This window comes from Phaenicophaeus curvirostris, chromosome 2 (genome assembly GCF_032191515.1).
Source record: "Phaenicophaeus curvirostris isolate KB17595 chromosome 2, BPBGC_Pcur_1.0, whole genome shotgun sequence".
Classification (NCBI taxonomy): domain Eukaryota; kingdom Metazoa; phylum Chordata; class Aves; order Cuculiformes; family Cuculidae; genus Phaenicophaeus; species Phaenicophaeus curvirostris.
In genome coordinates, this window is record NC_091393.1 from 44,263,814 (window position 1) to 44,333,182 (window position 69,369).

General features: G+C 41.0%; 2 protein-coding genes across 5 annotated transcripts; both read right to left on the minus strand.

Moving 5' to 3' along the window:
• Nucleotides 1–8,442: 8,442 nt before the first annotated feature.
• On the minus strand, nt 8,443–18,423 carry KIAA0408 (KIAA0408 ortholog). The gene is made up of 5 exons (XM_069851827.1): nt 18,228–18,423; nt 14,471–14,812; nt 14,046–14,125; nt 11,829–13,203; nt 8,443–9,919 (listed from the first exon to the last, which is right to left on the minus strand). Exons 1-5 carry the CDS (start codon nt 18,360–18,362, stop codon nt 9,746–9,748), a joined length of 2,106 nt encoding a protein of 701 aa, XP_069707928.1. The 5' UTR covers nt 18,363–18,423; the 3' UTR covers nt 8,443–9,745.
• A 3,942-nt stretch (nt 18,424–22,365) lies between these two features.
• On the minus strand, nt 22,366–60,509 carry MTCL3 (MTCL family member 3). 4 transcript variants are annotated; one of them, XM_069851824.1, is made up of 8 exons: nt 59,718–60,509; nt 59,164–59,388; nt 55,782–55,940; nt 32,404–32,475; nt 30,603–31,769; nt 29,728–29,742; nt 29,020–29,355; nt 22,366–22,473 (listed from the first exon to the last, which is right to left on the minus strand). In XM_069851824.1, the coding sequence occupies exons 1-7, from the start codon at nt 60,507–60,509 to the stop codon at nt 29,245–29,247; spliced, it is 2,541 nt and encodes an 846-aa protein (XP_069707925.1). In that variant the 3' UTR covers nt 22,366–22,473; nt 29,020–29,244. The 4 variants fall into 4 exon arrangements, with proteins under 4 accessions (XP_069707925.1, XP_069707924.1, XP_069707927.1 ...); XM_069851823.1 differs by having other exon boundaries at nt 30,594–31,769; XM_069851826.1 differs by lacking the exon at nt 29,728–29,742.
• Nucleotides 60,510–69,369: the final 8,860 nt, after the last annotated feature.

Genomic DNA, 69,369 nt, shown 5'->3' on the forward strand with positions numbered 1-69,369 from the left:
ACTTCCTTCCTCTCACTTCCCCCTTGAAAGGCAAGAGTTCCCTGCCATTTCTTTTTCTGCTTCATTTTTCTTCACTTGAGAAGTAGGAATGTTAATGCTTGCTCCACAGGGGTGCAGAAAACACAAGCTAGAAAATGAGCGTGTACCAGTGCAGTGCTTTTAAGATATAACATCTTGTATCCAGCATGCTCTCACACTGCAAGCTACCTGTGGGAGGTGGATCACAGTCATTTATTCTACCTTCAAACAAAATCAAGAGATCAGAAGTTCTTCTTGTGACAGCTTTAAAGAATTTTGCAGATCAAGACCTGTCTGAAATGATGGAGATGGATGAATGGCCTCTCCTCTTGGTCCCACTGAAAGCTAAAAGGCTGTGTGTGTAATGGAAACCAAGTCCTCTGTGTCTCTGCCAAAGAAATAAAAAATTCACGAATGGCATTTCCTTACTTCTGACCTGATGCAGCTGGCCCTTTCTGTAATACTCTATTAGTCAACAGTGTGCAATATCATTGTCATGAAAAACGGCCTGAATCAACAGTGAGTAGGTATGTAAAAATAACATTTCAGGAAGAGTACAAGTGAGGCTGTTGGGTTTTTTACTGTGGAAAAGAAACACTGTAAGATTGATCCTGTGGCAATCCTAAATTTTCTATGGGTGGCATGAAGACCCTTTTTCCTCCTGCCTTTCTTGGTCAGTAGTGAGGAGTTCTGTAACAAAGATGATTAATGACATCAGTACCCACACCTTGCAAAGAAGCTGATTTCAATTCAGCTCTCCCAGTTGTAGCTCTTCCAGTAAAGTCAGTGCAAATCTGAGAATCCAGCTATGAATACACAGATAAAACCCTCTAATGCTCCTCTGTACAAAAGGAAGAGGCCATTCCTTTTCCACATTATCTAAGGCAATAAATTTTCAATGGTGAAGCCTGTACAGCAAAGCTGATATCTGCTCCCTTGTTTTAGCAGAGATGGCTCAGGTGTAGCTGGAGCTTGGACCTTTTTTCTGCTGGTGTTTTTTTATTGTTCTTTCTGCTGTGGGTGTTGGGGTTCATGGCTTTTACACAGTTAGTTTTGCAGGCTAAAGTGGAGATCACCATTGTGAAATATTAGCAGGAAATTTTGAGTTGCATTAAGTGCTTTGAGATTCATTATGGTCTTTGCACACTGATAATACTTATAAATGCACATAAAATTTGAAATTTCTTTCTGCAGTCATTCAAAATTCTAACTTTGTGGGAGGTACCAGGAGTGGTAGATTAATTGAAGATTTGCTTTTGGATATTAGGGAGATTTAAGCAGCAATTACACTAAACCAAAAGCCCAAATTTGAAGACTCGGTTCCTCTCCAACTTCTGACAAATTCCAGTCATATGCAGTTTACATTTGACCCTTGTATGCCAAGTGAATGAACTGAATTTTACCAGGAAATGGAGGTAGTGAAAAATATGAATATACTCAAATTGGCCCTGTAAAGACAGCTGCAAACCTATAATGTTTGAACATAACAGCATGAGAAAAGATAAGGACTCTCCAGCTGAAATGAATGATAAATGACTTGGTTCAGCTACCTGCCCTAAAATGTCTCAACATTTCCTTTCACTGGGATTTTGCTTGGGATTCCAAATCCAGTGTAACACCGCTGTTTGCTCCAGTTTGGCTAAGACTTACGGTACAGGCTGTACTGTTGATGTTTCCATGCAGTGAAGTGACAGCATAAAAGAAGGGAGGAGTAAAAAAAACCGGATCAGTTGTATGTATATATGTAATGTGTACATATTTGTCTGTGTATAGACATAAAAGGAAAGCAGGCACTTTGAATTAGTGAGCTTTGGCTTTCTCAGATGTTGCAGACCACAGAGATGGTGTCTCCAGCACTACAACAGCCTGGTTCTCCCAGACATATTTAAATGTATAACTCCTATGAAACACAGCTGTCTAGACCAAAACCACATAGGGGCTGGGGCATAATGGCATCCCAGGAAAAACAGAGTATCCAACACATAACTACTCATTGGAGGATGTACAAACAGCATAGTGGTACTTAAATCACCAGACCACTGCTATCTTAATTTCTGAACGCTGCACAGTACTTTCATCATCCACTTTGCACTCACTACAACAGAAACGGGTTGGTTTATTTCCCAAAGCCAAGTTTAAAGAGACAGTTCATTTCTAAACACCTTGGTGGGCTGACTGCAGATCACTTTGGCTGGGGATTTTTGAACAGTTTTACATTCTTCTTGACCCTTTTGTACATTTAGTTCAGCTTTTGGCTGATTTCCGATAGAGAATGAGGAATTTACTTCCTGTCCAAACTGCTGTGAAATTTTGCTGTGAAATTAATTCAAACTGCAGAAACCCATCCAAGAGGTGGTTGACAGGGAGACAGACTCCTGCACACAAGAGGTAAAACCTTTATCCACACTACAAAAGCAAAAAAACCCCATAAAACTCTTCAGCCCCAAACTAGCTGCTTTAGTGATTACTGCAGAAAGACCATAAAAGGAATCTTTCCCTGGCTTCTCAGAGATGGTCTGTGAAAATGCCATGTGTTTTGCAGATCTGGAGGCCTGCAGAAGAGAAGCTGGAAAGTGAAGAGAAGCTTCCACGCAGCTATTTTTACCAGACCCGTTTCTCTTCTCCTTAGCTGGTTGACTCTTCACCTCCCAATGGAAGGAGAGAGAAGGAAGGAGTAAAACTGCATAGAGGAGAAACAGAAGTTTAGCTTCTCTGCACGGACAATATTGTTTAATCCTAAGTTGTCAAATGCTCATATCCATGTACAAGGAGACCAGTACCAGTCATTCTGTAGTGCCTAAGGTAGAGGATTTTCCTATCTCTATTTCCACTTCCTTTTTTTTCCCCCTGAAGTACAAGAGGCAAAATCAGGATCAAAGTTGTAAGGTAGTGACATACATAAGTACATTTTTTTCTTTAAAAGATTTGATTGCATTTCCTTGTATGAAAATGGACTTTCAAAAACGGCTGTATCACACTAAGTTGCATGCTGGTTTCAATGTAAAGCACTGCAGTACTATTCATTGGGAGGAGTCCATTCACATACAATGTTAGACACCATTTATCTGCATGTACTATGTATCTGACTATGGTACTCATATACACACTAAATGGTGCTTTACAGCAAAGCCAGCTGCATAGGAGGCAATGTTGCTCAGACGTCTCGTACATATTTTTATACAGAGGAGATGTGACAATGTATGAGCCAGTTTGTGAACATCTTACCTCTTTGTTAACCAGCTACTTCTCTGAGTAGACATTTTGGTTTCAGAAGAACTCCCTGTGTAACTTCTTACCAGCAGTAGCTTGGGTAGCTCAACTTCCTCCCAAGTGATTTTGAAAAAAAATCCTGAACTCCCAAAACAATAAGGATACCTTATGGAAACTGGAAGGATTCTGCAAAGAAACAAGCAGACCACAGGCACACATATATTCAACCGTGGTGCACTTCCACCAATAACATCTTGAGCCGCTCTGCATCATATATGGTACCAAAATAGCTGGCATGTTGCAGGTATCTTGTGATATAGATGTGATACACAAGTGAAAGTCAGTATAATTTTCTGTGTCACCATGCCAGCTGGCAGTGTTATGTGCAGAGTTTACCCAAGTGCTATTTTCTTTAAGGAAAGTACTTTTCTGCTGTGAATACGATTTGATGATGCCAGAAATTCTTGCAGCTGTAGTAAACTACTTAAAGGATGTTTGAAGAGCACCGGCAAAAGACTCTGCAGGCACATCTGTTGCATGCCTCCAGTTGGAGGGATACTCAAAACCAGACTCCCTAGCATTAAGATCCTGTTAGCACATTACTAAAAGTCTTTGCATCCACTGAGACTGAATATTAATGGACTTTGTGTTTCCTGAGGCAATTAGTGAAGGGATTTTGGTTCTATTAATAACAGCCAGTACACCTTGCCTACCTGTATTATATGTCAAATCTGTGCAGTGCCTGCTCTCTTCCCTCCCATTTCATATTTGGATCATATCTACTCTTTAGCATTATCTCATGCAATACAGCAGCATATTTTGGGCTCACAAATTAGATATAATCTGATTTAAAAGTGTAATATGTATGGACTTGCCCCTACAGTGTCACTTTTCTGTGAATCTTTGCCATAAACACACAAACCTGTACCAGTAAAAGGAATCAAACTCTAGACCCTTAAACAGAAACGTTGTAGAATGTTGTTACTAGAGAAAAGGTATAAACCAAAAGCCCCTGGATAGGTACTAGGAAAACTATAAGAATAAACACTAATTGGTATATCGCACTCACTTCCCCCCTCCCCCTTTGTCTCCCCCCTCAAAAGTAGTAGGCTATTTAATGCTACATGAAACAAATATGATCAAAATTCAGGAGACGTCCCATCCTAGGGCAGATTTTACTTCTGCTTTGTTTCCCATATGTCCCTAGAGAAGGGCATCCATCTGCCTAAGAACATAAGACTGTAACTTTGGCCCAGTGAAGTCGCACGTACTCTAGTCGCACTGCCTGGCATGACCAGTGGAGTTGAGGTACTGTCTGCCTCTTGTATTCAAGCACAAGGTTGGTTGACATTTATCTTCCAGGAATCTCCCCATTTCAGCAGCACGGCAGAGCATGCCCTTGTGCATCGCTGGGAATCCAGTGTCGGTAGATGACATAATACGTTGTGTATTCCATAATGTTCACGCAGTGAGTGCCATCACGGACCTACTAGTGAAACCTACTGTGGCCAAATGAACCTTCGGCATTCTTCAATAACAACCATACCATCAAATAAGGAACGAGGAAAGGCTGGTGTTAACCTGGCAGAAATAACATCAATCCTTCAGCATCCTTTGCTATTAAGGGATCACAGAGTAGCAAAAGTGTATATGCAAAAAATGCTGATTGAAAAAGAACAGGCTGTACGTTACTGGAAGTATTAGGTGGTGTGAAGCTGGCAGCACAGAAGGACTCTCCATTAGAAGCAAAGAACTAGCTACAACATTTACTACAAGTGTTTCACCCTCTTCTTTGATTCTTCTGTTTTCTTTCTGATTTTTATTTGCACGCTTTCACTTTGATCATACCAAGGATTCAATCCCTCTTACGCCACAGAAATTCTGATACAATTATTATTAGAGTAACAGACAGCAAGGCACCCATAGGTATGAGTTCCCATAGCCAAACAGCAACTGGATCAACCATACACATCAGAAACATGTCTCTGTTGACACAAGTACTTTGCAAAACAGAAAAGGTGTGAAGGAGAGCAGTAGAAGCAAACCTCAAAAGCAGATTAATCATCATTTCAAAGGACAAGAGCACAAGTTTTGTGTAAAATATGCCACTAACATTTGATGAAGAAAATGCATTTTTTGTGATGCAAAACAATAGACCAAGATCTAATATATTTGTGAATTGTAATAGTAATATCAGCACTTTTTAGAATAGGCTGTCCAAAAAATGACTGTGATACAAAGTCCTAAGGTATGGTATATACATATAGACCAATGGGAATAAACCACATAAAAATATACATTCACTGGGAATCAAAGAAGGGTGGAAAGGCCAGAGGCAACAAGGGGTTTTAATTTAGAGCAAATGCATTCTGCCTTCCAGTTTAAAGAGCACGTACACACCAAAGACACCATTACACATTAGTCCAATGGAGAATATCAGCAGTATAATGGCTACAGTTGTATATTACAGATCTTAAAGCCCAAAAATTTCTTTGCATAGCAGCACTGTGAGAATTGCATAAGTTCTTGCATGCTAATAAATTTAAGCTTGGTCCAGAAATAACAAACTTCTAAAGAGAAATGGCCTGCCTGCTGGGTTGCTGTAGATCTTTGTCAAAATGCTGTTGAAGCCATTTGGATACAAAATCCCTATTTACAGAAACAATTTTTTAAATAGACAACAGGAGAAATAAATTGGTGCTCTGAATGCTCTGGAAAAATATATTATGCTGACTGCCAATTCTTTGCTCTCTGTAACAGTGAACTCCCTTACAGTATGTGTAATAGTGAAAAGATAATTGCGTGGCTGCTGGAGAATAAGCAAAGTTCATCCTTTCAGCAACATTTTAAACATACATAAGAAGTCTATCAGCAACACTGGAAACGTACTCTTGAGTTTTGAGGAATGATAATGAAGAATGATGTTTTAAAGATATTTTTTTTCCTCTACTTGTAGCAAAGGCTCTAAGTCAGGCCAGCTTTCAGGTTGAGGTGGCCTGCTATGCTGCATATGTACATACATGTTGATACCCTCCATTCTCCTCTCTAAAAGGGTCTCAGGGAAAGATTATGGTTCCACCTCCCAGCATGGAGGAGAATGATGCTTTCTGTCAACTAAGTACCAGTCAGCTGATTCCTAGTGACATCCCCATTCCAATGGGCAGCCTACTCTGTGTGCAGGGAGTCGGAAAAACTGCTACATTTATTTAGGTACCAAAGCCCATAAACATGCAACAAAGTGCGTCTTAGGCTTGTTCAGAGCACAAGTAAGAAGAACCTATAGCTGTGTTAAGAATATAAACAGCATTTGGAGGAGGAATAATATTAAAAATCTGTTTTAAAAACAAGGTTACAAAACTCACTGCTTCCATAGGTGACACTAGGATGAATAGAAAGGTCAAGTTACACTTGGATCATTTGAGATTCTTGCATGAGTGTGTGCATGAGTGTGCATACAGAGTCCTTTGCTTCAGAGCTTCCAGGGTAACATGAGGGGACCTGAAAGTCCAATGGAACACTTCCCCCTATAGCAAGTGCAATAAAATAATTATTATGGTTCAGTAATCACAGTCCTGGGAACTAAAAAATTCACCACAATGCACTGGCTCTGTTATAAGTGCGGTAGAAAAGAATATTTAAACAGTGTCAGTGGCAATTTTCTAAAACCGGTACATCCAACTAGCCATCTACAGACCAAAATCAGCAATTTTGATAATTTTGGGCATCAGGACTGATGTCTGTAATTAGACGGACACAGAAAATCCTGACAAAATAGATTTCTCCATGACCTATTAGTTTATTTCAAAACCCTTCTGTTCATTAAACTTACACACATCACGGAATGTTGTAAGTATTTCATGCTATCTCTGTTATTCAACAACATGATATATGTCAAAGGAACTGAAGGCAATCAAAGAAAATGAAGGGAACTAAAGAAACACCTTCACTGACTAATCAAGGGAAATGCTTTTGTAGTTACATACTTCAAACAGGCACAACAGTATTTTTCAGAAAAAAACCTGCTTAACTTTACCATGAAGGTAGTTTAAAAAAGTTTATTACAGTCAACACTGACTGCAATAAAGAACTATTTTTTTACAGTTCTCTCTCCTTTCCTCAGTCTTAGGCATTTAAAGCTGCTCAGCTACTTAGGCATTTAAAAGGTCAATTTGCAAGGCATTTTGGTTTGCTGATTTCCACAGTTAGCTAGAATCTTACACCATATTCCAAATTCACTATGAATCATCTCTAGCTTTTCTAGTTCTAATGAAGTTAATGGAGTGCAATCTCTAAATCAGGGCAAACAGACAAATTTATAGTACTCTTGGTTTTTCACTCAAGCACACAGAATTTTGTCTCTATCCAAATTTTAAAAGTTTTCTTCAGATTTTCTTCAAAATTTCCTGTCCTTGGTTTTTTTCCAGTAGTAACTTTGCAATAGTGTCTGAGTAAACTTTGATGAATTGTTGATCTGTTTGAAGCCTTCATATCTCGTTGAGAAATTTTCCAACCACTCACACCTAGAAAGGACCAGAAGTCTAGATTGGACAAATTACTCTGAGAGTGTTTTTGCCATGCAGGCAGCCACAATGGCGTGATAAGGCAGGATTTATGGCTCTAATGCCTGCTTACTCCAATACTGGCATGCCTGAAGAGTTAGTGATACCACCATACAGGCTATATTGCTCAGAACACATGGCCTCCTGTTTTCTCTCTCTGCAAAACTGGAGCCGTGCAGAGGAAAGAATAAGGCCCTAAAAGGAAGGAAAAAGGCATGGATTCTTAACATGATTGGAGTAGGACAATAGATCACTATCAAATAAAGCACAACTAATATTCCCTATATTGCCACACATACAATTTACTAGGACAAAAGCCTACACTCTCTCTGAATTCCTTTTAACATTCACATATGAAGGTGTGTACATTAATGGATCCTGGGATGATTTTTGAAATTACTTCGAACACACTGTTTCTCCAGAAGAAGAAAAGTTGCAAGGCAAGATCAGGCTGATGTTGAAGAAGTGCCTCTTTACTCCTTTTAACCTAGACATGCTGTTTAAAGGTAATATTTATCATCATTACTGCAATGTGCATCCAGCAACAGCCTAGAGAAGGGTGCAAAAATTCCAGTATGAAGGACACTGTCTTTCTGAAAGTTCAGCAAGAGTCTGGGTAGCATCCGTATTATCCATATTTCTTTTACACCGAGCGAAGGATCAAGCCAGGCTCTGTGCACGTCATTCAGATGGCCCATAATACCGAGTCGAGTGATGGCGAAAGCGTACTTCCAACGCCATGTGCCTAGGATTTCAAGCACCATTGTGAACATACCTTGATGCAATATTTTGTTACTAGATGCAGCTTGTTGCCAGAGTGCAAGTAAACTTCGTAACCAACTGCCATGAATCAGTTCAGGCGCAGTAAGCTAGCAAGTGGCTCAGGCACTCTAGTCTAGGAGAAGAGTAAAAAAGGGAACAACAACGGTCCTTGTTCTCCTGCCTTGAGTGAAAGTAAACAAGTCCATTGTTATCTGACTTTGCCAAACCTCAAAGTAGAATGCTAGAAGGAAAAATAAGTTTTACAGAATTGAGCATATACAACCCTTTTCTTCCCTTCATAAATTGTATGTTACACTAGTTGAAACTACTGAAGAGTTTACAGTATGCTATATATATAATGGCACATTTAAGCTTTTTAAAAGGATTGCAACATTTCAGGAATATTTCAGGTGCTGAAAAAGGCTAATGTATTACAAATCATATAGAATTTTAATTCAGAAAAAATACGTTTGGGTTTTTGACCTAGCATCGTAAGGGTTAGGAAACCGAATGAGGATGCCATGAAGCATGACTGACGAATCAGTCGAGCTAGTCTGCTTCAGATACATATTGTGAAAGGCATTATCGCTGCAGTCAGTCACCAAAATGCATATTTAGTTTTTGTACATTAAATACTACACCTGTGAACCTATGTAAAAGATATACAAAATATAAATGTCATCAGGGCTGTATATTTCAAACTTTTTAAAGTAAACACAAAGTTTATATATATATATGTAGGCATAGGTTGTAATTTCAATGTCAACACTAGCACAGTTCGTCTCTTCTAAATACAGCTCTGTATACTTCCTAGTCCAACACATGCACCTACGAACACATGATCATGCATACAGCTTAACGTTCTGCTGTTTGCAGAAGAGTCAGAATATACAGCACTATACATTGTCTCAACTCAAAATTGATTGGCAAACTAAGGAAGATGCCATTCAAAAGAAATTCCTTGTGAGTTATTACCGAAAGAACAGAGAAAACCAGGGGTAGAGTTATTTCATCTCAATAAAAACACTGAAGACTGTGGTGAAAATGACCTAAGATTCAAAATGCTTTGTCTGGCACATGGTGGGAGTCACTCTTGGACAAGAACAACAGTGTAGAACTGGTTGCTATAACACATACCAAATACAGTTAGAATGAGGTGTAGAGCTTTCACAGCACTATCCAACCCAGCTCTGGGTTCAGACTACTGAGGTCTCTGACCGAAAGGAGACAGAGCAGTTGTATGCTGTTCTTCTCACAGCAGGTGGTGCTGACGGTGATCTGGATGCCCATCTAGAAGGTAAGCGTCGATTTGCTGGCCGAGCGGGCCGTGAGAAACCCTTCCCGCTTGAACACTTAGCCGGCACAGATATCTAGAACACAAAGGCAATTCCTTGCTTTAACAAGTTACGGCTTTTGTGGAATGCAGCGGGAATGTAGGAAAACATTTGGGGTGACCTCAGAACAGGTGGTCTGAAGCTATTAAAAGGAGCACAGTAATGCACAGAATGTAAAAGAACAGCTATTTCTATGTATAGGGATTCTCACATCAGTTGCAGTTTAAAATATGTGGAGACAAGTGTCAGATACAAGGAAAAGTATAAAACGTTAATGCAAGCCAAAACTGACACTCACTTCTCATTTGTTTTCATTTTTGGAGGTTTCTTTGTCAATGAACACTATATACTGTTCTAAACATAGAACTCAGAATTAATACCATCTTACATTACTGGATTATGGTCACATACTTTTCAGGTATTTTTTGATAAATCCAATTTCAGCAATCACATCTTGCTAAGAACTCCATTTCCATTAGTGCCATGTGAAGCTGTTTACATTTGGTAACTGATTCAGAATAGTTATGTATTAATTTAGTTTCATATCTACATGCAGAGCCTTATATACACAGATTTTGATCACAGTTACAGTGGTGTAAATTTGAAATAATGAAAATCAACCAAATTACTCATGTGATGTATAGTTCTTTACGTCTTCGTGACACTATTGCTGCTGGACCTAAAATAGAACCCCCTTAATCAGGCAGTATTCTAGACTTAGGTTTGTACAGACAGAAATGGCAACATAATGTGTGAGTCTATGGAGAAAAAACATCCAGTTGGCTTAGTAAAGTTATTCTGGGCTTACATCAATGTAAACTCAGGCATTATCTAGACATTGTTTCTTCTCTCCATATTCACTGATGAAAATTTGTTTTCCTTTTAAAAGTTCATTGAATGAAAAATAAATCACAAATTTCACTTCTTTTTCCTTCTGTGCTGCGTAAAGATGTGTCTGCTAAGCAAGATGTTGCATCACTACCAGGCTGTCAGAAAGATATGCAGAATAAAATCTGGAAGAAAACCAGACTCTCAGCTGTTTAAATCCATGCACCTACATCAAAGTTTCTGAAATTGTCACAGTTTTAGGCATATCAGCTGACAGTCTGAACTCATTTAAGTTTCTCAGCTCCAAACACATTAGCCTTCTCTTTTCGGAGATGATAAGGGACACAACTCTCTGTGCTTGTTGGCCAAGGCCCTCTTCAATAAAAATGATTTTTATTTGTCTGTGGCCTTTAACAGAACCTGCAACTTATAGTATATTTTCAAACCCACACATCACTCTTTGCATTAAGAAAGAATGTTGGCAAAGGCAATATTTCTAGGTTTCTGCAAATAAAATTCAGCCAAATATAAATTAATTAGTCATGCCATATTCTTCTGATTCCGTGCTTTAATATATAGGACAAGCCTGGAACTGAGACTTGAGTAATAGGATGTCACTTTATTACTGGAAACTTTACGGAGCTACAATCCACCTTTTCATAGACAGTTGGAAGAAAATTACGAACCAAAGAGCACCCTGGATGCTGAAGAACACTATCTAAGCCCTCTAGGATTTTGACCTGGCCAAGTGTGCTTAAGCCTTTTGGAAAGTCTTATAAAATAACTCGTCAAGTAAGGGAAGGAGAGATGGAGTTAAAATCTGATTGCAGTTTGCACTAGTTCAGTCCTTGAGTAACTACACTGCAGTTAAAATCCAGCTTTACATAACAGCAGCAGAGATAAGAATCTGGCACGTTTTCACTGGTCATTCTTGCTCACATGATTCTGCCCTCCCGCAACTCTTCAGAGGAAATACTCCCAATTCATCCAGATCCTAGCCTAAAGTGTTTAATTTTACATAATTGCTTACAATATCATGTTAGCCTGCATCATTTTAGAATCTGAAGCTTAGTCTGAAACTGATTTATTTGGTTCTTGCCATTCTTATGAACCTTACCTCTGGTAACTTTTGTCTCTCTTTTCCTTGCTTGAGTTGCTGCCCAATTTGCCTGGCTGAATTCCTTGGAAATTCTTGCTTTCCTTGCTCAATCTGGAGTATTTCTAAATACTGACTTAAGGTCTCACAACTCCCATCAGTGAATTCAGAATTTGTCCACGTCCACTTATCTTTGCAGGCTTTTGCATTACACGGAGAAGTCACCGTTGATTTTTCATAGTTTTTCAAAAGCTTTTCAACAACACCATAGTTCGACCTTGAGTCAGCTGAACGCGGGCGACCGGATAAATTACTAGGTCTCCAGTCATGCTCATGAAGCATGTGCCTATAACCACTAGTATTTGGAAGTCCATTTATTTGCTTTTGTTGCCCGACTGTTCTGACAGCTTTGCCGAGGTTGCTAGTTTCTTGTTCCTTTGCTACAGAGAATTTGGGATTTGAAACACAAGACACATTTACAGTTTCTGTCCTGCTAATAGCAGACTCACACATTGGACCGCAGGGTTTCTGATCTTCTGATGCTGTCTGAGGCACCTGGTTTTCTTGCAAAGCATTGTTACGTTTATCTGTGTGAAATACAGTTCGGTTAAACTCGTCGATCTTTGCTGCTAAAGTTTCATTTCTTTGGGCCTTTCCCAAAGTATACCTAGAGTCTCCCAAAAGATCATTGTGCAGGGTATCATGGGCATAAAAGTCATTACTGCAATAAGGACTGCTGTGAGACTTGGGATTTTGTTTCTGGTGCATCTTGTTGCTTTGGGCCATATTTCCATCTGAACAACTCTTTTGGGCTGACAGTACGGAAGGTTCACTTTTACTGTCTTTTCCAAGTTTGCCCACATCATATGCCCACGTGTTGTGGCAGAAATGTGTTGGTACACTGCACTCATTTTTGGTTACAGGTATTGCAGCAGTTACCATCACAGGACCTTTCACAGACTGCCCTTCGTCTGTACAGTCTGCAGCATTTTCATTCTGGTTTATAGGTGAAGGATTCATCTGCTTCCTTCCACTCCTATAGTCTTGAGCCTCACAATTGCTTTTGATGCCTGGATCTCTTAATGGAGCTTCAGAAAGCTGTACAACTGCAGAAAGTGAGTTTGTTAGATGCCGAGAAGTGCTTCGCGGAGGAACTGGTGGAGCTTCTTTCTTTTGCCAAGGTCTGAAATCTGTTCCTTTGTCACCAGTAAGACCACCATAAGACATGTCCTTCAAAACCTTGGTGGATCTCATCAGATTCTTCCTATTATTATGTTCCTCTGTTTCAAAAGCAACTGAAGTCTGTGACTCATTGCTGGACACATGGTTCATCTCAGGCAGAATAACTGTGTTTTTGTTTTCCTCAAATTCCCCCGGGAAAGGAAGTGACTTCATTCTGGAAATAAAAGAAGAGGTGTTTTAGGGATGAGCAATACGGGTATTCCCTCAGGGCACCCCGTCATAGATTCATTCTCTCCACAAGCAGGTGTTTTAACACAGGCTGCTTAAAAATATTTGGGAGCATTTTTGCTGCAGCTGATACACCCAGAATATTTGAAACATAAATGAAGAATTTGAAGAAAGCTCAACAAAGGCAATCTTGTATTCCTTTCTGTTGCCACTAAAATATTTTCTTCTGAGTTTTTCTAGATGATTGCTTGTTTTCTTACTTATACTTTAGTACAGACAGTGGAATCTTGTGAGTTCTGATGACTCCAGTGAGAGTTTACTTGACTATATGCTGAATGAAGAAAGTCTAAGGACGTAGTGCATCCATTGTGTAGGTTTCCTAACGTTACACAACAGTATGTGTCTTTTGAGATATGTTAAAAAATCATCTATCTCAGCCAGAATTTAGAAACTATGCATCAGCTATGAATCTATTTGCTTTGAATATAACCAGGTATAGTGAATTAGTAACAGCCAGTCAACTGGTTGCAGGGGCAGGGGCATGAAAGATCTCTCCTTGCTCTTTGGGAGCAACTGAGAAGTGCTTGCCATGATGCAAACTTCCATGGGTCTACAGATAAACTCAATTTTGCTAGTAAAATGTGCCCTCGTATCATATTTCAGTATATTTCATTTGAACGGTTTATGCTGAGAACTGAAAAACTAGGAGAAAAGAAACTGCACAACTCCTAATAAATTCAATAACAAATGCTCCTTCAAACTGAAAAGGAGGACAGTCAGATTATTCATTTTCTTCACATAATATAAAAAGTCAGAATATGTTTTTACCTTCTGTGGTTGGACTTCTTTCGAATTTCCTCTTGATAGCTGCATAATTCTTCACTGACCCTGGCAAGTTCTTTAAGAGCCTTTATAAATACAAAACAGTATCTTAAGATAAATGTTTTAAATGTTATTTCCAGAATTATTTTGAAACTTGTGGTGATATGCATTTAAGACTCACAGCAGAGGAAAGTATCACAAGAAAAGACTTTAAAATGACCCCAGATTACAAATAGAGATAAAGAGCATGCTGTTAGCACATTTAAACAGTTAGAAGACACTTATCAATGACAAAATGAGAAGGAAATAGAGACAATGCCTTGCTGGAAAGCTAAAATAAGACAAATAAGTTCTTTAGGTTAACGGGACAAGCCAAAGCCCTCAGTATTTTCCTCAACCTTGTAACAGAAACATGATTATACTTTACTTACTACATTGAGATCACCAATATAATTCTTGGCATTTTTCTTGGAAGTTTTAATGCTGAGGCTGTCTTCAGGTTCCTCACAGTTCTCGAAGGCCAGACTGTCCATTAACAGAGTATTGTTTCTGGTCTTGGCTTGGGTTTCCTTACATTCGTGTCCTGTCTTACCCAGCAAACTCCCTTTTTCCATCCTGTCATTTGCAACATTGTGTTGATAGGTCAGCTCCACTGTGTCTCTCTCTTCTGAAGCAGGGGAATGAATTGACAGCTGCAGCATCTTGCTCTGAATGGCTTTATTATCATGGACGTTCATATTGGTCTCCCTTCTAAGTTTTACCTCCTGGTAAAGCTGTAAAAACAACAGAACCTTCTATTGAATCATAGAACATTGATGAACTTGAAAAGATCATAAAGTTGCCCAGTGGAAAAGGACCTGGGGGTGTTGGCTGACAGCCAGTTGAATGTAAGGCAGCTGTATGCCTAGGTGGCCAAGAAGGCCAACAGCATTTAGGCTTGTATCAGAAACAGTGTGGCCAGCAGGACTAGGGAAGTAATTGTCTTCCTCTTCCCAGCACTGGTGAGGCTGCACCTCAAATACTGTGCTCAGTTTTGGGCCTCTCACTAGAAGAAAGATATTGAGGTGCTGGTGTGTGTCCAAAGAAGAGTAACAAAGCTGATGAAAGGTCTGGAGCACAAGTCTCATGAGGAAAAGCTGAGGGAACTGAGGTTGTTTAGACTGGAGAAAGAGAGGCTGAGGGAAGATCTAATCTCTCTTTACAACTACCTGAAAGGAGGTAGTAGCAAGGCAGGCATCAGTCTCTTCTCCCAAGTAACAAGTGATAGGACATGAGGAAATGGCCTCAAGGGAAGGCTTAAACTTAATATTAGTAAATCTCACTTCACCAAAAGAGTTGCCAAGCATTGGAAGGGGCTGCCCAGGGAAGTGGAGGTATTGCAAAGACGCTTATGGACATGTTTCAGTGGTGGACATAGCAACTTTACATTTATGGTTGGACTCAATGATCTTAAAGGTCTTTTCCAACCTTAATGATTCTGTGATTCTGATTCTATGATTTCATCTTCTGTTTTGAATAATGCTTCGTTCAGTAGTACCAAGTAGAAAGATTTTACACATATTAGCAGAAAACTGTTGAGTCACAAAGTGCAATAGGTCACAGGCCATTATTGTCACAGGATGATGAAAGCTCCGTTACCATTCACAAACTCTTTGTTGTGGTTTTAATATATTGCTTCCATCCACAGCATGGGATTGGAAACAATCTCAGGCGATCAATAGTCCTGCCTCGAGCCAGAAGCTGTGTGGTTGTCTTCCAAGTAATAGCAGTGCACTATGTGGTGTTCACAGCCCTAGTCTGATGGACGGGAAATGTGAGGGAATGTGAGGGCTGTGGCTATGTTATGGCCTGTTAATGTATATTAGTTTAAGGACGGGAAGTGAAGTCTCATCACAAACAGCGCCATCTGCACTAAAGCAGACTCTCCCAGGCAAGTGGAATTCTTCCCTACGACTATCCCAATAAATCAGTACTGCAGAACCATGTTGTTTGTTAAAGTGCTGTCACCTTCTTATCTTCGTTCATGCTATCTGCTGAGATCCAGTGGCTTCATTAGTAAATGAAAAGGTGTTAATTTCTGTCACCCAGCAGATTCAAACTAGAAAACTGTGATGAATGACAAATTAGAAAAAATAGCAATATCATAAAAACCTCTTCTGCTTACACTATCATTTCCAGTGCCAAGAATCCCACAGCTCTATATAAACATTCATTTTTAACTTGCTTTTATGAAGAAAGCACAGAGCAGGCACCTCTGAACAGACATCTGCCTGCTCTCTAGCAGTGCACAAGGCCAACACAACAGCTTTTGGAAGGACAGTGAAAAAGAATAACAACATAAAGGACATGTGGCCATTTCATGGGTACTGCTGTGGATCAGAAGTATTCTCGCATTCAGAAACTTGAGACTTGACCTCATCCTGGACTTTCAGACTTCACTTCCAAAGCCCAGCTGCTCTTGGAACCCACAGGGTGAACTTTGCAATTTTCAAGAAATGTGGGCCTCATACAGACTCAGCACAGCAGTAAGAAGAAAGGATACCACCTCTGAACACAACAATATAGTTTCCTGAACCACATATGTCTTCCTGTGGGATTCCAAGAATTAAGTTATGTTTTGCTAGGCTAGAGAAAACTACAAAATGAAAATACATGTTGGTAAGCTAGCATGAGTTTTATTGAGGAAATAGAGCAGATCTACAGATGATGGTATTTAAAAGGTATCTATCTCCCCTTTCTCCGGCCATACTGGTGAAGAAATGACAGACAACTGAAATCAAGAACAGCTATAGACACAGCCTAAGAAGTGACCTTAGGATACCAATAACTTTGGGGTATCATCTGCAGTTTTGTCTTGTCCTGCAGTTCCTGGCGATTTGCTTCATTCTCTTACCCTTAGCTCCATTCCATTCTTGATCTGTTTTTCTGTCTCTGTCACACATTCCTAATCCATATGCTAATAAAAAAAATGGAAAAAAACCCATGGTCTTCACTGCCATCGTCAGGACTACTAATAGCCAGAAAATCTCTTCACAGTACATTACCATTATTCCAAATAATGTCATATACCTAACAAACTGAAACTCAACTACAGATACAGATCACATTACTAACTTTTGAAGAATCTTACCTTGGTGGTGAAATTAGGTAAGACAGCACGGCAATATCCTAACACAAAAGATAAAATGTGGCTTTCATACCAAAGCCTGCCAGAATTGCAGGTAAAATACAAGAGAGCTGACATTACGGAGTTATGCTACAGGCTGGTTTAATGGGCAGTGTATGGCTGCAATTCATTTGGCTCTGATCATTTTTCTTCTCATATTTTCATGTGAGCAATATCTGCCATACATTCCTGCGTGGCTCAGCCACAGGCCAGAGCTGGCAGGGAGCAAACAAAACTATTCCCTGTGCATACTAGAATGAAAAATGTGGAAAGTTCAGTGGTGAAAAGCTTTCTTCTATATGTCACCAAGGCATATTCAATTTATGCATTACAGAGTGCCAGAGGGTTCTGCTGCAGTGACAATGCGGGGGTAAAGTATAATTTACCTAAACTATTTCTGGGAGGAGATGCATTAGAAATGGCAGAGAGTGTTTGTTACTATGTGTTAACACAAGTGGTATCAGAACTTTCATGCTATTTACTGTAGCCATTTTCTCTACTAGGAGCCATCCATAAATGGAGCAGGTTCTAGCCAGTATGATTCTGCATCATGCAGTTTTTAAGGTATGATATTCTTTTTAATATTACCATTTTCCCCAGCACACCTGTGTGATATAATCCCTTTTTGCCAGAGAATTATGATACCTAGATATTTTGTGACTAAATATGCATTTTCTTAAACAACATAAATGCAGTTGCTCAGCGCATACGTACTTGCCAAACACATGTATAAAATGAGCAATGTGGCTCATGCTTAGCATAACTGGCAGCAGTACCTACAGCTAACAATATCACAGCAAACTTCACACAAAGTAAAATTTAACCTTCTGATCTGTATTCAATGAGCAATTGCAAATACTGCTTAGCCACAGACTTTGCATTCTACCATTAACTATTAGAAACTTTCAGTGACAGATAAGAAACAGGATATAATTCTGAAAAAAAATTGAAGATTGAAGCAAACTAGTGACTGGTAAGACTCAAGTGATAATGTTAGTGTTCAGAGTTTTGTTTAGAATTACCTCTTCTATTTTCCTCTGCATGACCTTCCACTGACATTCCCATTCCTTCCGTTCATTGTCAAATCTCTCCAGCAATTCCATCTTCTCTTTATTCCAGTTCCTTTCAGTATTCTCCAGTTGTTTACGCAGGTCCATGGTTACAGTCCGTGTAGCAGCAAGATGACAGCTCTGCTTTTCTTTCTTTCCTGAATGTTTCCTGGAAATTTATCAGAGTAAGTCTTGTATTTAATTCTGGCTTTCAGGGAGAAAAATAACTAAGAAAATCCCTCACAATAATTAACTAAAATGTGCTTGCAGGAGACAGCACCACAGGATTGCAGGAATGCCTGCCATAGTGGGCTCTGTACTGTGGCCACTTCACATCTTTTTCATTTCTCTTCACTATAAACCACTTTTCAATGAAATTCGAGTCTGTGTGATATTGAATGGCACTTCAGGACCTTGGGATCCCGCAATGCCTGCCCTTGATGGTGAAAGCTATTTTTAAGTTTGTTCAGAAGACAACTGCCAAGTGTAAAGGTATCATGTTTGCTCACACAGTCCTTTCACACATGCATGTAGTACAACAAAGACTGTGACATTCTTTTAGTAGTTGAAGGCTAAACTTGATACATGAAGAAAATTCTCATGGCTGTATGAATGCTTTGGAATATATGAAGGAAAATAGGAGAAAAGCTGGTAATGGGCAACAAATATACGTATACAGCACAAAGCATCATTCTACTATATAAAGGACTACAGGTTATTATAACGAGTTCATGTATTTTGGATTTACAAATCTAAATGTATAAACATTGATTTCAGAACTAGCATACGGAAAACCGAAAACTATTTTCCAGCAGTACTAACTCAAATTTAGTTCAAAACCTTGTTCAGGATATTAAACTAATTTGTGCTTCAGTTTGTCCTTCCTCTTCAGAACTCTTCAGTACCTTACTATCTGCATAAAGAATTATTAATAGAATCAATAAATATGTATACTTTAAGGTACATATTTTTGATCTGCCCATGTGGCTTTGGAGCAGAACAGTTACCAATTTTATGGGTCTGGTTTTCTTGTGTTCTTAGGCTCTCCAATGGAGACTCCACTACCATCAGCACATTTACTATCCCAGCAAGGCCACAATAATATTCATTCGGTTATAATATCTCATGTGGTATAATGGCTGATACACACACATTGATACTCCAATCCGTTAACTCTGGCTCTCAAAGCCAGCTGTTGTGTTACTTAGATGGACTTGGAATCTAGTTTTGGTCACAAAATGCCTCTGTAGCTATTTGGTCTCCTGACAGAAACCAAACCTATGGGAAGGCAAATGAATTGTCAGAGAGTTAACTAGGGGTAAGCCCAGATTACCTTCCAGGAATTTGTTCATTTCCCTGCTTGATGGTCAGTGATTGTCAACTTACAGGAATTGTCCGTTTTATCACCCACATTTTCTTTAATACAGTGAAATTCATTCTTGAGCTTCACATAAATTTCTTCCTCATCCTGTATTTTATTGGACAAGATTTGTTGATTCAGCTGTGGCTACTGTGTAATCTCTGCTTCCCAGTGTCTGAGTTATTTCAGATGACTGGGAAGCTTATGCCAAACCTGGAGTCAGCTTCTTTCATGAACAACTAGGCAGAAAAGTTCACCTGAAGCCCAGTGGGTTACTCAGGTCTTCGCGTCGTTGAAGTCCTGCTACACGATCTCTCAACCAACAGCTATCATAGGCTCAGTCCTAATTCAGAGGTTGGAAAATCACTTCCCCCCAAGCAATTTTGGACTGAGAATTTGGAGAACAAGCTGAACTATTCTTCAGACATCTCCATTAGCCTGTTTCACAATGGTGTGTCTATGTAATGTGGTACTGGAGCTTACTCTTTCAAAATTTGACTCACACCTGCCATGGAACTCTGAAATGGCAATCTATCCCTCAACTACCTACAAACAGACTTCACACCTTTCTTCTTCCACCTGTCTTAAAAATACATGGGGCAGCTTTACAAGAAACATAAAACTCCTTGAAACTATGAGCTGCTGAAAGACAGAACACCATTCTCATTATAAAAGAAGTCAAGCACTGGCTTGCTCAAGGCTTCTGAGGGAAGGCAGCCAGGCTACAGAGACTGCACCTCTCCAGGCCAACATTTCAGCTTTGTGCCAGACTTCGGGAATTGTTGACCAAAAACAACATACAAAAAAATTCCACTGCACTTAAGATCTCTTGCAATCTAGGTATCTATTGCTAATGAACTTTCAAACCATTTCAGTACTTCAATACTTTCTCACTTTGCTAATTAAAAGGCTGCAATTTTTAATACAGACACTTGTTCTTTTTTTTTTATTGACTAGATGAATCTCTTTATAAACTTTCAAGACATCTCTGAGAAATAAGCAGAAGTCAAATCTCTGCTCCAGCAGAATCCCTCAAACACTTGTCAGAAAGAAATATAAAAAGACGTAAATTCTGTGAAATCATTAACAAGACAGGAAGGCATTATCTGTCAACAACTTGCACAAATGGTGATTTTGCTAGTACACTATTAGTAGCAATGACCATACTTCAGTCAGTAGCATATTACTAGAAAGTCAACACTATAAAGCATTTTTTTTACACATGTAAGGATAGGTAAATAGTATATACTACTTTCAAACACACATAAAGCGTTGAAAATGCCCTTGGAGGCTTCCTAATGTTGGGAACTACTATTGCCATGTTTACATTAATCTTCACAATTTGTGAGTTGTTTCATATGGAACTCTGATTATAAAAAGAGATTGGAGACTATCAAAATGAAATCAAGTCTTGGAAGAGGTTAGTTACAGATAGCCATTTGTTGCTCTAAGATCCACAGAAAGCTTGTATTGCTTTTTTTGCTTGTCTGATTTCCTCTTGACATAAACTCTGAGAAGAAAACTCAAGTTTATTGATGTTAGCAGCTGACTGACTGTACAATTTTGCTGCTATTGTACAGTGATAATTCCTCAGAGAATTTTAACACCTATTTCTGACTCTTTTCCCTCTTTTTATTCTTGGTGTTTGAGGTTTTTTGGTTTTTTTTAATTATTTTTTTTGCTTGATTTTTTTTCCCTACTAGAAATAAAATCCAATTTGTAGTCCTGGTAATATACTCTCTATCTGCATAGTACACTGAGATGTCCCCATGGGTATTTCATGTGGCTTAAGCAATCCAAAGGGATGTAGAATGCCAGATTTTAATTTGCTCAGTATCCGTGCTCTTGCAGTATTGGCAATTTCTGCATGTCCTAGACAAGGTCAGAAGCTCATTACAGCAATCAAATTCAAGCAAATAATCAATTTTGTCTACATCAGCTGCATTTTCCCTTAACTCTTCCTTTAGCCCTCTCTCCTCAAGCATAAAATGTTTTAAGCAACTAATAATGTTATTATTCCCCCATGTCTTACCCATGGCCTTTCTATACACATACTAAAAATGCATAATAGTTTGCAACCAACCTTTATCAACTTCTGAAAAATATCTCCAGTGACATCAGCTGATATGTTATTTTTCAACAGATATTAATTAGACTGGATGTGAATAACCATTCACATACACAATTCTTCCCTTGATTTTACAAGGAAAAAAAAACCCGCTATTAAATCACATTTCCACCAAAGTGCTGTATTTTGGATGACTAAGGAAATTTTAAATTTCCTTATTTGTTCAATTATAAAAGTGTGCCTTGTGTCACAATACTGCACATTGTATACATAAAAAGAAGCCACACTAGATTGAGAGTAAAAGAGAAAGATGGGAAAGAAAAAAGAAAGAAATGAGAAAGAAAAAGAAAGAAAGAGAAAGAAAGAAAGAAGGAAAGAGAGAAAGAAAAAGGAAAGAAGGAAAGAAGAAAGAAAAAAAAGAAAGAAAAAAGGATGGAAGAAAGAGAAAGAAAGAAGGACAGAGACTTAAGTGCTTACAATGCCACCTGTGATGCCTGTTCTGTTGATCCGTCTGCTCTAAAGAAACTAACTGAACTAATAAAAAGTCTCAAAGAATAACATACATGAGCACATTACATATAAATAACATTATATATATTGAAATAACTGCCACATTAGGGATTTGTTTTCTTTTTTAATCTTAACTGTTCAAACCCACTAATTTAAAATAAACCATAACCATACCTTTCATGAAATAAGAAATCCTGTAGAAGTTTTTCAGTCCATATCTAAACAGCAGTGAAAGCAATGAAATGCATAGCTAGCTGGGATCCAGTTCTGTGAATCTTGATCTTTAAAAGAAATACGAAAGCTAAGCAAGACACAACCTTTCAACGGCGACAGTATTTGCAACTCTATTTGAATAACTCTGCAACTTTTGCAAACTGAAAAACAGTTCCGTTCAGCATCATCCCAGCAGCTGGCTTCCACGTGACGTCAGTGCAAGGAGGATGGTTTTAAAGCCATCTCTTCCAACCCCCAGCTCTGTAACTTTATATCTCCTCATATTTTGTGTAAACAACTCCAAGTCCAGGACATTTTTAGGTTTTATAGTGCAGTCCAGTTTTTAAAGCTTGCCAAAGCAGCCAGTGTTGATATTAAAACTATGACAATAGGCGATAGTTTCTTTCATTAGTGTCCATGTTGTAAAGGAAGATTCTTTGCCACATTCCAGACCCAGTTTTCAGGGTTATACTTTTTAGTAAGATCATTTTGAGCTTTGCAACTTGATCCTCATAAACTGCTTTGTAAGCGGAGTTTGTTTAAAGCAGCAGTTTTGACGGTTAACAGCTATCTTAAAGAGCTAAAAGCAAACCACTCCTCCCTAAAATCTTTTTCTGTATTCTAAATACGCTGACACTTATGAAATGCAGAATTATTGGGCACTGTGTAATCCTACTCTCTTGCATTCTGGCAAGGGTGATAATAGTTTCTGTGGGATACACCCAAATATTCCTGCTACTTTATAAGGTTTGTGGATCAGATTCTCCAGTCTGCTAAGATACTTTGTCTCAGCACAGCAAATTGCTTGAAGTTGGACGGAGAATCCCCCTTGTGCAGGGAAACTCATCCCTGGCATAAGACTAGCAAGGATGGTCCAAAACCACCTCAGCCTGGATTTAAAGCCCTAGGAGTGGCCATAGCAAGTGGCAGTATGGGGTGAGGGAAGGGAAGGTATGTTACAAAAATGATCCAGCCAGTGAAAGTCCATGGGAGACCCTGAAGCTAGCATAGGGAAATATAGCTGCTCCCCCTGCTGAGCTGACGGCACTCACTCCTTGTATCCCTGCCTACCCGTGTATCTCTCCTGTTGCATTATGTGTCAAAGTGCTTTCATTTAGCACAGTTAGGAGACCCTCAGGCAGAAGCTCCACGCGCATACCACTGCTCTGCTGGGTACTTGTGCTTGGATGTGTCTGTGGACAGTGACTGAGACCACCTATAGCTAGAAAATTAACACTTCATGGAACATTCGTCCACATATGTATCTGTAGAAGGGCCGTGAAGTACTTTACTCATGCACCATAAAACTTTGGACAAACTCTGCTATAAGATGGGTGTCTTCAAATGCACAAAGCAGGAGTGACATATATTTTTGTGGGCAGAGCACCTGATGACAAGAGGATTTGTGCGATGAAGGACACAATATGAGGATTCACACATCCTTTGTTTAGTCAGCACTCTCGTCTTTAGACCAATAAGCTTTTATCTGTGATAAAATCCATGCACAGTGTAAAGATTTTAGCTCTGAGTGCATTTTATAGTAAAAACCAAAGCAGGTTTCAGGGAAAACACATTTTTTCTCCTTATACGGTCTAGCTGTGAGTCTCTCAGTGAACACATTACTTGGGTGCTTATTCTGCTCCTACTTAACATAAATGATGGGACTTGGGCTATTTGTGAAAATTTCAAATATTACCTAAAAAGTGAGTAAAGATGCCCAAGGAATTCCTGAATAAAATGCTCAGCCTCTGAACTCCGAGGATTTAAAAATTCCCTGTTCATAAAGAAACAGTGTGATTTTCTTTTGGGAGGTTATGTCCTAACATGCCAGCTGACATAGCTGGGAATGAAGCCTGAAAGCCTGGGAGCAGAACTGGGCTCACAGCTGGAGGCTGGATGCCACAGTGCTGCCACTTCCCCAACACCAGCACAGCTGCATCCCTGCAAATGAAGATGTATTTTTTTACTCCTGTCCATCAGCATAGGCTATTATTCTTGGGTATTTAATACGGCTAATTCAATGCCCTTTGTCTTGCTACAGAACTCCTTGAAGTAAAACAGTAAAATTAAAGAAAACAGGGGATTAAATCCCAGACTTGAGTTCAGGTAAAATCCTACATTTCTGTCAGTGTGAGTAATTAGAAATGTGTGAGACTGAGGGGTTCATTAGTAAATAAGAGCTCAACCCCACTCATAGGTCAAAGGACCACATTAGCCTCATCCCAATATGGGAAAGGCAGAGCGAAGTTGGGACAAAAAAAAAAACCCCACAAAACAAGCTCTAAAAGCACGGGGTTATTGCTCCTTACACCCTTAAGCATAATAGTAGTGACTTCTGCTTTTGGTGAAATAAAATTTATCCAACAGAGACTGTCCCTCCCCCAACAACAGCAAGAAAGCAGCAAATGTGGCTTTCTGGCCTGTTGCACAGGCAGAATAAGCAGGAAGGCTACTGCAGGTTTTCTGCATCCAACACATTGCTTCCACAGGCAAAGTGTACTTTGTCCATATATCAGCTCTGCTTGTGTTCAAAGTCAGCACACTGACAAAAAAAAAGGTGCAAGGGCATTTTAAACAAGCCTTCTGATAACTTCTCTTCATCATACAAGACTGAAGACAAAGGAGCACGGGCTATAATCTGATTACATACTCATAGTAGTATATGTTCTGTTTAATAGACTGCGCTCAAGATCATTTTAGAGCATCTTCAGCTCTGCTGTACTTAGCTTGACTATGGCACACCCATTTCCCTCAGTCCACATACATCTACCAACAAGAAGAAAGAACAGCACAGCTGCCACTGTAGTCAACTCAACCACAACATGAGATTCCTCCATGATGTTACATTTTACATCTCGATAATCCTGGCAAATACATCTTGGGAGGGGATACATAAATCAGGAAATGGGCAGAAGAGAACACAAATTCTGTCTCCTGCTACTACTGGGCACTTCTGGGATAGTATGTAACTTAGTGGAGAAACAGAGCCAACAAAGTGTTATGTCATGTCACTTCTTCAAGGTTACACTGGAAATCAGTGGCAGATACTTTAGATGTTTACTTTAAATAGAACCACTGTAATTTTCCCCATAGGCAACTGCATGTGTAATGGCAAAAGTTGGGTTTGAATATCACTTCCCTTGGCATTAAATCAGAGACAGAAATGTAAGCCAATGGGAATTACGTCCCTGATACTGATGCCTTTAGAAGTCTCCTACTCACCTATCAGATTCTGGGGTGATTAAGGGGAAGGGCATCTAATACCCTAAAGCTCTGCTTGTTTTTGTAAACAACTCCCAAAGTTCATATGCAGTTCATCTCTTTTTATAACACATATTTAGACAGTCGTGGTTTTGGCAATTTTCTATTTTCTGACTGCCAGGCATATTTCTGCACTATAGCACCCGCTGTCTTCTAGTTTTGATCCTGAACCACCAGTGACATGTGTCAGCAGACACTTATTCTGTCGCTAAATGGAGCTTCAGGCATGGATAGTTTTGGTTGAAAGAAATATCTCTGATCCTAGAGAAGATGACCATTCTATTATCATAAGAATTTTTCAGTAAAGGAAAGAAAATATTTGTGGAGGTATTATGTCAAGGCATTCAGAGCTGACTCTAAATATGAAACATATTTAATTGAATTTACCTGGTCACATTTAAGGAAAAAAATGTATTTGTTTTCTAAATGACATAAAAATTCATTTGAGTTACTGCCAATTTATGCAAGTGTGAAAAAGTCAGAATTAGACCTATACATGCAAGATCTCTTCTTTCTGAAAGAACATGGAATGAATTCCCCGGGAACTCAGGAAACTGAAATTTAATCTTTCAGAGAAATGTAAAATTAAGGCAACCTTGAGGTTCAAAGTCAATGATACTTTTGCCAGAATATTAATATTTCACCAGAATATTCAAAAATGGGAACTGTGAATCTGCTATTGCTATATCTGAAACTTGAACTGATAGGTAGCCTGGTATATCCAGCTTATTGCCACATACAAGAAAAATCTTACATTCTTCTTATCATCACTCTTCAGAATTAGACACTACAGAGCAGACAATCTAAGGAATGAGCAGTCTTCTGCCTGGATCTGTCCTGCCCAATTCCCATGCGTTTGTGCTAGAGGATGGGAACAAGCTATTCTGCATTTACTCACTCACCTTTGAGGTGGACTTTGCCCACAAAGCCAGTAACTGAGTGGGGAGAATCTGCTCTTTTCTTGGCAAGTATAATTATCACATTTCTGTGTGAGATCTAGTTATTTCAATTTAACAAGACACAGATCACTTATTTCTTTGGCCAGATGTTACCTTCTGGCTATGGATAAATTTCCATACTGATTTTATTAGCTTTCTCAACAGCTTTTAAAATAGTGAAAAATGGAGGGCTGCGAACTTCTCTGCAATACCTGGTATGAAACCCATAAGCAGCTCCAATCACTCCTTTCATGAAAACTGTGTCTCATTTCTCATGAAGATTTCTCTGAACTGAGATTTTCAGGAGTACTTGCCATTCTCCTTGCTCATCACAGATTCAAATACCAGGGGAGCTTCTAAAATGACATTGTATGTTTTATTGCACAGGCTACAATCTGAAATTAGCTATGTACATGACCAAAAGGTCTCAGCTTTGATTTGCTTTGTTGATGCCTGACAGAATTAGGATGAGGAAAGCTCCAGCTGTATGCAAGAAAAAACACTGTGAGAAAAAACACTGTGGAGTTAGAATTGGCAGTCCTGTGCAGAGGTCATCTCCCCCTTTTGTCTCAAGAGGTTCATCCTCACTTTTTCTGATTTCTGAGAAAGAAGCAAATCTTTCCCAAATACTTCCAAGATGTATTTAATGTATGAATTCACTGTATTAAATTTTTCTACTACTTTGCAGTAATACTGTTACCGATATATTCAGTGTAAATCAAACCCTCTCTATTCATCTTTATTACATACAAGCTAAGAAAGGTATAAACAAGTTTGGGTTAAAATCTGAAAGCCCAGAATTTCAGATCAGATTTAAGCATGATTTTTTCTCTTTTATGAGATTGAGCCAGTAACACTAAAGAAAATCCAAAGGATCTTTCCTTCCTCCAAGGGAGCCACTAAAACAGAAAGAAACTCAAAATAGTTGGCCTTGTGCTAAGATTTGATATGACATGTTTAAGCCTCAAATTATTACACTTTTGATGTCCAAATTGCAAATCCATGGGGGAAAAGCAGTTGCTAAAAGAATGGCAGCAAAAGCACCTATCTTTACAGTTACAGAAATTCACTGTGAAGGCACGATATGCTTGACCGTATCTTGCCGTAACAGTTACTAACACATGGAACTTAACTTTTAGGCAACTGAGCATAAATTAGAGCATATTATAAATTCCTCAAAATTGATGGACTTTCTCTTTAATCAGGACATCAGGCAAGGTTAGCTATTAATCTCACATATATTAACTATCATTTCCTTTAGAAATATCTTGCTAACTATAAAACAAATAATAACAACAACATCCCCTGGTAGGAATAAGTCATTGGTTTAAATCAAGGTTCAGTGATTTAACTGATCAAAGTCACTACACCTGTAGAGTATGCCGAGAGAAAGCTAGAAAAAGAAGAACACAAACATGTTAATACTGAATGTTATGAGTTTACTTTTTTGTGTTCTCATAATACAAATTTTATTGCCCAACCTCTGCTTTCCTCTGAGGAGTTTCCCTCAAAATGGTGTGTCTCTACTATTTCAGGCAGCAGAGCACAAACCTGGGCATGAAGATGAACTGGTTTTACTGGGGAATGGGTCAAGCAAACAGAAAACTACCTTGATAAATCAAAGGGAATCTTCATTGCCAGCTAGCAAAACAGCTGCTTTATTGATTACCACCATTTATTACTAGATTTTCTTATCATGATATCTGCACAAAAGATTTCATTAATATACTTACTTGTAAATTACCACCTTTGGAGAATTTACATTTGTGGGACTCAATGGTTTCAATACAGGTTAAATAAAACAGAAAAGAAAACTGAGCTCCTCTGGACATTTCAGATGAGGTTTTCATAGTTTACCTGATAAACCAGGTTGTTAAGGAGAGGTATTTAACATCAGACAAGCTGACTAGCATCACTCTCTCAGTTCAAGTCAGATGTAGCACTGGCATTTTTCTAGAGCACAGAGAGAATGCAGCCAGCCTTTATCTCTCAGAAGGCTCCTCGCTTACTCTGATATCTCCCTCCTTATGCATTTCATTCTTAGGGGCTTCAGCTCCTTGCCACATTTCCAGGTATATGCCGAACATTCTATCTACCAAACATTCTGATTTTGTCCCCTCTGTGGTGTCTAATTCACACAGTGCAGTGCTGAAAAGTGTTATCGTCACAATCATGCAAAATATGTATAAGCTGTGACATATAAATGCAGAACACACATCAAATGTGTGGCTAGAATACAACTTCCTTTTCTAGCAGTGGGAAAGAGGAAAGGAACAGACTCCTCACATCCACCCTACATATTTCTGTTTTGGTGCAAATTAATGAATATTAAATTGGTCCCATTCACTAAGGAAATTTTTATTAAAAAATGGTAAAACCAGAGGAAGTGAAAAATATCATTTTCTGTTTGCTTACCTGGAACACCGTGGTGAGAGGATTTCCTATTCAAGTGGGTAACTGTTTGGTAAGTTTTTTGCAGGTTTTTTGGTTTTGTTTTGGTTTTGGCAAACAAGTAGTCTTCAGTGTTTTTACAGCAGTGGCTATTACAGAAAATATGTCTCTTGCACTTCTTATCTTGGAGGGTGGACAAAATAAACAAACTGAAAATAATACTACAATGAACAGTAAATGAGGAATGGTTTACAGTACAAAAAACAGTGTAAAAAGGAAGACAAGTTTAAATATTGTTGTGTATGAAAGGGATGAAAATAATACAAGGATGAGAATAAGTAAAATGATAGGCTGGAACATCTGGGAAAGTAAATACAAAGACAAAGAGAACAGTCAATTAATGGAATAGCAAGTCCAAAGTTTCAAAAAAATAAATAGTGAACCAGATACGCTTGTGGAGGGACCAAGTGCCCATCTCCCATTGACTTCAGTAGGAGTCCTGCATGGTCGAGCCCTGAAATGTCCAATTTAACTACAGATGTTATTTGTTTAGAGAAAACACTAATTAGTTTGCTTTAAATTTGTATAAGCGCATGCAGTGCTCTGTCTTTAAGCTAATGGGAGCTCTACAAGCTCAGAACTATTGCTAGATCAGGAAGTGAGCATGCTAAATGCCATTTCTGTTTGATTTCATGCAATACATGTATAGTAATTGATTAGCTTTAAACTCACTGCGTCTGTGACTTTCTGATACAAGGAAACAAAAGACTAATTAGTCAGCATAGGAATAAGAAGTAATAGCTTTTAGCTTCACCTGGCAAATACTTTGACTGTAAACTAGCAGGACAGCACAAAGTAAATTAGCACAGCAAGAGACTTACTAAAGCATTGGGTAATACCATAAGCAGTAACAAGATTTGCAAATTATAGGATTGCATGATAAGGGTAGGTAATTTTCATTTTTCACAGTAAGGGATCTTGAATCAGCAAGGAATTTGTTCCCCAAAACCTCTCTGGAACAATTCTGCCTAAAAATGAACTACACGAAAGAGTGACCCATAGGCCTTCAATATGACACTGTCAGTTACAACAACTCCAATATTCACACTACCATGTCACTCGGTGACTCTGAGAAGTAGATGCATTGTTTATTTTTCTCTGTGGTTTGTCATATTCTCTATAATTCTGGAAATTTAATGTTTCCTAATTATTAGATTAAATAAGATTTTCTTTTTATTTCTTTAACAGGAACCAACCACTAAGCAAACAATCAAGTTCATTTACACACCAAAAGTGCCATCTGCACTAACTTACTGGCACAACTCTGGCAAATGCGATTGGAAAGCCAGAAGGGAGTATAATCTTCCACCTCCTAGAGCATAATTCTTTTGATTTCCAGGAAAGCAAACTTGGTTACTGTTCACAAACAGCCCCATTGGTAGAACAAGTTTTCATATGACCAAATGAGGACTTAATTTAAGAAATTGAGATATTTATCTACTGTCTAAAATAATTTCCACATGCCATACATCAAATTTAAGGTTTAATTCATTTGGCAGAGCCTTTTTACCTGTAGGCTGTAATAAGTAAAAGTCTACCTGACTCACTGACAAAGGTTCATCTGCACTTCGATCATCCGAAGATTTTGGAACTTCGAGTCTGTCAATGAAAGCCTGGAGCTCTTTCCTGAAGGCCTTCATCTGTGCATTGATCCGGTAAAGAAGCTCATGCTCGCGTATTCTGCTGCCATCATCTTCCTCATCCATCAGTCCAAAGAGGTCCCCATTAGCTACATAAATTCTTGCCTCTGTTATGATGGTGCTCGTGTCAGAAATTAAGCGATCTATTGTCTTGCCCAGTCGCTCAGCTTCAGAGCGAATGTCCTTCATCTGCTGCCTGTCAGTGAAGCTTTTCTGCCACCCAGATGGGGTTGGGTAAAAAGACCTTGTGGGTGTCAGGCACCGAATGTTGCGTACCTCCTCAGAGTCACTTTCCCCACCAATAGGGCCTTCTCTTTTGCGGTGAGGGGGACGGGAATCATCATCACTCTCTTTTTTTCCTGCATCACTTTCCGCATCACTGTCTCTGGGACTGCCACGTATCCCAAGATGAGAGGCCAAGTCATAGCGTTGCATGTTGGACATTAAGACTCTGTTCTCATACTGCAGTTGCATGACTTTGCCACTCAGCTCATTGATCTGCATTCGTGCAGCTTTCAGTTCCTCCTGTAATGCTTCTGTTTTGGCATTGTCATGGTGCCTAGAGCTCTCATGGGATCCAGTTTTGTACTTGTATTTATTCAGCTCAGCTGTTATGCGTTTGTTTTGTTCTTCCAAATCAGCTAAATTTCTCCTCAGCAACTCTGTCTCATCTTCTACTAGCTGCAAATGCTGTCGTAATTCTGACAGGGATTCACTCTGCTCTCCCAGGAGTGGGTTAGAAGTCCCTGAGAAATCATCTCCTCTTAAATCATCAAGCTCTGCTTTAAGTCCTCTATTTTCTACTTCCAGTTCCACTATTTTCCTCCCAAGAATATTAGCTTCCTCCTCCACAAGTCTCAATCGAAGCTTGAGTTCAGCTTCTCTCGTGGTAGGTGGCCCACCTGCTTCACCTTTTGGCAAGGGACTGTCCAAATCTCCATAAAATGATCTATATTTTTGCAGCTCATGTTCAAATCTGTCTTTCTCTTTATCAATCTTAGCCATTTTCTTCCTCATCAAGGCTGCTTCCTCTTTGACAAACTGTAGCTGGCATTTCAGGTCTTCATTGTCCTCCTTAGGAAAAAAAAAAGAAATAACTTGAAGAAACTTGATGTAAAACAGGAGACCGCCAGTGGATAGCCTTAAATTACAAGATTAACAACTACAGGTATATAACTTTAGATACTAAGGGATTTTCCTGCATTTACCTTTTAACTGATCAATAAATCACAGAGAGGGAAATAAATACTTAAATTTAAAAGAGGGGAAAAGACTATTTTGCTTGTGTCTAAAGTTTGCACAGTCCCCAGAAAATAAATTGTATGTGTACGTGGGCTCGTAGAAAGTCCTTATATTTTCTATGCCTGTAACACTGTAATAGACTTTACAGTGTTCAAAAATCCTGAAGTCAGCACACAGACCTATGATCTTGTTTCACTTGGTGCTCTCTTTTACTTATTTTGTCTAAAACATAGAGTACACGAAACCTGGAGGGTTCTGTTGCAGCACCAGTGGTTTTTTCAGGTTGTCTTTGACATACTGTTGTCTGATTGCAGATCTAGGGTAAAAGCTCTCTGTTCTGTAGCATATAAGAAATAAAAGAGCAAAGCAAACAAGCAAAGTGCAAATCTACAAATAATGTACATAATTTCCATAGTGTCCCTGAAGCCTCCACATGAGAATCTAGGCTACTGTTATCACAACATACCTCTGTTGGTGTCTGCTGTGACTTCTTTTCCGATTTTGGTAGATCTTTACTCCCTCTTCTTTTCAGCGATTGCTGCAAAGACAACAAAATGAGATGCACTGAATATTTTGTTTAAGAGGTTTATAATTAAGTCACCCTCTTAAAACATAGCAGGTCAAATAAAACTATAAAAGAATTAATTTCTTGTAATCCTTCAGATACCAAATACAGAAGGTAGACATCTGCTCAAAAATGACATAGCAAAGTTACGCAAGTAAAGTATGGGTTTAATCAGTCTGTTACCTTTTTTATTCAACATATTTTAAGATTAGTGCATAATGAATGTTTAACACATGACAAGAGAGGTAAGAAAGCAAGTATCACAAGTGGTAACTTAGAGATGGGAAAGCTTTCGCAAGTAGTGAAATCCAGCTTCAGTCTTGCCCATTTGATATCAACCCTAATGGGGCCAAGGCACTTAAAGATGCACCCAGCCAGACATGTGGCCTTGGCCTTTGTGGTAGGCAAGATGCATAAAAGAGCATCACTGAGATCCCATCAGCTGACTTGAGTGTGCAAGTACAAGAACACCTTTCCCTGTGTCCTACCCACAGGCTTCAAGCTTGCAATGCATTGTGGTCACACCTCTGCGGCTGCACACTGTTGACAAACTCTGTGCAGGCAAACTCACAGATAGATCTGGTTGTGATATTTGTTCTGGTTTCGGAACACACTCAAAATACAGTTTAAAACCACTGAGACTACAAAGTCTTAGCGAGAAACAAAGCATATTAACTTAAGAATGGAACTGAACAAACACACATACGCACCACCATATGAGCAAGCTTCTTTGGTGTCTTCTCATCTGCTACATACCCAAAGTGCATAGAAAAGAAACTCCTGCTTTAAGAGCATAGAAAAGAAACTCACAGGGATTGAAGCTGACTAGCATACCCAGCAACAATCTCATAGATGCTGGCTGTAGAAAGTTTGTTAGTGGGCAAGCAGCAGTAGTGGAAAACAACTGCAACCATCCTGCTGTCAACACTCAATACAGATTATCAAGAAAACAGCAGGAACGTGAGTGAGAGAATATGTCAACAGCTCACAGCTGTTGCCAGTTTTTGTGTTCCCTAGGTAAAATTTAGGCCCTGAGGCAGGGCAGTGATATAACCAACACCATCTCCCTCTGAGATTATTCTCTGGTAGAAGAATTCCTTGTGCAGTTGAGAAACATGTGTTTCCCTGCACCAGCCAGGGAAGAATCCAGCTGTATCTAAAAGCCATCCAGTTCCATGCATTGGGAATTAAAAATAAACCATTTTCAAATCAAATAGCACTGCAAACTTCTCCTTGCATCAGTCTCTTGTCAATACCACCCAGGGATAAAACAACTAAGGGACAGTTAAACTATATTTCTGCTTGATTACCTACATGTCTTCTATTCACCCTGCCAAGCTCAGCATTTCCCCAGATATAATGAGGTTCTGAAATGCTGAGCTCCAATTTCTTGTGTACTTTACAACTTTCCAGAAGATAAGAGAGATGAAAAAGCTTCCCCCATGATAATAAAAGAGAAGCAACAGAGAGCAAAAAGTATTTTTCTAGGTTTGACATAAACCAAAAAAATCTGGTTTCCTTCTTTCTCTCTCTATCTTTCATGATCCTTTTGTTACTCAGAATAGCAACATTTTAATTACAATAGTTGTGACTATGTAATGACTAGGCACTACTTTTTTTTCTGCTGCACTTGAATTACAACAAACAATCATGGGGCTTGTATTGCTCACCAATGAAATGATGGTGTTTAGCAGCAAAATTTTATAGCAGAAAGCACAACTCAATTAGCAGGATGATTTGGGTAAGTGGATTAGGCCAGGCTGGAACTTATACGATGTCTTTTCTTGTGAAAAATACTGAGACAATTTCTGATTAAGATTTCACTTGCACATCTTGGCTGACAGATGACACCTGCAAAATCACAGTGCCCCATAACATCATGTTAAGGCACTGAGGCAATACACTGAACAAAGTATATCCTGCTATAAATAATGATTTTTTGAGAGTTTTTTCAGAGGTACATTTCTCAGTTTACAGTGGCTACTCTTTGAACCATTTCTCTCAAGCCTTGTACTAGTACACTCTTCCAATCCAGTTTTCAACATTAAACAATTGTTATTGCTGCAAATGAAAAGAAATTCATCAAAGCAAAATGGAAAAAAAAAAGTTCAACTAAGCACACAGTAAAACCAAAACACCATCCCAGACTCCTGCAAGTGAATCTTCATATTATCCCTGTGACCGGACATTATTAAAACTGCTTGTGTGTTGAATATTCTGACATGCTAACAAATGCTAGGCAGGGTGAGTGATTCAGCTGCCTTCATGTACAAAAACTGTTTGTTCAAAAAATGTGTTAGATCATCTTTGAATTCAATTCACCACCTATTGAGCCTTTTCCCATGTCACAGTGTACCCCAAAGCACACTGCAGTGCCACTAAAAGCCACCTCTGCTTTTTCTCAACTATCGCAAAAAAAAAATCTGCCCCTCATCCTATAATTGTTTTTTAGAGTTTGTTGTGAAGGATAACTTGGGAACTCAGATAATTTTTCTTCCATATAATTTTAAACATCACACTCAATTCACCCTATTTAATTTTTATAAGTTAAAAAAAGACTAAGGTAAAGTAAGAAACATAACACTGCTTTTGCACTATCTGATCAGCAGTGCTTACCAGACAGTGTTAGTATTAATAACCTTGAACCAAGTTACCCATCTGCAGGAGAAAAGAATAATCAAAAGAAGCATATAATGCTATTTATACAATGGAGAGTTTGCTAAACTGCTCAAGTAGTTTCCACACTCTAGATAAGACCACAGATATTGTTTGTATTATATGCACCCCAGATCACACAAAATGAGCAATTCTGTTGCCACGTTCAGCAGCATCAGTTCTCCAGTGACCTTTACTGGAGTTTATCCAATGTCTTGCTGGAGATGCTAAGCACTTTTCAAGACCAGATGGCATAATTCTTCCCTTGCCAGCCCTAAACAGCAAGCCAAATGTATGTCACCTGTGATGCTCTATGCTTCTCAGGTGTAAAAAGACCTGAAATCTACTCTAAGAGTAATACAATGCAGAAATAATAGCATCAAACTCCAGTGAGTAGGAAAGCTGTAAAATCAACTCAAATTCTCTCTACCTGATCCTAAGCAACAGTAAATGTCTCAGCAGTTAATAAAGAAGACATAAGCACAACATATCAAGATTTTACAAGATGCTTAGTTTTGATTATTTCAAGTCTGATCTGGGGGTATATGATCTGAAAATCAGTGTAGGCAACCACGGGAGGAATTCCTGATGCAGAGAGGAATTTATGGGTGCACATAACAGCCCTTATGCCTTCTCACACAGCAGGCTAAGGCAAAGGGTGTGCAGCTTCTTGAATCCCCACAGTTGTGACCAAACCTTCTCATCTGCACACCACTGTGCTGTATACGGTTATGGCTAGCTGCCTCCCAGTTGCTGTGAGAAGTCTGCAGAGCTATCAAAAATCAGAGGAAACCTAACACCATCTTTGCAGTCTTGAAATAATCCTGAATATTAAACAACTTTTGGGCTGCACAAATGTGCCTCTGTCCAGCACACAGTGACTACAACAAGGAAAACACAAATTTGCCCTAAGACTCTCTGCATTTTCCCTTCAATCAATACAGTTGGTTAGCTCATGGACTGGGATCAAAACAGACACAAGAGAGAGATTTTATTTTACTGACACTGACTGAAATTCAACGTATAAGAATATGTGGTAAAAGCTAAACACTGTCCATGTTGGCAAACTGAAAATTCACATTCTCCTAAAAAAATATACCTGTGCTTTTAAAACGTCTCCCTCATTCTTCAACTCTATCGCTGCAATTTGCCAGCAACAAACTCAAGATACTGGCTTTGTCTGCCATTGGCACAAGTACATAGAATGACAGAATTCTTTACTCTTTCTACCCTGCTTCAAGAGCAGGAGGAGTGATGTTTCAGTATTCTACTTGCTTGCAAAATTAAGGCAGACAAGAAAAAACAGGGGGTAAGTGAGAAGCACAAAGAAGCACAGCACCCCTGTCCATGAAACAAACACTAAGCACATTCCTACTAGCTCTAGCAATGCTCTCTTCCTATTAAAACCGGGATATTTGCAAACACTGCTGAGGAATGATACAAAATGAAAACAATCTTTACTACTTCACCATGGAGAGAGAAATAGTTCTTACGCAGTCTTCTGAACATGTTCGTAATACAGAAAAGAGGAGCTACGCTCCAATATTTTCATGATTACATTTGCATTTATTTAGGAGTTACTTCAGTTATGATTTTCAGATCCTTTGCCATTGTCCATTTGCCAATTAAATGAGAAACAAGATAAAAGGAGAGAAAAAAAATACACAACATTTGCACTTTACCTAGAGAAACCTTTTACATTTTGAACCAAAATCACATTGCTAGAGCAAATAACGATAACCCTGTGGTATAAATAGGTAAAAGCATTCTTTGCAATGCATAAAATGAAGCAGCACATTTTTGCTTCCATTACATTTGCTTCCTTTTCTTTGAAAAAATATTCTGAGCAGCAGAAGATGAAAGCTGCCTTTTCAAAGCCCTCTTTATGACCTGGTCGAACAGCCAGCCAGACAAACTCTGGTACTTCACTTTCTGTGATTGCACACTCCTTCATCTACCAGGATATCATAATGCAGTGAAAGAAATATCTCCGAAGAAGTCTCCTGACATTTGAACCTTTCAGAAATGGAAGAGTTAGACATGCTTAGTTCTCCAGCACTATCCAACTAGGCCTCATTATGGATACAGAAATGATACTCAGCTAGCACTCTGCTCCCTAACCCTGAAATGCAAAAGCTTATCTCAGAACAACTTGAATATTTTGGAGTGAAAGTGCAGGAATAAGGTATTATGTTGCATAGCGATGCTTACTAAACCTACTTTTCAGGGCTTCCTAAGTTGCAGCTTATTTTTCAGCTCAGCTATTTCTCTTTTTTGGGGGGAAAAGAGAGTCAGTCTTTTTGTCCAGGTTTGCACAATGCCTGGTACAACTGATGCGCTGTCCCAGTCTTTATCTGGGACTACAATATGACAGACAATACATGATCATAGTTCTAAATACCAACACATAATAAAAGCAATAATCACAGTCATAGACATTGATATGGAAACTATTAATTAAATACATACGAGATTTTGCCAAATCTACAGAGATTTTTCTTTCTCACACCTATTATCACATGTAGAGTTTTTTAGTCTTCTTAGAAGAGTATCTCAGAAGAGATTCTAAATAAATTTGCAAGCAACCAGATTATATTCATTGATGTGGTTACAAAAATGCATATACATAAAGCAAGGCATAGTTACCATATCCCAAGAAAAAAGGCTAGTCAGAAAACGAAAAGTAATGAGAAGGAAAATAAGAATGTTTCTGTATACAATGTGCACCTCTACACTGCTCACTTAAAATGTATACAGAAGCAAGTTCTGCAAAGTTGTGGGCTGATCACACATGTACACTTGTACATCAGTGGGCATGGGAAAACCAGCAGATGTAATCTACCTGGATTTCTGTAAAGCCTTTGTCACGTTCCCACATAACATCTTTCTCCCTAAACTGGAGAGACATGGATTTGATGAGTGGACTGTTCGGTGGATAAGAAATTGGTTGGAAGGCTATATTCAGAGAGCAACAGTCAACAGCTCAATGACGGTCAGTGACAAGTGGTGTCCTCAGGGGTCCATACTGGGACCACTGCAGTTTAATATCATAGAATCACAAACTCACTAGGTTGGAAAAGACCCACAGGATCATCGAGTCCAACCATTCCTATCAACCACTAAACCATGCCCCCCAGCACCTCGTCTACCCATCTTTTAAACACCTCCAGGGAAGGTGACTCAACCACCTCCCTGGGCAGCCTCTGCCAGTGCCCAATGACCCTTTCTGTGAAAATTTTTTTCCTGATGTCAAGGCTGAACCTCCCCTGGCAGAGCCTGAGGCCATTCCCTCTCATCCTGTCCCCTGTCACTAGGGAGAAGAGGCCAGTTCCCTCCCCCCTACAACTTCCTTTCATCTTACTATAAGGAGAGGTCTTATGTTTCTCTTCACCTCTTTTTTTTGTCTGAGTGTACTTGGGAAAATTCTATTGTAAAGCTACCAGTTTGAAAATATTTTCCATAATATAACATATTGGGAAGTTTCACATGTGTTTGGGAACTTAGGTTGTTGAAAACAGAGGATCAGACTCTGCAGTGCTCTGTAGTTATGCCAGTGTGATCTTGCCTTAAATCTAAATTGTAATCTAAGTTTTATTGAGCAGCTCATGTAAAGACAGTGCTCTGGAAAAATAAAGCAAAGTTTGGACACACCTACATCCACCTTTCTAACTCTGTCTGGTATTAATCTGTTCTCCCATAAGCCTGCACTGTTTTTCCTGATATTTCTACCATGCAAAGATGGAGATGAGGGAAGAATACTGCAGCAGTGACTGGAGCACATTGTCCAGAAGCTGCACTGACTACAAACGACTCAGAAGACCTGTGACATAACTCTATGCCTTGTCCTCCTAAATAATAACTCTTCCTGCTGAATGAAAATTGCTCAGTTTCTCAAGTAAAATGCTTATTCCAAACAAAGGAAGGGGCTGTGGCTTTCAGGCTGATTTAAAAAACTTCATGTAGAGGTTGACTTAAGACTCTTATTTAAAAGCTTTCTTTGCTAAAAATGTGAAAATCTCATGCGGAAATGAATTTTGACAGTCATCAGCTCATTATAAATATTTGATATACTGGGATGCATTTTTAACTACCTTTCATAAACAAACAGCCAGCATTTCAGCATTTATCATAAATGTCACTGAGCCAGCAGATCACCTGCAGATTAATGCCACAGCAGTCCTAATGAGGTCACACAAGAATCAATTCTTGGTCCTATGCTAATTCACATATCTTGCCACTGCCTAGAAAAGACATAAAATAATATTGGCATAAAGACCACAGATAGAGTGAAGGTTGGATAAACGTGAAATACTGCAAAGAACAGTCACTGATACAAACTTTGATTCAATCAAATACTATGTGCTTTAATGTGACATAAGAAGATGCACATGTAAGAACAAGGAGTGAAAGCTATGCTAAGACTACAGGAAAAGAGCCTAGAGAACAGAAAAGATATCTTGAAAAGCTACCCCTCTGAAAAAAAACCTGCAGGGTCATAGGGGATAATCAACCGAAATAATGTTGAAGTGTAATTTTGTGACCAAAAGGCTTAATTTAGTCCTAGGATGTAGACATCAAAACTGAGGTTCCCTGTGCAGTAACTAGAAAGAGATATGCCTCTCCATAGAGTGAAACCACACACAGACAAGTAGAATGAAACAATTCCAAGTATAGCCAATGTTTTCCCTTTGAGGGAGGCTATATTCTTCAATTAGGTTAAATGCTTAATTTTTAGATGGCTAAACCCTAAGCATGCAGATTCAAACAAACCCCACAAACACCAAAGCATCCATGCTAGACTCTTGAATTTGGCATGGCAGTAAGAAGATACATTGCACGGCTGGTAACTAGCTTTCAGCAAATTCAGATGAGAAGAGAGATCCAAAATTTTAACTGCTACTGGGACAGTTCAGGAAGAGCTGTGCTCGGCTGTTAATTTTTAACACTGACTGTAACCCTTTTCTGAAAACTAACCATTGGTTTAAATAAAATTGCTGGGATTATTTTATGACCCATGTTGTTCAGAAGGCTAGACTGGTTGATCATAGTATACAGTTCTGTCTTCATAATTTCTGAATACATGAAACCCAACCAAAGTCTGGGAACTCAGCAACAGTACTCCTAGAAGCATACTACAGTGAAATGAGCCTTTGAGTGTATCTATGTCCGTGTCATCAAGGCAATGTTCCAGTTTAAAACTCTTTCTGTGGCACTGTTACTGGTGCTTCTAATTAATCATTTAATAAAAGATCTAACTGTTAGCATCTGTAAAAAATAAAATAATTCAGCCAAGCCTGTAATTTAAAACACCCTTGGTAATTAGGCCTGTTGGATATTATCATCAGTCACGCTTTACAGGGAGGTAGAAGCCTCTTATTACATACAACACTAATGGAAATGGATGCATGGCAAATACCTCCTAAGTACGAGTACTCATCTGTGACTTAAGCAAAGAGCTTGGTTATTATCCTAACCTGGATTCATTGATGAGATAGCCAAAGTCAATTAACACAATCATACAACTAAGAAAAAACAAAGCACAATAGAATTGATATCCACAGGTCTCATTCTACAAATCTTGATACATGCTTTTGTTAATACTAGCAAAGGGGCTGAGGGAGAAACACATGCCAAACCATCTCAGTAAAAACAAACACTTCAGAAAAATACACTTGCACATCTGAAAAATTAATCCACTACCCTTTGCTTCAAAATAAGAAATGCAGTGCTTGGAACTCTTAACTGTGGACTATTATCAAAACGTGAATCTGCTAAAATGCCACAGGGTTATATTACCTAGCACTAGTAACACTGCAGTTAGTGAAAAATAAAAATCCAGGTTGCAGTGAATAAACATAAAAAGCCTGGTGTTCTTGTTCCTGGCTAGTATTGATTCCACACAATCCAGAAGATCTTGCTGACGCCAGAGCCCAGCACACCCTATAGCTGGGTGTTGTCTCTGTCAGGTGACTCACCTCTATTTAATAAGCAGTGACATACACCATACGTGGCTAAAAATGTGTGCAAATGAGAGTCTAATAGACAAATGTGGCTCAAAACACACTGTTCTGCCCTCCACACTGTAGAATACTTATAGGGCAATTCAGAGGTAGAACACAATTAGCACACTGGCAGTCAATGAAGAATCAGCTGGCTGCCATGCATAATCACATACAGTCTCACCTCCTGTCCAGCCTGGCCACAGAAGCCACTTGTTGGGTAGCATTCCCCACCACTGTACTATGTATAATACTTCCTTTGTTGTACTTTGTTCTTTGTACATCATTCTTCTTGGTGCATGTGAAATATATGCCCAATAGATGGTTTAGTGTTTTGCATGCAGAGACACACAGCTGTATTGCACAGAACACAACTATTTGCACAAAACTCTGCAGACCAGTGCAGCAGAGAAATATGCCCTGCTTGAGAGCATGTACCTGCCCCTGACCTCCTGTTCACCTCCTGTGTTTTGCCTGAGAACAAAGACAGCTTGGACAGACCCTGAGCTCTCTCTGTTTCACAGAAATAACCTGGGAACCATTTCCTTTCTTCCCTTCCAGGATGGACCTTTTCTAACCCCTGTATGCTCTGCTGCAAAATGACAAATTAGATTCTGCTTGTTATTAACAAGAACAGACCACAGAGTTAAAAAAAATCACAGACTGGCTGAGTTTTAAAGGGACCTCTGGTGACCTAGCCCAGTTCCCCTGCCCAGAGCAGAGTCAGCTGAAGCAGGCTTCTCAGGGCCACGTCCTGTGGGGTCTTGAGTATCTCCAAGGCCGGTGCTCCTTCTTCTATAGGCAGCATGTCTGGTGTTTGACCACCTTCACAAAAAAGTTTGTTCTTGTCCCATCACTGGCCACCACTGAAGACTTTGACTCCTTCCTCTTTACACTCTCCTATTAGGTACATATGCACATTGATAAGATTTACCCCACACACATTCCCACTCTTCTCCTTTCAGACCCCTGTGGGCGCCCGCAGGTCTTAGTGGCCCTGACCAGCCTCACCTGGGGCTCATCTACACACCATGCCCACGGGTCATGGAGCCCCATTTCAGCTCAGCCCAGGGGCTTCTGTTCACCCTTCAGCTCACCCTGCTGGGGTACTGTGGCACTGGGTCTTGGCTAGCAACACCTCTGCCCTACCATTTATGATGTGCGCCTAGAACCCCCCATCCCACAGGGAGCAGCCAGCCCTTGCTGCTCTCCAACATATCCAGGCTGAACAGTCCCAGCTCCCTCAGACTTCCCTCATTCGACACCCGCTCCAAACCCTTAATCGTCTTGCTCCAGTATGTCCATATCTTTCTGAAGAGCCCAGCACTGGACTCAGCACTCAAGGAGTGGCCTTACCAGTGCTGAGCAGAGGGGAAGGGATCACCTCCTTTGACCTGCTGACCTCATCCAAGTCAGTAATGAAGACATTAAATACAATTCACCAAGTGCTGACCCCAGGGGGTCCTGCTAAAGGCCCGAGTGTGTTAACAAGCCTTCATTACCCTGATGAGTTTTACCTAGGACTTCCAACCCCATGGGCTCAGGACCTTGCACCCCTGCCAGAACTATGCTGTAGCTGTATCCAGCTCTGTCATGGTGTGCATGGCCATGGACCCTCTTGGTCTTAATCTGTGGCCTGACTTCCTAGCTTGACCTCGCACTTGCCTCATGATCATTAGATCTGTGGATTGACTTCCCAGCTTATTCTCAGACCTGCCATGCCACCACAAACCTGTCAGATGATCTAGATCCTAGGCTGATCCTAGCTGCCATGCCAGGCTTGTTATGGTAACTTTGCTCAGGTACTGTTGAACTGGGCTCTGGCTGGTGGGGTCCCTGCCCTATGGGCTGTGTTATTATGCTTGGCTACTGGCTCCCACACCAGCTGGTCCTTGCTCTTCCCTGACAGGTACACCAGTAGTCACCACCTCCAAATGGACTTTGTGCTGTTTGAGCCTGGTAGTTCATTAGCCAGTTTTCAGTCAACCTCACTGTCCAGTTATTTAGTCTATACTTCATCCGCTTGTCTAGGAGAATGTTATGAAAGAGGTTTCCTGCACCATTCACCAGTGTGCACACATTTTCCCCATCCTCATTTGGCTGCTGATATACCTGTAGAAGCCCTTCTTGGTGCCCTTTAATGTCCCTCACAAGGTTCACCTCAAGGTGAGTTTTGGCTTTTCTAACCCCATACCTGTATGTTCTGACAGTGTCTCTACATTCTCCTAGGATCACCTTCACCTGATTTCCTGCACACTGGGATGAATTATCCAAAAATCCACAGTGCAAGAACAAATGGCCTCACCACACTACATAATCTTTTACTTTTAAGTGCACTGGAATCAAACACAAGAGACATTACCAAGCATCTGCAACCCAACATTATGTTGGGTTAATTTTTTTTTTTTTGGAGAGGAAAAGATGGTTCAAGCAACAACTTTGAAAGAAAACCCTAAACAAAAGCCCAGAGTATCACACTACGTCTTTTGAATCCTACTATTTGGCATTAGGATACTAGTTATCAAACGGTATCATGTTTCCTTCACGAAATACTCATTAATCATGTATAGCAGCACATAAAGAATCTATAATTGCTTCAGTTGGCTTTTCTAACTCTCTATTTACTGTGTACTTTAAGTTAGCCACCTAAGTTCTCAGAACCATCATTCTGAAAAAGTAATGAGTAATACAAGTGTATTGAATAGTAAATATAGCAATTTCTATGATACTTCTGTTCCATCTGGCTCTGTTGTCTACGTTTCCATTTGAGGTCTTGCCATTGAAAACTGCACTGAGATTACTCCCTGAAGGCCTGTGACATGCTCCAGAACAGTCACCTGTGCTAAGGCATAACAAGGTTCTCCTTTCTCACACTGGCAGCTGAGTTCAGCCAAAACACTAGGACAGCAGCTTTAACTCCATCGTGCAACTTTCTCCTTACTCTCCTAAAGCCAGTAGGACAAACTACCAAGGGGTGTGAGGCTGTGCTGAAGAGCCATCAGGAACACAGGCACCTGAAAGACGCATTAGGACATTCTACATGTAAACAAGTAGTAAATCTACCAAGCTGCAGAGTGCCCTGCTTTTTAACTGTAGACTTGCTAGCAGCACCAGAGTATGTAAACACAGACAATCGTTTCATGTGGGGTTGCTTAAGAGCTCAATTTAAGACTATGAGAAAGAACGCTGCAGCCAGTGGTGAGCACATGCACTAAAGAGAAACAAAGTCACGGTAATTTTCCTGTCAGACTGAAACAAGCTTAGCTTTGACCTGTATCTGCACACTGCAAATGCTCCATTTTTCCAGGTGTTTCCTTGAAGGGACAGGTGCACTTCAGCAGTGGACTGAACACAGTGGTATAAGGGACAGAAACCATGTATTACTATAATTCCTCAAATAAATTTTTTTAATGACATTTGGTGTATATTGATTCCATATAAAAACGTGTATCTAAACCTCTGGTTTGACACTTAGAAAATGTCTCTGTTTTGCCTCTATAAAGCCTTCCAGCTGATAGGAAGCCATTTTGCAAAGTCTCTAAATCTAGAGAATCCTGGCCTACCTCTATACTTCCATTGACGCTTCTGTAGCAGTACAAAGTGGTTGAATTTGTCCTTTCTATCACGCAATCTCCTTCTTTAAGAAACTAAGCAAATCATACACATTGTCTTACAAAAAAATTCCAGAGACCGGCCAAAATTGTCAAAATAAGCATAAAAAAATGATAGCTGGAATTTAGAAAGCATAATATATTATTAAAAACAAACTCAAGCAAAACTACAACAAAAGAACCAGTGTAGATTATGTGCTACCTATGGATACAAGTGTGGATATAACTGTGAAAGGTACCATGACAGCTATTGAAGAGCCAGCTAAACCAGGGAGATAATTCTTACACTTCAGAGTAAAAACTTTTTCTTTCATTTGAACAATGGAGTTGGTACCTCTATGTCTAAATTATGTATATGGATACTGTAATATCCATTTGAGTAAAGAAATACTGAAACTGAGAAGTGCGAAGCTACAAACTTGTATTCTGTCATTAAGGACCATTACAAAGTCCTAAAACCTTTGTCTTTTCCTAGAAAATAAGTAAACTTCTCAGGCTTACAAACAGCACAGTGCCAGCAAATGATTAGGAGATGACTGAATATAAACCAACCAATACTAGATTTCCCAAACTTTCCTCCATTTGTTAATGTGGAATCATACTTCAAGGACCTTATTGAAGTCAGTAGCAAGATTGTCTACTTTGGTAGTGAGATAGCAAAGGCCTTTCTCCTCCTTTATGTTTCAAGGAAGTCATACCCTAAAGCCTACAGCAACAGAGACACATCTTTTCCAACATGCCCCACTGGAAATTTATGCTCATAAACCATTTTTAGTGGTAACCAGTTGCCATCCACCACCTGAGCCACAGTTACTGCATTGTCCGTTACTCCCACAGACAACTGGGCATAGCAGCTGAGTTGATTTTGTCACAGCTGGTGATTGCTCCTTGCCAGTAATTCTCAGTAGCAGGTAATCACATTGCAGAAATGGACTGAACCTGCTGTTCTGTGTTTCATTTGCCATCTCATCTGGCTCCATACTAAGTCAGAGAGCCTTTGGCTAGCTTTTACACTAGTAAATGAAAGGCTTAGGGACTGTTCTCACGACCTGATGCCAACTGGCACTCCACAATTCCGTCTCCTTTCAGCTAAACTGACAACAGAGCTAAACTTTCCTAAAGCTTCCTTCCAAACAAACAGGACCACATCCAGAATGTCAATCAGGAATAAGCTCTGACCCATGCTAGACCCCAAATCATGCCCAAGCACTGAAGCAGTGCAGCTGACCCAGGCCAAAACCATGTGAGGGATGTGCTAGCCATTGCTGGTCAATGCATGGGCCCTTCCTTAACCTGATGTACTTTACAAATATAGTTTTTTAGTAATGGAAACAATTCTACGGCAAAGAACATCTTTGAGAAGAATGATCCAAGCAGGTCCCACACCTGGGCCAGGGCAATCTGTGGTTTCAATAAAAGCTGGGGGACAAAGTGACTGAGAGCAGCCCTGCAGAGAAAGACTTTGGGGTGCTGATTGATGAGATGCTCAACATGAGCCAGTAATGTGTGCTTGTATCCCAGAAGGCCAACCGTATCCTGGGCTGCATCAAAAGATGCTTGGCCAGCAGGTTAAGGGATGTGCTTCTCCTCCTCTACTACGCTCTCATGAGACTTCACCTCGAGTATTGTGTCTAGTTCTGGAATCCCCAAGATAAGAAGGATATGGAACTGTTGTAATGGGTCCAGAGCAGGACCATAAAGATGATCTGAGGGCTGAAGCACCTCTGCTATGAGGACAGGCTGAGAGTCGGGGTTGATCAGCCTGCAGAAGAGAAGGCTCCAGGAAGACCTTACAGCAACCTTGTCCAGTACCTGAAGGGGGCCTACAAGAAAGCTGGGGCAAGACTTTTTACAAGGGCATGTAGTGATAGGATGAGGGGGAATGGCTTTAAACTGGAAAGGGGAAGATTTAGATTAGATATTAGGAAGAAATTTTTTACGGTGAGGGTGGTGAGGCACTGGCACTGCCCAGGGAAGCTGTGGATTCCCCATCCCTGGAAGTGTTCAAGGACAGGTTGGACGGGGCCTTGGGCAGCCTGATCTAGTGGAACTTGTCCCTGCCCATGGCAGGGGGATTGGAATTGAGTGATCTTTAAGGTCACTTCCAACCTAAACTACTCTGCGATTCTATGACTCATGACCTTTCTCTAAAACCTAGTTTCTGTGTCTTTGGAAGCTGCACTCTTGTTCTGTGGCTCCATTCTGGCTAGGTTCTTTTTTAAAAGGGTCATTACTGTTTTTTTAATTTAAAATAGAGCTTACTGCAAAAAGATTCTGACTTTACCTGAAGCCTACATGTAGTATCAATAACAGCTTTGCAAGAGAAATTGCAAATCTAAGTCTACTTATATCAGTCACAGAAAGGTGGAAAAAAAGTCAATATTCTGCCACAAGGAAGGAACTTCCATGCCCCCATCAAACCAGAGTAGCAGCATTACTTTTAGTTATTCAAAAGAATTAATCAAAATTTATTTTATGATGGCTAAATTCTTTGTTTTACACCTATTCCAGATACCCTCTTTTTCACTACAGTTGTGATTCTTTCATTATTACTTCCCCATTAGCAAGAAATCCTGCCACTCCTTTTATACTTCCTTGCAAATTTTAAGACAATTCACTAGGAATACACAGAGCAGCACACCAGCTTCCAGGTCTCTCTGCTCAAAAAAATCCCCTTAGGGCATCTTTACTCACAAAATCTCTTTACAATGAGTTTTATTCTTTTGAAATCATTCACTATTATGACATAGGTTTTGCAGCTACATTATTATTGACCATTAGGCTGTTTATTTTGAGTTTTAACAACATCTTGATGCAAATGGCTCATGTGAACTACTGATGGCTTAAATTAAATATAATTTTACTAGGTTTAAGTGTAAACTACTCCTCAAATACACATTTTTAGAGAATTACTACAACAGATTTTGTAATAGAAATTAATTTCTTTCTCCATTAGGATATTTTTCTTATATTCAAAGAACTAAACTGAAACAAACTCTGTTTATCCTGCTCACTGTGAAATTGCAGTGTGCTCTGTCACACTCTCACAGATGATGAATAGTATCCCTGCTGAGTACTGTTTTTGAACGAACAAAATATTCAAGCAGGATACCTAAGGTAACAGAATTTCACATAAACAAGCCTGACAGAATTAACTGGGGATTCTGCATCTGCAGGGATGTGGTGCTTAACGAACCACTGAACCACACTTGGAGAAAGAGGACCATTCTTTACTTTTTCCTGTATAAAATCAGAGACTTTTTCTCATCTCTTTTTATAAAAAGTCTCCTCATTATCTGTTGTTCTTTCAACCAAATCAAACTGAATTTTCATGAGGCAACAAACTGAGATTCCAGATCACGGAAACGCTCTGCTTGAAAGTATTTTTAGTAGAAGTGATGCTGATAGACTTGGTCCTCCAAAAGACCCAGGACCTGGGCTTGTGAGACATTAAATCCTCCCCTGCTGCCATCTGGTGCCAGGAGCAAGTAAATTACTTTAACTCTTCAAGAAGTACTGCTTACTACTCTGATCCTATGAAGCTGATCAACTACATCAGCAGGCATACTAATGTCTTACCTCCCTCTACCTTCTCCCTAATCCCTCTGTGACCACCTGTTTGGTGAGACTCAAACTCTGAAGAGAAATGAAAACATGAGGTGCATTTAAGAAGTGCTTGGGAGACAATATGATGCAGGAGGCTCAAATTTTCCCTTTCAAAGCAGCACAACCAAGTATCCATCTCCAGAGACTTCTAAGCATACAGCATGGGAAATAAACAGAAGCTAGAAATCCACGCACAGTTACAGAGCTATGACCTCACTGGGGTCACAGAGACATACAGAATAGCTCACATGCCTGGAGTGCAGCCATGGATCAATACAACCTCTAAAGGTGAGGAAGAAGAGTTGTTCTCTACACAAAAGAGCAGTTCAATTGCATGTAGTCTGATAATGGGTGATGGGCCAGCTGTGAGCTATGGGTAAGAATCAGAGGACAGAGAAGCACGGGTGGCATAATTTGAGGTATCTTCTACAGACCATCTCATGAATAAAAGGAAATAGATGAAGCATATTTCAGACAACTAGAAGCAGTCATACAATTTCTGCAACAGATTGAAGACAATTTTTGCCACAGGCGATAAACACGTCAGCTGTAGTAATCATTTCAATGGACCTCTTGCACTTAAGAAAGTGTTGGTCAAGGACTTGATGGCCAGTGGTAGCACTAGCAGCCCCAACTGTGAGATGGTCATATTTAATGTTCTGAGAGAAAGAACCAAGACAAATTACAGACAAGAAAATTTTGATTCTGAAGGTATCAAAAAAAAGCAATGCTGCTGTTGAATATAGTTGCCTTGCTTATTGGAAATGCTGCAAACCACCACCCATTATGACACTTGTTTCCAGTTCCTTACAACCTCACCATATTTTAGATATGGCATATTTTCCACGCCAAGCATCTGTCTCAGGATAAGTTATCAACTTCGTTAATATTTTGGAAAGATTCAGCAAAGTTATTCAGCTCTTTCCAAGATAAGATATTCATAAGAAATTATTCTAGCAATTGTTCTTTTAAGAAGTTCCAGTATGCCTGTGCTCTGGAACGTTTTTGTGTCTGTACGCGATAGATACCTGATACTTTTCTAATTCATGACTGGCCAAACCATAAACTGTTCAGAAATCTCCTGAACAGCTGGAAGGATGGAGGAAAAGAGCTAACAGATGAAAGATGGACAAGACTGCGACTTAGGAATGAGAAGACAGAAAAACAGCCATAACTACAAGACAGAGGGAAGAGGGAAGAGGGAAGAGGGAAGAGGGAAGAGGGAAGAGGGAAGAGGGGGATCAAGACTGAGAGACAGAACCTGAAGTATCTGAGACTTTGTGAGTTACAGGAGAAAGGCTGGAAATAAGTGGTTGTGATTAAATGGCAGGAGAATAGGCTTAGAGAGAGAAAGGGTTTTGAGAAAGGAGCGGCACTGGATTTTTGTCAAGACATAGAGGGCAAGCTGATATTAGCGATCAAGGGGACTGAGACAGGATCAGCAATTGCCAGTTCTTTTCACAGCTCTCCAGGTTTTGGTTTGAGAGGAGAAGACTTTGTCTGAGAGTTGTTTGGGGTTTTTTTACAGCAGCTTTTGTTTGAAATTGCCACCTACCCTCCTGATTTCTGTGCAGCCTGAGCACTCAGAGATGTATGGAGAGCTAATCTGTGCAGAAGCAGGGCAGGCAAAGTTTGCAAGAGTAAGCAGGAAAGTGTAATTACTTTCCTGTAGTCCCACAGCAGGTTAGTATCAAAATGAGGCATGGAACTCAGATTCCTCTTCTCAGCTTTGTGCCCAGTTCCCCAGACCCTATTGCCTTCTTCCATTTCCAAGCAGCGTACAAACAGACAGACCCATGAAGGAAGGCATAAATTCCTCTGCAAGCAATCTGAACTGACAGGACAAAAGACATCTCTAGTACATATGCCATGTATCCATGGTTATAGCAAGCTCTATATCTCATCTAATAACCTAGGCTTCGAAGAAGAAAATGGTAGCTTGGCAACATCACCCTAATGTGGCTGTAAGAATGGAACTGTCTTGCATCTGCCCAGCTTGGAGCACTAGCAGAGTGATCTATTTCTGTTCAAAAAGACATATGTCTCTGAAGAACACTGTGCCTCTTGCAATTACATATCCATACTGCAATGAGGATTTGTAAAGCCCAGGGTCCAGTACGTGTGTCATATTTTCCCTCTACTTCATTCGTCTCATAAAAATGTGCCTAAAGCATGGCTAACTGGGCATTTCCTACATAGCTATAGCAAATGAATTAATTCTTAGCTCATACTATTGTCATGAAAAGCTCAACAAGAGTTAGACAGGCTTTAAAAAATAGTTACCCTCAAATTAATGATAATTAACTAATTAATAACTCATTAATGATTTTTTTATATCTGAAAAAAATTACACCTATCTACTGTTGATTTCTCTTTCTTCTAGGAAATAATTTATGTAGTTTGTCTTAAGCTTCCCAGAAAGCATTACGATTAATAATTACATATCATATAATCATAGAATCATAGAATAACCAGGTTGGAAGAGACCCACCAGATCATCAAGTCCAACCATTCCTATCAAACACTAAACCATATCCCTCAGCACCTCATCCACCCGTGCCTTAAACACCTCCAGGGAAAGTGAATCAACTACCTCCCTGGGCAGCCTCTGCCAGTGCCCAATGACCCTTTCTGTGAAGAATTCTTTCCTAATGTCCAGCCTGAACCTCCCCTGGCGGAGCTTGAGGCCATTCCCTCTTGTCCTGTCCCCCGTGACTTGGGAGAAGAGGCCAGCACCCTCCTCTCTACAACCTCCTTTCAGGTAGTTGTAGAGAGCTATGAGATCTCCCCTCAGCCTTCTCTTCTCCAGGCTAAACAACCCCAGCTCTCTCAGCCGCTCCTCGTAAGACCTGCTCTCCAGCCCCCTCACCAGCTTTGTTGCTCTTCTCTGGACTCGCTCCAGAGCCTCAACATCCTTCTTGTGGTGAGGGGCCCAGAACTGAACACAGTACTCGAGGAGCGGTCTCACCAGTGCCGAGTACAGAGGGAGGATAACCTCCCTGGACCTGCCGGTCACGCCGTTTCTGATACAAGCCAAGATGCCATTGGCCTTCTTGGCCACCTGGGCACACTGCTGGCTCACGTTCAGTCGCTGTCAACCAAAACCCCCAGGTCCCTCTCCTCCAGGCAGCTTTCTAGACAGACTTCTCCTAGTCTGTAGCACTGCACAGGGTTGTTGTGCCCCAAGTGCAGGACCCGGCATTTGGCCTTGTTAAACCTCATGCCATTGGACTCTGCCCAGCGGTCCAGCCTGTTCAGATCCCTTTGCAGAGCCTCCCTACCCTCCAGCAGATCAACACTTCCACCCAGCTTAGTGTCGTCCACAAACTTGCTAAGGGTGCACTCGATGCCTTCATCCAGGTCATTGATGAATACATTGAACAGGGCTGGACCCAGCACTGAGCCCTGGGGAACCCCACTTGTCACTGGCCTCCAGCTGGATTTCACACCATTTCCCACCACTCTCTGGGCCCGGCCATCCAACCAGTTTTCCACCCAGGAGAGTGTGCGCCTGTCCAGCCCAGAGGCTGACAGTTTCCGAAGCAGAATGCTGTGAGAAACTGTGTCAAAGGCTTTACTGAAGTCCAGGAAGACCACATCCACAGCCTTTCCCTCATCCAGCAGCCGAGTCACTTTGTCATAGAAGGCGATCAGGTCAGTTTGGCAAGACCTGCCTTTTGTGAACCTGTGTTGACTGGGCCTGATCACCCGGTTCTCTCGCATGTGCTTCATGATAGCACTCAAGATCACCTGCTCCATGACTTTCCCTGGCACTGAGGTCAGACTGACAGGCCTGGAGTTCCCTGGGTCCTCCCTGCGACCCTTCTTGTAGATGGGCACAACTTCAGCCAGCCTCCAGTCCAGTGGGACTTCCCCAGTCTTCCAGGACTGTTGGGAGATGATGGAAAGGGGTTTGGCCAGCACATCCGCCAGCTCCTTCAATACCCTTGGATGAATCCCATCCGGCCCCATAGACTTGTGGGTGTCTAGTCGGGCTAGCAAGGCTCTGACGACCTCCTATTGGATCACGGGAGCTTCATTTTGCTCCTCTAGCTCCTGGGTTTGTACACAGACGGAACAACTTTCTTTACCATTAAAGACTGAGGTAAAGAAGGCATTAAGTAGCTCAGCCTTTTCCTCATCCCCTGTCACTGTTGTTCCTTCTGCGTCCAATAGGGACTGTATGGTCTCCCTAGTCCTCCTTTTATTATTTATATATTTATAGAAAGATTTTTTGTTATCTTTCACAGACTATATTTATCTATAATAAACAGGAAATCAGCAGCAGATGCTACAAATAGGTTCTGAACACTGACAAAGCAGATTAAAAATTTTGTGTTTCCATGTGGACATACGAGGAATAAGACTAAATGAAACAGCTACAGGTTGAGGGACTGAAACTAAATGTAACTGATAGAAACTGGATGCTTTGCTGGAACACTTTCCAAGTCCTGGATACTCGCAATCTTCTGTTGCCATCAACATCAACTTCCATTTGTCATGGAACATATCATAATTTTTCTTAAAAGCTCCAAATCAAGAAAGTAAACAGAAATTATCTCTCTATGTTAACGGACAAATACATTCACAAGTCCATATCCACACAAACATTCACCAGAGAACTGTAGATTTGTCTCTACACAAACACATCTGCTAGCATTTATTATTTTATACATCTAGCATATATTTTTTTATACATCTTTCCAGTCAAGTCTACCACATTTTTTAAAACAATACAGAAACTGCACAGAGAACTTCAGCTTTGGTCCTGCTCTAGAGACTGCCTCCAACATTTTCTTTTCACCACCTTTGTTATCGCATACTTTTCATTACAAGAGGAAAATAAATTTCCCATGGCAGTTATACATAAGTAGATTTTAAGAAGAATGGAAAAGTTTGTGGTTTTACAGCACACTTGATGACATAAAACTCCAGAAATCAATCATTACATACTCTGAACACTGTTACTATGCTGCTAAATAAAAATGCTTCATTGTCTTTGGTGATTAGCTCTCATTAATTCTAAGCTCAATAAAGTGAAGATCACTGTGCCAAGAAAAGGTCTTGACTCTGCATTCCTAATTATGTTGAGAAGAACTTCCTTAAGCAGGAGGTTGGATTGGTTATAATGCCTAAATTGAACTAAAAAAGGGTTGCAAAGCCATGAAACCGGAAGAAATAACTCACAAGCCAGCAGAAAATTAACATTATGACTATCTGACAATGACATTTGAGATTCACAAAACTTCTGACTGCCAAAGAAGAAGAAAAGGTATTTGTCACAGAAAAATTCTAAGCACTTCAGACTGCTTTGGGTGGTTTTCATGGTTGTTTCATGTTAATATTTTCATAGCTCTTTCACAGATTACAAATTTCAAACGTGTAAGAATTAGTATACTTCACTGGCATCCTACCATTGGTTTCCCAAGTCATGGCATGCTTGCAAAGTACATAATTATTTGGCTTCACTTCAAATTTGCTCTTCTCTGACTTGCACCGCCTCAACCATACTTCAACATCTCCCATGCTGTGCTGAAAGTCCTAGTCTGAAAAGCAGCCTTCTCCTACCGAAAGGGACTCAGCAGTCTGTTTGAAATACATAAATGAAAACTCCTGCCTACTTATGAAGATGCATATAATGACTGGGATGACAGCTCTCTCCGTTTCAGTATAAGGATGCATTTCCGACTCTTTCTTCACCCCACCTGTACTCTGGTGTAGTCTCTTAATGCATTTCTCGATTCTGGCTCAGCGCCCCATTCTGTGCCAATGGGAATCATCCACCTGTTTCAACTTCATGAAAACAGCGTTGTGTAGAAGATCCCCTTACTTAAACATGACACTTTTTTCCAGAGTCTCAAGCATCTTTCCGTTGATACCAACTCCAAAGACAGAAAGGGACAAACACCTAAGCTAAAGAAAGAAGTAGAGAGCAGTACGAGAGCAGCATAGTGGGCCAGAGGGAAGAATCAGGATAAGGAGCAAGTGACTACTGATGACAAAGCTGCCTATTTCTTGAGTTAATTTCCTACAGGTAAATAGCTCCCAAAGAGAATAAACTATTAAATTGCCACTATACTTCATTGTAAACTGAAGATCTGTAAGAAGAAAGGCAAAAGAAGCTTACTGTGGTACAACCTATCATAGGGCAGGAGGAAAGGATCAAGAAATGGGAATCCACCAGAAAGTACAGTCAAAATGGACAAGAGTAATGGAACATGCGGAGTAAAGTCAAGCTTAACTACAAGTTGTAAGGATAATTACAGAAAGATCACGCTCTCATAAAGAAGATGATCCCAGAAACTGAGTTGTATTTGATGGCAGAAACCAGAGTGAAAACAGAAGAAGAAAGTCTCAGGCACAGGAGAGGGAAGGTGAATAAGACTCAGATTTCTTTCATACCCTTTTCAAATCTGCAGTTATGTTGAAAAGCAATAGAAGATGGAAAAAACTCCACCTGTTTACCCTCCACTAACACGTCTGAAATTCAATTCCTGCAGAATTCAATTCCTACATCACTTAAAATAAGCACTTGTGGTTCCTAAAAATACTGTAACTTATCACACACCTGAAAATTTCCTACCTTTCTTAACAACAACACCACACCTCTTCTACTTCATACAAGATCAAAGTAGACTTTGGCATTCCTACTAGGGTACAGTACTAAAAGTGAAAATCAGTATTATTCATTGAATTTTGAACACTGACCTGGACAGGTTTTCTAAAATCAATCCTAAGAAGTCATTCTTAGTCAACAGTTTCTCTTTTTACTGCATGTTTTGTTATCTCTGCCGGCCAGGCTATTACTGCTCTAACACAATTTATTTAATGGCACAGTATCTTGCATCTATATAATGGCGAATGGAGTAATTTTGAAGACTAACTAGATATAATGTAAAACCATGCTTAGACTGAAAGGCTGAGACTTCCCAGTCTTCCAAAGAGTATGAATGAACAAAACAGGAAGGTGGACAGATGCTTAGTCTCAGTGTGCCTGCTAGTTCCTAGCAGTAGTTAGCAAGGGCAAAAAAATGGTCTTTGTAAAAACATGCAGGGAACATCATCTGCAAAGTTAGATGCTTCTGACTCCCTTCAGCACTTTTCTTGCATGGCTCTTAATATAGATACATCTCAAAGCCTCTGAACTATTACCATCAGTTCCACATTTCCCTCCTAGCATAGGATAAACAAAGCTACGGCTTGGTTTCTGTTTTGCCTAGGAAACACTGACCAGTTTATTCTCAGCTTCCCAGTCACCAAGATGTAATCCAGCACTGTTTGCAACTTTCAACTTTATCCTACCATATTTTCACCCCCAAAACAAGTTCTAGGAAGAAAACCAATTAGTTCAGCAATAAGAATTTGAGAACTTAAAATACTTTGAGTAGAAGTAAATAGCAACACTAACCTCTTTCATTTTTTCCAGTTCGTTCTGTAGTGCTTGTTTGGCAATTTCAACTTCTATAAGCTGCTGTCTTAATTTTTCATTTTCATCTTCTGTTATAGTACGTTTCTCTTCCACGTTTTCTAACTCATGGTGAAGTCTCACCGATACATCTTTTGCAACCTAAATGAAAGAAAAATTTTTAAAAAAGAACTACTGCTGCAGTGCACAGCCCCTAAGCAACCACTTACAGGTTAATTCTGGATGTACTGATGGAAGCAGGGTGAAAAGAAATTAAGACAAGGACATCCACAGACAGAGTTCTGATGATTCAAAATTCAAGTGAATTCCTTCAAAAAATGGTATAGTTTTCCTACGGATTTCACTGGAAAAGACACTGGACACTAAACCCCATTTCCATCTTAGGTTGTGTTATGGGAACAGCGAAACAGGAGCTTCATTATTCCTGGAGACATACATTATTTTGACAGCATTTTCTCTCAACCACTGCCAGCTTACATTTTTCAATGAAATAAGGTGTATGCCCTTCAAATATTTGACATGCAGAAGCATCTAAAAGCAGGGTCCACTCTCTCCAGGCTTACTGTACCTGTGCCACGTATAGGACTGCAAACAGACACATCCTTATTTCGAATTTGCTAGTTTCTCTGTTCTTTGTGGACAATTAATCTAAATATCTGGCATGTACTACTATTGGTTAATTCAAAGAGTAAAATATGAACAAACAACATTTTTACTGACACTGTGCTCACTAAAATTATATCAGATATTTTGAATTAAAATGAATAAAATTTTTGCTTTTTTAAATGCATTTTCACAAGAATACAGTTAAAAAGCATGTGTCAATATCTAATTCCTCTTCTTCATGTAAAGTAATGACAGGAATGAGAATTTTGCCATCCAAGCCACATGCATTGTAATTTGTGAAGCCACCATAAACTCCAATCATGCAGCAAAAATATTTAAATATATATAATCACTGTTATGATGGTGCTTTAGACACATAGTTTGAAATGCCTAATTTCCTGCTTTTTTTAGAACGTTGGAAAGTATCATTAATCTTCTTAGCATTAGCTACAGGAGCTCAGGAGTCATCCTTTATGGCTTTCACTAGAACGATATTTATGGTTGTATGCCAAAGAACTCTGACATCCTAGAGCTCTAAAGAAAGAAATAATAATTGTCAGTAAGCAGTCTAGAAGAATCTGATCTACCAGAAAACAGCAGCAGCTAGTGACTCAGCCTCCCCTGACAAGAAACACAGTGTGCCTGAATTACAGATACAACACTGCAGTGTAGCACAGGATCATTCAATAACCTCCCCCACTGCACGCACGCTCAAGACACATAATGCCCAACAGAAAGAGAGAGTGGAGAGGAATTTGAATTATAACCATACTCCGGAAAGACTGCAGATTGAGCTGAGAATCACACGACAACTCGATCGCTTTCCCTACACTCAGTATTAAACTGCTCATCTGGTTGTCCAACCAAAGTAAATGGAAAATCATATGGGACATTTTTAATAGCATCCTAGATCATATGGGAAAAGGGACTCACTTATGCAAGATGCATTTCAATGCAGCTAAATACAAGACTGTATCTCTGAAGGATTAAGTCCCCTAACATACTACCCATGCAAAACGGACAATGTTATTTTGCATAGAAATTCTTCAGCAGATGACTTGGGAAGACTACAGAGAACTGCATATGAGTTACAATTATGGTTAGTCAGCACCTGGAATTCAATTAGGCAGAAATTGGGCATTAAGACATTCAACTCTACTCCGAGTCAGAACGTATCCATGATCTGTGAGTATGCTTTGAAAAAAAACCCACTATTCCTTTCCAAATACTCTGTTGTATGCTTATTGGAAGCGACATGGGAGAAATCCTACTTAAAGTGAGCCCTTTGTCCAGCTCAACCTAAGGCCTTAGCTGCTTTCTCCTATACCGCAGGCGAGCACCTCACCAGAAGTGCCCTCACCACTTTCCCAGTGGCCCTGTGTGCTAACACAAAGTAACATTGAGCCAACAAAGAAATAAACTCTATAAGCAGGTTCACAATCTTCACTTGGGACACATTCAAGTTCTGCCTGCAAAGGTCTCAAGTATTTACCTAAGCATCATCCTGAGTGTGCAAAATGTCCCTTGCCTCAACCAGCAATTCCATCTGACCCCTGACAAAGGGGTTATTTTGCCTCTGACCAGAAAGACAGCTGTACTTACAGGACTTTCACAGCCACAACAGCAAACATGGGCACAGGAAAGGAGTATCAAATAGAATACAGAGAAGTATATTGGCATTTTAAATTGCATTAGTGAGAAAATTACTGGAATGTGTTTTGCATTGTGTCCACATTTTAACAAGAACAATGACAAGCTGGAAAATTTTCAGAAAAAAATGATCTGCAAATGACGCTTGGGAATAACAGACCCTCAATCCATTATACTTATAAGAAAGAAGTTTAAGAATGACCTCATTCCTGACCATGTATTTTAAATTAGCATTTCCAACTGCAGTCCACAGAATCCAGTGAACCACAGGCCTAAGTAGAAGTGTGGCCCATAAACTCATATTTGCTGCACAGAGGTCTGCAGTTACATGTGAAATGGCAGCGGACCGGTCAACTGAAGGAAGTTTATAAGTCCTGCTTCAGCAAGAGCCTCAACAAAACCTCGTGGATTGCAGCAGAAAATAAACAACTTCCAGCAAGTGCAAGAAAGGGTTTTTTTTCCTCTAATTGGACCAATGTAGAGTGGAGATGATGCATATTTGGATATCGACCAATGACAATCTTTGAACAAGGTCTGAAACTTTTCTTCAACAATGGGCTGTGGTCCATTCAGACATTATAGATGGAATGCAGGCGATTACACATTGAAATTTGATGGCCTGCGTCTACAGTTTCAGATGGATGTCGAAAATCCTGTCTCCACTGAAGATAACAGCAGTTTTTCTGCTGATATCAGCAGAGTCAGGATTTTGCATTGTGATTCTGCAAGTATTCAATCTACCAGTCCTCTGAAATCTTTACTAAAGAGTACAGTAATCCTCCCCAAGCCAACGGGACTATTTGGTGAGGTTATTTAGGTTTGTGATGGTAGGGTATGTTTTGTGTTCATTATAAAAGATCCAAAACATCTAGATCCTCATCTGTATTTGAGTCACTTCTTATGCATTAACCTTACAAAAAAATTATTGGACTAAAGCTGAAAATACCCCATCTATGTACTGAAGGACTTACATAACCAAAGTAAGCTTGGCCATTGCTAGCCCACGAGCTGCAGAGTGTACAACAGAACAGATGGAAACGTTTGAGCCGTGAGGACAGCGTCTCCATCTGAGGCACTCCCTCTCCTTGACACCAGCTCCTATCTGTACCTTGAGGTCCTGCTCCATGCTGCGCAAGAGTTCACCGTCAATCTCTCCGGTCTGGGCATAGCGAAGCCTCTTGCGCTCGGCCTTGCGCAGCCGGTACTGAAGGATCCGGCAGTTCTTGTTGGCTCGCTCCAGTTCGTGGCGCATTTCTTGAAGCTGACAAGCATCCTCCTCAAAGAAACTGTCCCTCATCTCGTCCATCTCTGTCCTCAGTTCATCTATCTCATTCTGGCACCAGGGCGAGAAGGGAACAGAGACGCAACAGGTGGGTCAAAAGCCAACATGTCAGCACGTACCGAGGATGGCAGCCAGAACAGAGCAGCTGCCCACAGGGGCACGGGAAAAACACAATCCGGCTCATCAACAGCGCCGCAAGGAAGCAGAGAAGCGCCACTGACAACGACAAGGCCATCTTCGTTTTGCCTCCAGCGCCAGCGCCAGGGGAGAGGGCAGCGGGGGAGCCGCCTTCCAGGGCAGGGGCGGGGAGGCCACCCGGCACCCACCCGCCCTCATTCCCACCCTCACTCCCCATCCCCAACCGGCCCCCGGCTCCTCACCTTGAGGCTCTCGTTCTCCTCCCGCAGCTTCTCCATCTCCTCCTGCATCTCCTCCTGCGGCTGCGGACTCCCGCCCGCCTCGCCCTGCAGCAGCCCCTCGGCCGCCATGGCAGAGGGCGACGGCGCCTCGGCCGGGGCGGCGGCCGCGGAGGAGGAGGAGGAGGAAGCGCCGCCGCCGCTGCTGTGGTTGCCGCCTTTGGTTTGCATCTGGGCGGCCGCCGCCAGCCCCTTCCTAAGGTGGAACTGGATCAGCTCGCTCTGCAGGCATCCCTCCTTCCAGTAGCCGCCGCCCGCCGCCCCGCGGCCCTTCCCCGCGCCCGAGGAAGATGGAGGCGCCGGGGCCGCCTCCCCCGCGCCCTTCAGCGGAGACCGCCCCGCTCTCCCCCGCCACTGCCTGGGCGGCGCCGCCCCGTCCTGCTCCCCCGCGGGGGGCGCCTCCTCTCCGGCCCGCGGCGGCGCCTCCTCTCCGGCCGCTCTCCCTGCGCCGGCGGCGGGCGGCGGTTCAGCACCGGCGCCGGGTTGGACAGCTCCCCGCGGCTTCTCGGCGGCGGCGCGGCCGCGGGCGGCTCTGGGCGCCGGGCCGGGCGGGGGCCGCGCCGAGGCGGCTCTGGCGGCGGCGGCGGCCGGAGCGCGGGGGACGGCGGCGGCGGCGGCGGGGACCGCGGGGGGCGGCCGCGGAGGGTTGTCGCGGGCCCTGGCCGGGGAGGACGCTCGCTGCTGCTTCCTGCCGCTGCTGCCCTCGGGGTGGAGGCGAGGCTCGGCGGCGGCGCCCCCTGCAGGCGGCTGGCTCATGGCGGCGGCTATCTCGGCGACGCGTCCATCGCCGGCGGCGCCCCCCGCCTCCTCCGCCGCGCCGGGAGCTGCGGAGGGAGAAGCGGAGAAGGCGGTCGGGGCGGGGACGGGCAGGGCAGGGCGTTCTCTCCCTGCCCGCCGCCGCCGTGCCGCCACCTGAGGCTCAGATCGGCTCCCGCTCTGTTTCCACCCAGGGGCGTTTCCTCCCCCCCCCGCCAGCCCCCTACGGCGGCCACGCCGCGGTTAAATCTCCATCCACAGGCGCCCTTCCCTCTTCCTCGGCCTGGGTGCCAAGCTGAGCACCGGTCTGGGTTGCTGCCCCCTCGGAGGCCTCTTCAAGGTGTCTGTCACGGCCGAGAGGGGACGGGTTGCTATACAAAGGGCTGCACACGTGGAATCAACCACAGATTCCTCCTCAGCTGTGGCAGGGGCTCTCTCTGGACGAGATTAGGCCTCCAGAACGAGGTTAGGCCTCCGAAACTCGGGAATCGAGAGGCCCTTCAATCAGCTTCCAAACGCAGATTTGTCCCACTTTGTTTCCCAGAGGCTTTGTCAGGACTTAAGACTGGTTCGGGTTTATTACTGATTATACTAACGTAGCACTGAGGCATAACCGCTCCAGCAGATTTTTAAAACAAAAGGATATGAGGAGTACACCCTAAACCAGTACAAGATGTCAGGTGGTATCCACCAAAGGATGCTCAGATAGCAATTCTCCCTCATAGTGTTCACAACAGATTGTTTAAAGGGGCCATTAAAAGCCATATCATGCAAAGGCGCTCCTTAATACATTCTGGAAATAACGGCTATGATACACAAGCTGTTTGTCTTTATTCAGCTGTCCTTAAAGGGAAAATGTGCCCCAAAGTAGAAACAACAGCATTCCTAACACGGCCCAACAACTCCCTCCCAAAACTCATCTTACCCATTACCTACTAGAACAAGGAATAACGAAAGAAACCCGTCTGAGTGAAGTCAATGTGGACATTATACTGTACCCTGATAATTGGTTTACTCCCTGGAACATACTAGACAATGAGACTCTGTTTCCTCTGCTCTCACTGGCAGAAGCACGGAGTTTCCCCTCAAATGCACTGTCATTATCACCCTGATTTTAACCAATGTACAGGAAATTAATGATCAAAAGAATATAATTTGGCCGAAACTCCCCTGGCATTAATTAGCAAAAAGGGAACATGGGAGTGCAAAACCTATAAAAACTTGCACACTTGTATCAGACCCTTTATAAAATATTTGCTTTGCGTCTCTATTAACCACCACAAACAGAATTCTCAAGCTGCTTTTGTTTAGACCTGTACAGGTACAAAATGTCACTCTTGAAATCCAAACCTAAAGAAACTGCAAGAAAAGTGAGGACTGTGCTTAATTCCAGTATCTGACTCATTACCTACTGTTCAAAACTAAATTAAAAAATAATAATCGGGAACCCTACCCTACACCTGGATTTCTTCGGGAAGTTTCACCGCAGCAAAGTCACCAGGCTCAGCCACGACCTGCCGTGGGGCCACAACCCCAGTTCCAGGGCCGGCTACCTCCTACTTGGCCGATTTAATTGTTCTTTTTTTTCTCTTCTAACTGGCACAAGGAAAGCCCCGTTCGAACCCAAGTCCGGGATCTCCGTCCTCACAGAACTCTACCGCACAACCTCCTCTCCGGGGGCAAACCCAACCCACGTGGCGCCAGGACGTGGCTTCTCCGCAGGTTTTCCTGCCTGGAACAGCTGCCCAGGAGGAAAAATGCATAAATAAACGGCAGCAACAAAAGGGAGAAGTCCGGTGGCTCCTCCTGCCGGGGTGGGGATCTCCATTACCCGGGGCTCCAGGCAGGGATTCCCCTCGGCCCCAGCCCCCCAGCCCTCGCCGGGCTGCCCCCTCTTCCTCTCCGAGATCCTAATCCTCAATCCCGGGTTAAGGATTGGGAGCGCCTCTGTCTTTTGTCCGGGTTTTAAAGGCGCGGCAGGATTTTCGCAGGTCCATGCCTGGTGGGTTTGTTGCATCTGAATCCCCAGTAACATTTCCTTTTTGTAGGAAAAAAAAAAAGAGGGGGCAAAAAAGAAAAGGGAAGGGGGCTTGAATGTAAAGCAGCCGCATTACTCACCAGCACTTTGTCTGCTGCCTGGCTGGCGAAATGCATGCACACGAGGTACCCGGCGCTGCCAGAGCCTCTCAGGAAAATGAAGCGATATTCATGAGCTGACCTCACTGGGCCTGGGAGACGGGAAGGAGGTGGGGGAGGAGGGAAGAAAGCAGCGAAGAGAAAAGAAAAGATTAAACGGCAAAGAACCCCGCCCAGGGCTGAAGGCTGAGCGGCGTCCCCTGATCTATCTGCACATGGTGCAATAGGATTACCGCGGCGATGGGGGAAGGAGCAGCCCGCACGCAAGGGATGCGCCCGCTTTCCCTTCCCAATGCGTGCCGGCAATCGATTCTGATCAATTATTCAGTGTCCCCTTCGGAGGAGCCTGCTCTGGCCGCGCAGGGATGCGCCGGCAGCGGGACGGGAGCAGGATTTTCCTTTGTTCGCTGCCTTCATCCGCGCTTCATCCGCGCTGCCAGCAGCCACCGGCACGGGCAGAAACAAAGGCACCCGCTCTGCTGAAGATCATCCCCCGCTATTACTTATTCGCGCGAATACGAGGACTAATGGGCCGTCAACTCGTATAGTAGGCAAATCCCAGAGGTGGTCATCTGTTTCACCTCTGTTTTATCGAAAGGTGAATTTATCTTTGCTCTGAAGCACCTTAGACGGATCTTAAGACTTCACACTTCAAGTCTTACCCAAATGAAGACAAAGAAATGCAAGAAAAAAGTCCCCCTTCTCTTTTCCCTTTCCCTTTCCCTTTCCCTTTCCCTTTCCCTTTCCCTTTCCCTTTCCCTTTCCCTTTCCCTTTCCCTTTCCCTTGCCCTTTCCCTTTCCCTTTCCCTTTCCCTCTTCCTCTCCCTCTCCCTCTCCCTTCCCTTTCCCCTTCCCTTTCCCCTTCCCTTTCCCCTTCCCTTTCCCCTTCCCTTTCCCCTTCCCTTTCCCCTTCCCTTTCCCCTTCCCTTTCCCCTTCCCTTTCCCCTTCCCTTTCCCCTTCCCTTTCCCCTTCCCCTCTGAGAGGGGAGCATTTCATCTGATGTCTGGGGGGAGAGTGTCTTGGACCCACCTACACATATATGTAAATGTGTTTGCATACACCTATGTGAACACACATAATAAATATGCATGGTTTAATATGTTATGTGTAGATAAATACACATATCTGTTAGGTCTATGTGCAGGTCTCGTCGGAGAGTGAGCCCAGGGGAGACCAGCTGCTCCCTTTCCAGCTGCCCTTACCCTACAGTCCTGTCCACCTTTCCTGACAGGACAAGCGGGACCCAATACATCTGAAACAGCATATCCTGGCATGCAGGAAGGTACTGCCTCTAATGCAGATACATGTCCTCCAGCCTGGAGCCCAAGGACTGCATGAACTGGATGTATATAGATGTGATGAATCGAGGACAATCAGAAAGTAGGAAATGGAACATTTATGCTGAAAAAGAAAACCACCATGATGATTTAAAACTACTTTTAATTCATAATATTTAATGATTTGTTAGGCCTTAACTCATAAATATTAACTGCAGTCACACCAACTAAACAGAATAATTGGTTGGAAACATGAGGAATGAAAACACACAATATTTCTGGAGTTGGAGCTGAGAAATATTCCTATGAAACTGGTGGGTAGGTTCTGCTAGAAGAGCATCTGCATTCCTTGTCTCAGTGAATATACAAAATAGCAGTGATGAAGTCATCACAATAATGTAACTTTTTGACTACACAATATCCTCCAAAACAGCAAGCACAGCAGTCCTTACCTTTAAGCACTGGGCAGCAATTCACATCCTTTCTGCTCCCTTAAAGGATGAGATCCCTGGATGGACTTTCCACAGTAAAACAAACAAAAAAAAAAGGATGTGATGAAATCTCATACCTCATAACACCACCAACAAATACTAGTGTGCTTTTGGAAAGATACCAATCCTTATTTTCTCATAGTAGTGTCCAAATGAAAACCAGGTCATGAGATTATTTTCACCCATATTGTCAGAATGTATGTCTTATAGTAGTGAGAAATCTTATGACAGAAGAGTTTGCCCATCTCTCAGTGTTGCTTGGGATTGTTGACTTTATTTTCAAAATTTCTATTCTGGCTGAAATTTCAGTACTGACACCACTATAAAAATTGACATGGGCACAACAATGATTCTACCCATAGTATTTACTCTTCTGGGTATAATCTATACATGCTAAAGCACTCTTTTGCTAATAAAAGCTGTATTTCTACCAGGAAATTTGCTGCTAGTTCTCCGTAGGCATTTTGCATCAACAGCTGGTCAGTTGTATCTATCCTGGAATAAGTCCAGTATGAAGATACCTGTACAGAAAAGTTCATACAGTGGAAGTTCCGTTTATAATTAGATTTTGTTCTAAAGTCTCTAAAATCCCGTAGATGAAAAAAATACACAGGTGGATGTAAATAATACACAGAAAGAAAGGTCTTAACTTCACATAGAAAACAAGGGACTCTCAGCTGACTATTACTGTTTAGGAAAGAAACATTGATATGATGCTGAACAGTTGTATAAATACAGTGGCACAAATATCAGTGGCAGGCAAAACAATATAAATCAAATATTTGAAATTATTTGGGGAGAAGCTTCAGCAAGGGCTCGAGCCACAACACCCAAGTCGTAGAAGGCAAAAGCAGTGTGACTGGGAGATCAAAGAACTGCCCACTGTAGGGGAGGATCAGGTGCAAGACCATCTAAGAAGCCTGGAAGTGCACAAGTCCACAGGACCTGATGAGAGGCATCTGTGGGTCCCTGAAGGTGTTCAAGGCCAGGCTGAATGGGGCGTTGAGCAACTTGATCTAGTGGAAGGAGTCCCTGCCCGTGGCAGGGGAGTTTGAATTAGATTTTCTTTAAGGTCCTTTCCAACCCAAACCATTCTATGATTCCATGATTCTATGAAGTAGAGAACGAACCATAAAACATCATTATTGCTCCAATATAATTCAATGGTACAGACAAATTTTGACTACCAAGAGCAGTTCTGGTCCCCCATTAAAACCAGGCGTGGTAGAAGGAGAAGAGGCAGTCAGGGTCTGAAGTGGCTCTGCTCAAGGAGTGACTAGGTATAGTAGGAGTCATCAGGCTGGAAATGGGGTGTCTGAGGAGGAAAATTATGCAGGTCCCTACAATCGTTAGTGAGAAATGTAAAGAGGGATAAAAGATTCACTATTACAGTCGTTTCCCATACAGATAGTGCAAAGATGCAAATTTGAATGGAAGAAACAAACAGGTGATGGATTATAAAAAAAACAAAACCAAAACAAAACAGAAAAGAAAATGGTCCTTGTGGTTAAGCTATTTAACTCCCTGCCACAGGATGTTGTAAATGCATCTACATGGATTTAGAAAGTGATTTATCCAAGTCATGGAAGAAAGATCAGTTGAGGACACCAAAGGCAAAAGATATGGCTTGAAAAGCCCTCTCCACTGACAGTTTTTTTTGATCTTAGAAATTGTCTGGAAGACATATCTGCATGTGGTTTTGTGTTCCCTTTTAGCATTCTCTCTTGACTGCAGTCAGATACCTATCAGGAAGCTAAAAGTTCTTCGATCTGGCTCCATATGAAAATTTTTATCCTGTTAGTATCACTCTCTAGTTTTGCCTCTCTCTCTTTCCCAAGTTCTTTTATTTTCTTAATGTCTTTTTTTATTCTTTGTCCATAAATTTCTTGTCATGCAGAACACTGGTAACCTGCTACACCCTGCTGAAGCATGCTTATGACTTTTTCAGTGCATTTTTGCCTGCAATAATTGAAAGTATTTTGATTTGAATTAGAACCACGAATACCTTGTTTCTAGTCCCTGTTGTTGCTTGCTCATGTAGAAATGTGTATTTTTATTCAGCCTATGACTAAGTAGTTGTAGTTGTGCAAGAGGTGAAAAGACACCAGATTGAAAGAGGAGGAGAGGAAGAGAGAGGAGAGGAAGAATTTCTCCTCTAAGAAGAATTTCGGTTGAAGTCATACAGATTTATTTTCCTGAGTTAAGACAAGAATCCCTTTACATAACAAGCTAAAAGTATGACCCAAGCATGACCTCTTCATTTTCAGTAGAAAATGCTTCAATAACAAATTGCAGAAGCGGGCTGGAGAGAACACTTCTAGGAGGATGCCTGGGTGGCATGCGCTTGCTGTACTTCTACCACTTTGCTTACTCACCTTCTCTGGCCTCTTGGGAATGTGTTGGATTAGTCTAGGGCAGAAAGAGGAGCCACTGGAGCGTGCTGTGCTAGTTCATGGTACTGGCATTGCCCCAGCTGGCACAGTCTACCGCTTTTCTCCCTGCTCAAGGAGATGTGCTGGACACAACTAACTATACACCAGAGCAAAGCCCTTTTTCTCTGTCCATGAAAAATTGGAAGTTTGCAACTTTAACTCACCAATTTCTAATGTATTGACTAAATGGCCCTGATGCCTCTTGTACGAAGCAGTAATTTGAGAAAAAACAATTAATACTTTATAAGTATTCTACCTTCTTATTTACTTGGAAATGGAAGAGCTTTCCAGACATACTGCTTAGCAGAATTGCACAGTACCAAATCATGTCATTTCAAAAAATAAGAAAGCTTTACATTAAAGAGGAATAACACTTGGGTGAAAAAACAAGCTAAGAAACAGATAGCATTTTTAAGTTCATACAACTCATCAAATAGAAACATACTAAACAGCATCAAATAGTTTGTTAAAATAGGCATATTTTGGCACATACATTTGCCCTGATCATTCTATAAAATCATGGTGGTCTTGGTTGCCATGTCTTTCCTCCTTATCCTCCTTAAAAGCTATTCCTCATCCAGAGACAGCTATAGCATAGCACACTGAGGCTGGGCCTTCTGTTCATCCACATCCTCATAGCCACAGGCCCCACCAAGGGGACAGGATACCCCACGAAATGGACAGTGATACCATCTGCACCCTCCCTGACAATTCATCCTAATGGGAGAAGTAGATCGTGCTGCTTTTCACCTCTATGTAAAGATAACATCATCAGCCTTCATATCCCTAAGAGATCTCACACATCCCAGTTCAGGAAGTTTGTGTGTCATGCACTGTGTCACACCTGCCCTAGGTTGTTTAGCCCTTGCATTCCAACATCTAGCTGATTTCTCAAACTCATTCAGGGTCACAAGGCAGAAAAAAAAAAGTATTGAAAAACACAGGAATTTTTGGCTCTGGCAATAGAATAAAACTAGGTGACATTAAGTCTGTTGCTTTTTAGAACTCAGTACTTATAAAGTAAAGATTTTGTTCTATTTTTGCTATCAAACATTTCATTCAGCCTTTATGAAGGCTGCAGTAAGTGTTATACTCCTGCTTTTTATTCCTACAGCAATCAGTTGTACCTCTTGTTTAGAAATAATGACAGAACTGAGCATGCCCTGAAACAGGCTAGTACCACTCAACTATTTCTCATAAAAAAATTACCTTAACCAATCTCACTCTGTCCCTCCTGGACTTGTTATATCTATTCTTACTAGTATGATTTTAAAAAAAATAATTATTTGGAACTTAAAACAATATTTACACTAAAAAAAACCCCAGATAACTATCACTGTGTTTCTTGCAACTCTATTTTTTCATGTTTAGAGGACAGGATTATACCAAACTTGCATGAATCCTATAATGCAGACATACATTTGCATAATCTATATATTGCATTTGTATCTAAAGCTCTTTGAATGCTTAATGAGGCCAACAGGAAAAAAAATGGTACAGTAAATTTTATAGCTAAGACTGCAGGAATGAAAGCCAAAATGTGGAATTTTTCTGGATTAATAAGTCTTGTACCTTGTCTCATTGCATTTTATTTAACATGGTCATTGGATGCTAAAGAAAAACAATATTTCTGTTTGAGTACTAACACAGTGCCAGTGTGTTGAAACAGCTACTGCCGGGGAGGGATTTCACATATAAAGGAAAATGATGGAAGGCAACCTTAGAGCCTTTATGTAGCACTAAATGAATGGTCTTAAAATAAGTTACTCATGAGCAAGCTGCACTCAGGGGTCTGCTTGCTTCCTCCTGCAAGGGAGGCTGTGCTACAATGCATGCATTGCACTGAGTGGTGACCCCCATTCAGTATGAAGGGTTTGTTGCTCATCTTAATGTTTGAAGTTGTCATTGTGACTTGCTCAAGCAGGGTGCAGAATTTCTTACTCTCTTGTGCACGACTGCAGTTTAAAGTAAGTGATAACACAGGTTCTAGCGTCCCTGGGGGTTTACAGACTCCTTCCTGTGTGCCTAAAGAGAAGTTTGGGAGAAACAGGGTCATCTCAGTCTCATACAGCTGGTGACTAACAAGACAAAGTCCTCTTCAGGGATATCCATTGTAGGCAGTTTTTCTTAATTAATCGGTCTCAGACCAGCAGTTGGGCACTACATCAGTCAGGCAAGTGTAAAATAATGCTCCACAGCTTTAAAGGCTCTAAGGTGCCCTATTCCTCTAAACTTAGGCACTTACCTTGAAAATGCAGGGGATGAAGCAAGGAAACAGATGGTGAAACAGTCCGCGTTTTGTTGGCTGAGAGGCTTGAGAGTGTTTTATTCTTTATTTATTCCTCATTTAATGCTAATTTAATTTTTATTTCCTCCTTGTTAATTGTGTCTTGTTTTAATAACTTATGGATGTATATAATTGTTTAGACTGTATCTTGCTACTCTGACTTCCAGGTGGCATGGTGTTAGCTTACACATAAGCTTCCAGATGCAAAACTCAACATATGTTTTCCAAGAGTTTAT

Excerpts from the sequence above, each read along its gene's own strand:
- KIAA0408 (XM_069851827.1), bottom strand. The coding sequence starts at position 18,362 with ATGGACCTGCGTAAACAACTGGAGAATACTGAAAGGAACTGGAATAAA. Across the intron at positions 14,813-18,227 it reads TGCAGAGGAAAATAGAAGAG|CTTTACCAGGAGGTAAAACT; the intron begins GTAATTCTAAAC and ends TTGTTTTTACAG. Across the intron at positions 9,920-11,828 it reads AGAGACAAAAGTTACCAGAG|ATATCTGTGCCGGCTAAGTG; the intron begins GTAAGGTTCATA and ends TTTGTGTTCTAG.
- MTCL3 (XM_069851823.1), bottom strand. The coding sequence starts at position 60,509 with ATGAGCCAGCCGCCTGCAGGGGGCGCCGCCGCCGAGCCTCGCCTCCAC. Across the intron at positions 55,941-59,163 it reads GCATGGAGCAGGACCTCAAG|GTTGCAAAAGATGTATCGGT; the intron begins GTACAGATAGGA and ends TCTTTCATTTAG. Across the intron at positions 32,476-55,781 it reads AACTGGAAAAAATGAAAGAG|CAATCGCTGAAAAGAAGAGG; the intron begins GTTAGTGTTGCT and ends TTGTCTTTGCAG.